The 72,089-nt window shown below is 38.8% G+C and overlaps 5 protein-coding genes, 1 non-coding gene and 3 pseudogenes across 6 annotated transcripts; all 9 read right to left on the reverse strand.

Annotated features, from left to right (window-relative positions):
• Nucleotides 1-1,571: 1,571 nt before the first annotated feature.
• On the reverse strand, nucleotides 1,572-2,179 carry LOC101534619 (COP9 signalosome complex subunit 8-like; annotated as a pseudogene).
• Nucleotides 2,180-3,209: 1,030 nt separating this feature from the next.
• On the reverse strand, nucleotides 3,210-4,157 carry LOC101534860 (olfactory receptor 8H1-like). The gene has a single exon (XM_004585541.2). It carries the CDS (start codon nucleotides 4,155-4,157, stop codon nucleotides 3,210-3,212), a length of 948 nt encoding a protein of 315 aa, XP_004585598.2.
• A 24,339-nt stretch (nucleotides 4,158-28,496) lies between these two features.
• LOC101521230 (olfactory receptor 8H1-like) lies at nucleotides 28,497-29,444 on the reverse strand. Its single transcript, XM_004585318.2, has one exon. It carries the CDS (start codon nucleotides 29,442-29,444, stop codon nucleotides 28,497-28,499), a length of 948 nt encoding a protein of 315 aa, XP_004585375.2.
• Nucleotides 29,445-32,226: 2,782 nt separating this feature from the next.
• LOC101535106 (olfactory receptor 8H2-like) lies at nucleotides 32,227-33,540 on the reverse strand (annotated as a pseudogene).
• Nucleotides 33,541-36,688: 3,148 nt separating this feature from the next.
• LOC101520991 (olfactory receptor 8I2) lies at nucleotides 36,689-37,624 on the reverse strand. The gene has a single exon (XM_004585317.2). The coding sequence runs from the start codon at nucleotides 37,619-37,621 to the stop codon at nucleotides 36,689-36,691; it is 933 nt and encodes a 310-aa protein (XP_004585374.2). The 5' UTR covers nucleotides 37,622-37,624.
• Nucleotides 37,625-50,337: 12,713 nt separating this feature from the next.
• On the reverse strand, nucleotides 50,338-51,276 carry LOC101535357 (olfactory receptor 1052-like). The gene has a single exon (XM_004585542.2). It carries the CDS (start codon nucleotides 51,274-51,276, stop codon nucleotides 50,338-50,340), a length of 939 nt encoding a protein of 312 aa, XP_004585599.2.
• A 4,054-nt stretch (nucleotides 51,277-55,330) lies between these two features.
• Nucleotides 55,331-55,437, reverse strand: LOC131480253 (U6 spliceosomal RNA). Its single transcript, XR_009245373.1, has one exon. It is a non-coding gene; the product is annotated as a U6 spliceosomal RNA (small nuclear RNA).
• A 2,737-nt stretch (nucleotides 55,438-58,174) lies between these two features.
• On the reverse strand, nucleotides 58,175-58,770 carry LOC118757718 (H/ACA ribonucleoprotein complex subunit 2-like; annotated as a pseudogene).
• Nucleotides 58,771-58,873: 103 nt separating this feature from the next.
• LOC101535607 (olfactory receptor 1052-like) lies at nucleotides 58,874-59,809 on the reverse strand. Its single transcript, XM_004585543.2, has one exon. It carries the CDS (start codon nucleotides 59,807-59,809, stop codon nucleotides 58,874-58,876), a length of 936 nt encoding a protein of 311 aa, XP_004585600.2.
• Nucleotides 59,810-72,089: the final 12,280 nt, after the last annotated feature.

Below are 72,089 nucleotides of genomic sequence, written 5' to 3' on the forward strand. Positions count from 1 at the left end.
CGGGCGCAGCAGGCCACAGAGCCTTGCCATGGCGAGGCTCCTTGGGGTGGCTTCGCCCCTCCCAGGGCATGCCACATTCCCCTTTCTTCTGGTGGCCTGACAGCTTGTACTTCTCATGAATGCCTCAAGTCAACATTCTCGTGGCAAGTCTCTCATGGCTAGCAAGAGACATGCTCAAACTATTAGAAAAGAAAAAAATGAAGTTACCAAGCAGCGTTACTAAGGCAATGGTTTATTCGCTTTATCAGGAGTTAGTGCTTTCTCCATGGAGCAGGAGTCATGGCCCTCAGCACCCCAGGGACTGGCTGAGATGACAGTCCTCACAACCCAGCCACTGCACCAAGCGTCAGCAGCTGTGCAGACGCAGTGCAATGTGCGCTGGGACAGGCAGCAAACCACTGTCAACATGATTTTACATGAAGCAAAAAACTCACTTGTGATCAATGTAAATGGCTTAAACTTACTGATCAACCGCCATAGATTAGTAGTTCGGATTTAAAAAAAACAAAATTCATCTCTTTGTTGCCTACAGGAGACATATCTCACCAATAAAGATCTCAGAGGGCCGATGCAATGGCCTAGTGGCTGAATCCTTGGCCTTGAACATGCCAAGATTTCATATGGGCGCCTGTTCTAATCCCAGCTGCCCCGCTTCCCATCCAGCTCCCTGCTTGTGGCCTGGGAAGGCAGTAGAGGACGGCCTAAAGCCTTGGGACCCTGCACCTGCAAGTGAGACCCAGAAGAGCTCCTGGCTCCTGGCTTCAGATTGGCGGAGCTCTGACCATTGCAGTCACTTGGGAGTAAGTCATCGGACAGAAGATAGTTCTCTCTGTCTCTCCTCCTCTCTATATATCAGACTTTGCAATAAAAATAAATAAATCTTAAGAAAAAAAGATCAGCAGAAACTAAGTGTCATGGAGTTTGACTTTTTTTGCTTACTTTCAGCTCTTCAAAACAGTTTCTTTCTCATTAAATTCCTCAGTGAGTCATAGATCATACAGTAACATAGTCTGCTTCAAGAAGGGGGGATCTATAGTAACTATGTAAAGGAGACTATCATATCCAGATGTGAGGATACAATGCAGTATGCATCTCTAATTCCAAATCAAAGATGGACTCACAATGAAACTGTTTACTATAACTTTACCATAGGATGCTGGACTTTCTGCCATTGTCCATGCCCGCAATGATGGACTTATGACTGTGAATGAAGAACTATACTATAGTAATAATATAGGGGAACTCAGTGGGGGGGTGGGATTGTGGAGGGGTTAAGGGAAATCCCAAGGCCTATGGAACTGTATCATGAAATGATAATAATCATAATCATAACCATAAAATGAAGTAAAATTTTAAAAAATAGGGGGGAAAAGCTCACTCTTGAGTCACTAGGAAATAAAAACTGCTATTACTGTCAGGCTCAACCCCATGGCTAACTATCGCAAAAGGAGAACTGTTGCAACGACTATAGCATGCCTGAACACGGTACATTATCCATGTATTTAATCCCACTCAGTAAGGAATGTTGAGCTGCTAAATCCAGCCAGTCAATTTATGAATGTTTACATTCCTCATTGTGTCAATTTACGGGATGTTGCAAGTGGATCTTGACCTTGGGGATATGTCAGTTCTCCAAGAAGTAAGGGAATATGTTTGTTAAAAGAAACATCTAGGGCCCCTGCAACTGACTTCCTGGGCAGCACCATCCTCGTGGTGGAGTCAGCTTGCCATCCTTGCTCCGGCAAACCCTTCACAGCCTCCGGCACACACACACACACAAAATCGAAGTCACGGCCAATTATAAAGGTGTATGCCTGGGAGACAGGCGAAGCCCTGCCTCGTCGTGGCTTCTCACAAGGCCTCCATCATCGGCTGCACAGCCTCTGACCACTGGTGTGCACCAATGGTGGTGTGGATCCTGGAAGTCCCTCTTTCAGATGCACTGTCCCACTGCCCAGATGCCTCCGAGCTCATTGTTTGCAGACTTAATAGCAGGTGGTATTCTATTCCAAAGGTATCTTGCATTATTCAGGTCATTATGCAGCATATACAAGTCCTGACACTGGGCATACACAGGGAGCATGGCAATCCCTCTGGGAGCATTAAGCTACTGGTGCTCACGCTGATCCAGCAACTTTCTGAAACTAAAAGCACCTTCTGTCAACAGAGCTAACAGCATCTTCCTGATTGGTTTCATTGGCGCACCTGCCAGGCCCTCCAGATTTTTTAAATATTAACTTCTGCATTTCAGTCTCCTTTTTATTCAATCAAAACCATTTATCAAATATAGTTCTGGTTTAAATAAATGACAAAATTTGAAACAGTAGCAAAATAAAACAAACTCCTAGCAAATGAACATAAATGAACAACTTATAGAAACTTAACCATGGCTGTCAATAATTTTAGTTCTCTACTTTTACATTTTCAATAGCTTTTAAGTTTTCTTCAACATTAGCATAGATTTATTTTCTATCACTGAATTGTAATAAGCTGTTCACTTTGTCCGAAATCCAAAATTATTAACTGCCCACATCTTTCTCCATTTATAGCTGCTTTTTAAATTAATCAAACATTGTGAAAAGTGACATTTTTTGGACAAGGGTAATTTTATTTAAAAAAACCATGCATACACACACACTGAAGGACCATGAGACCTCTAAGACAATTGCCAGGATTCATTTTCATCATATTAAATATTTTATATCTAGCTGCTGATTATTAGGAACAGTAACTGAAATTCATAACATGCATCTGGGGAAAATGAGGGTCAGTTTTTCTGTGACTTATGAAAGGTTATACAGCCAAGTTTGTAGAAGAAACGGAATCTGAATCCTGGGATGACAGATCATAAAACAAGGGCACGAAATGTGTGATTTCTGTCCTTGCCAGGTATGACTTGGGCGGCTTCTGAAACTGTTACCACTGTGCAAAAGATGTAGCTCTGTTAGATATTAAAACACTCTAAAATTTATCCTGTGGCTTTCTTAACACATCAATTACACTTAAATATGTCTACACACATACATTTTTGTATACATATGTATTTAGCACACGTTCCGAAACTTTCTAATGTAATGTGGACATCTGTAAACTTACGTCTGGAAAGGTTCCAGACTGTGCTTAGTCAAGTAAGGGCTTTTGTTGTCTTCAGAGGCAGGAAAATTCTCAAATCCGAGCCAAGCAAAGATGAGTTTGACTTCAATTCATTGCTATTTTAAAGACGTGGAGGTATCTTTCTTGTGCGTGACCCGAAGAAGAGCGTTCTTAACTTCTTTGTTCCTCAGACTATAAATAAGCGGATTGAGCATGGGGATCACGATCGTATAAAAAACAGAAGCCACTTGATCCTTTCCCAGGGAGTAGGATTTACTTGGTTTTAAATAAGTAAAAATCATAGTGCCATAAAATACGGTGACTCCCAGGAGATGGGAGGCACAGGTAGAGAAGGCTTTTTTCTTTCCTGAAGTGGAATTGATTTTCAGAATAGCAGAGAGGATGGATGCATAGGACACAGCTATTGTGATAAGGGACACCATCAAAGTGGAAACGGCGCAAGTGAATATGGCGATTTCGGTCTCATATGTGTCAGTGCAGGACAGGGCTAGAATTGGGAATGTGTCACAGAAAAAGTGATGGATGACATTGGAGTCACAGAAGTGCAGTTTGCTCATGAAAAGCACGGAGAAAGAGGAATCTATAAAACCAATCAGGTAGGACACAGTGACAAGGGCATAGCAGAGTCTGCTGGACATAATAAGCGGGTAGCGTAATGGGTTGCAGATCGCGACATAGCGATCAACAGCCATGGAGGAGAGGAGAAAACACTCTGTTGCAGCCAGGAGGATGAAAAAGTATGTTTGGGTGAAGCAACCTACGAAGGAAATGTAAGTGTTAGAAGTCTGTAAGTTCTGTAAAGTTTTAGGCGTGATGACATTTGAATAACTGAGATCTAGAAATGACAGGTGAGAGAGGAAAAAATACATGGGCGTGTGAAGTTGCGGGTCCAGACGGATTATCAGTGTCATCCCTACATTTCCCAGCATCGTCACCAAGTAGATAAGCAGAAATAACACGAAGAGGACCAGCTGGACCTCTCCTGAATCTGTCAATCCCATAAGGATGAAGTCAGGCACATTTGTATTATTTCTTCTACTCATAATATTCCACTGCTATAAGCTGTGAAGAAATAAAGTTCACATTTAGGAGGAACTACTTTTAAAAAGTGTTTTCTTTGTAACAATGATGCTGTTTTGCATATGCTTTCTATAAACTTCAAACAATAAAGAAGGACTTTTCTATTGTGTACAGAAAAAAAAGCTTAGTTTTGTCATGAAACACAGAAAATAGGTTGCAGCTGGTACTTGTAATCATACATGAAAAAGCTACACTGCATAATTAGAATGAACTATTACATTCTTTAAATTAATTCCCTTATTAAAAACCCAAAATATAATACTACATGAAGGTTGTTATTGCAGTCCAAATTTCTCTGTTTTGATATAAGAGCATAGAAAGCAGAAGCATCTCAGAGTAACGGGAATGACTATTGTACAACTGTTCTAACATAGCTGAATTTAGGAGAGTTTGTTAATAATTCTAGCTTCATGCAGATCATTAATTTAAATTGGGGGGAGTAGTGAAGTGTGATCACTTTCTTGGAACTGTGGCTAGAGTGCATAAAAGTTATGCTCTACATTAATAAAATACAATCAGGCAATGAAAATAATTTCAGCAAACCTGATAAAATAATGTAAATGTAATAGAGAATAAGTAAAAATCTTTAAATCCATCATGTATCTTCTTCATTTCTGCTCATATTTTACTTATTAAAATCAAATTCGTAGTTGATACTTAAGTCTTATGCATTCTGTTTTTAGTGTAGGTAAATATTAATTTCTAAAAGATATGTCTGCTAATCATCTCATTCAAAATGAAATATCTTCTCAAAATAAACATTTCTTGCAAAATCTGATTCTACCAACTGTAAGTTTTTGATTCTCAAATTTTGAGGCAATTTTCCCTAAGAACTAAACAATGTGTATATGCAGATTATTCTGTCTTCATTTTTTAAATATGTAAACCAAAATTAATAAATGTGAAATAATACTTACTGTGAGTCAATGATGGAGAGAAAAGTTTTCCAATCTTCTCTGCATAGAACTCTGACAATTTTTTAAAAAAGAAGTAGAATGTTAAAGTCATTTAGGACATTGACAATTCCATATATAATTGTGTGTGTGTATTTTATTTTTTGTGATAATAAAATCTTAACATTTTTTGTGTAAAACCCATTGTATTTTATTCTAGTTAAAATAAATCCACCTAAAAGTTTTGTATGCAAGCCCAAAACCTAAAAGCTTGTATGAACTAGTGGAAAATGTTACAATAAGTTATTTCCCCAGCAAAGTAGCAAGATCTCCTTGAATAGATGCAGAATACAGGATGCCCTGCCTCTCCTTTAAACAGTTCCAGTGAGCTCACCTGATCACGCAACGCTTGGTCATCCTCAGAGGTCAAAATGCAAAGAACAGTGCTTGGCGTTTTTCCAAGGACAAAATGTTCTCTGTATTAAAGGAACTCATGAGTTATTTATTGAATTGTTTATTTACTTAGTTATTCACTTTTACTTGTAGCAGGTGCCAAAGGAAAGAAACGGCATAGCTCAGTCTTCCTTTGCATCTTTTTCCATCTGCTTTACAAAAAATTCTTATTATCCATTTTATGATTCTGCAGACACAGGGCTTCTTCCCTCTCCCTGCACCACCGCCCCTTCTCTCCGCTTGCTTTGCAACACACACACACTAGTTAACTGGAATCGTGCTGGTGTGCTGTTACTGAAACATACATTGTGAAATGATCAAGTCAACAACTTGTCAGCTAGGATCAGGTTTTCTACTCTGTGATTGACATCAACAAGACGGGAATGATATCGTTTCATAATGCAATATTTTTAGATTGAAATGTGTGATACTCTCACAGGAATAAACTTCATAGAGAAGAAAATAAAAGAATTTAAGGTCCAGGGAATACAATGAAAGTAATTTCAGATTGCTGTTAGTATTTTGTTAACTAAATTTTAATTCTTCCTAATTATTTCATTTTGCATCTCCAATGATTATTTATGTAATAAGTCACAAACTATTACATTGTATATACAATGTCATCAGTTGTTCATATAATGACATATTTGTGTAAATGTTTTGTCAATTCAGTCGTAAGCTCTCATCTTCTGTATATAAATCACTGAAATATTTTTGTGAAAATTATTGATATTAGGAAATATTGCTGAAATATCTAATTGAATATTATTTATCTAAAATGGAAAATAAATTATTCTAGTAATTTGAATGATGTAATTTCAATCACATAATTATTATATTTCTGGTACTTTATATAGACAGTCTGAAACACTTTTAGTAGTTTTTTTTTTTTTTTACTTTTATTTATTACTAATTTAAGATTCTTTCAATTGGTCTGGCAGCTGAAATGTTGGTTCAGATCTCTGTCAGCTTTCAAAGTTGTAGTAATTCGGTTCAATCCCCGGGATGACCCCCAGTTACACCTCTCTCCTGTTGCAGATCCCAGGATACTGAAGACTGACTATTAGTGAGAGACTTGAGCCCCGAGCTGAGGTCTGAGCTCCTAAGCCCGGCCTGAACCAGCCTTGTTCACTGCAGGCATTCGGGAAGAGGCTCTGTAAACTAGAGCTGTGTGTTTCTGTCTGTCCTTCTGTGGGAATCTCTGTCTCTGCTTTCCAAATAAAATTGCTAGACTTTGGTGCTTTAGCTATTAATTTTAAATTGTATTGGGTTGTGCTTATGAGATATAATTCTTTTAGATTAAACTTTATATATTTATCAAAATTTGTGTATTCATCTGGGCTCAGTGACTCATATTCTGAGGAAGAAAAACGCAGATGTTGATCTTCAAGCATGGTCTTCCTCACTACACTATTCATACATTATAAATTTTCACTAGGGAGAAATACACGAATATTAAAATACTATATAAACATTAGTGATATATCACATTAGAGGATTAAATGTACTAATAAAAACAAAGCCGTTTGGGGCTGGTTTAGTGGCTCAATAAGCTAATCTCCTACATGCGGTACTAGCATTAAGCATGGGCATCCAATTGTGTCCTAGCTGCTCCAATGCCAATCCAGCTCCGTTTTTATAGCCTGGTAAAGCAGTGGAGGATGGCCAAAGCTGTTGACTCTCCACCTGCTTGGGAGCTCTGGAAGAAGTTCTTGGGTTCAAGTTTTAGATCAGCTTAGCTCTGGCCTTTATGACCCTTTGGGGAGTGAATCCATGAATTGGGGCCTCTCTGTAACTCTGACCTTCAAATAAATAAATTTTTTTAAATGAAGTAGCAACCACATATGTAGGAGTGTTGGCTAAGGAATGGGGACTTCAGGATAAAGATGAAATAGGGAGCACAAGATAGATATCAAAGCAAGACACCTTCTGGAAAAAAGTATTATTTCACAATATGTGTTTTCCACAAAAATGTAAGACTTTCCCAGTTGCATGTGATTTTAAAATGCTTTCATTTTTCATGGAATTTATTAGATATGAGTTTGAGTGAATCAGCATGATAACAGTGATGAATTTTAGTTAAATGTATATTCTTTTCATTGATTGATTTGTTAATTGATTCTTTTAAAAATTCAGGTGTCTGATTTAGTTGTAACAAATCACATTAAGATTCATCTTTTAAATTTTTTATAGAAAATATATAAAAAAGACTCCAAATGCAGTAGAAATCAAGACCAAAATAAACAATTGGGACCTCATCAAACTAAGAAGCTTCTGTACAGCTAGAGAAACAATCAACAAAGTAAAAAGGTAACCCACAGAATGGGAGAAGATCTTCGCACACGACATAGGTGATAGAGGGCTGATCTCCAGAATATACAAAGAGCTACAAAACAACCAAAATGTCAAAACAAACAAGCCACTCAAGAAATGGGCACGGGAAATGGGCAAACAGTTCACAAAGGAACAAACCCAAATGGCAAATAAACATATGAAAAAATGCTCAAGTTCCCTGGCAATAAGGGAAATCCAAATTAAAACATCAATGAGGTACCACCTAACGCCAGTAAGACTGGCCCACATGAATAAAAGCACCAACAACACTTGTTGGCGAGGTTGCGGGGAAAAGGGATCTCTACTCCACTGCTGGTGGGGCTGCAGGCTGGTACAGCCTCTATGGAAATCAGTATGGAGAATATTCAAACAACTCAAATTCAACATACCGTATGATCCAGCAATAGCACTCCTAGGAATATATCCAGAACACTTGTTTTATGAGAAACCAACATGCACTCCTATGCTCATAGCAGCACAATCAGTAATTGCAAAAACATGGAAGCAACCAAAATGCCCATTAACAGAGGATTGGATAAGAAAGCTATGGTTCATCTACTCCATGGAATACTACTCAGCTATTAAAAAAAACAAAATGCAGTTCTTTGTGGCCAAATGGGCCAAACTGGAAACCATAATGCTAAGGGAAATGAGCCAATCCCAAAAGGTTAAATACCACATGTTTGCCTTAATTTAAGATGATATGATGTCATGTATAACATGTTATGTTTTGAATGTTATATGTTGTGTATAAACTAAATTGAAGCATAGGTGAGGTGGTCACAGAAGGTGGCTAGGAACTCGCATTTACTTTTAACATATTGGTTACTCATTACTATGTCAATTAATTCCATAATGATGTAAATTTTTGCTGATGGTATGCTGGAGCTTTCAATTGACTGGGATGATACTCTGCTGGCTCTGTCTTCAGACCAGAGAGGGTATACCTAAGAAGCCGTTGAACTTGACTGGACAATAAGATGCTGGACTCTATGTTTGGTATACGGTTGCAATGGGGAAATCTCAACTGAACTTGAGCTGTGGTTATGCAACAAGGTGGAGGAATCCACCATGGTGGGAGGGTTTGGGGAGGGGTGGGGAGAACCCAAGTATCTATGTAACTGTGTCACACAATACAATGTAATTAATGAAGTTAAATAATAAATAATTAAAAAAAAGTGGGTAACACACTTTGGGAAAGTAAAATGGTTAATTAAAATACTATCAAGGTATCTCACAGTTCACAGCCCGATGCGTCATAGCTACTTTAGAGGGGATGCCTCTTCTCAGGAGGAAAGGGAGCATCGTCACACATGAAGTCCCTGCCTGAGAAGCTGCCCTAAGACAGTGAGGGAGAGCCAGGGTCCTGGGAGACAGGCAGGGCAGGTGGCGGGATGAACGGCAAGTCCCCTCTAAAAAGGTTAAAGTTGGTAAAGAGAGTGCAGACAGGAACTAGAAGAGAGAGGGGCAGAGGGAGTATCAGAGATTAATGAGGAATGCATGGGAAAAATCTTGTGTGAATACACAATTGGGCCTTTACATACACATCTACTACTTTTTGTTATTAATTGTTTTGCATTATGTGACAGTTTCATAGGCTCTGGGAATCCCCCCACCCCTCCCCACGCCCCTCCCCCCTGGTGGATTCCTCCACCTTGATGCAGTATTACAGTTCAAATTCAATCAAGATTCTTTCCTTGCAAACGTATACCAAGCATAGAGTCCAGCTACTTATTGTCCAGATGGGTTGAACAGTTTCTTGGGGAGACCATTTCTGGTCCGAAGTTAGAGCTGGTAGAATATCATCCCAGTCAATTAAGAGTCCCAATATAACATCAACAGCAATTTGCAATATTATGGAATTGACATGGTTTTGAGTAACCAGTATGTTAAAAAAAAAAAAAAAAAAAAAGAAAGTTCTTAACCACAACCTATGATTAGCTCATTGACATTTCGATTTTAGTTTGTATACAGGACCGGCTGCTATATACCTTAAAATGGCTATAAGGTACCATTCAGCTGTCTCGTGTCTATTTCATTTTAGTATTTAGCCATTTGATGTGTTGAAGTATAATTTTGCTGATCTTGGCAGATTTTAGGATAATCTAGACTGGCTTGTAACTCTAACAAGACATTTGTCTACAGTTAAGGTGCAGAACATTTTTTTGGGGGGGGGTGTGCAGGAAAATCCTCAATACCATGGTGAGGAGTAACTAATCTTTGTGTCCCACCCAGGGAGGCATGAGCCAATTCACTCCAGCTCTTTCCTGTCAGATTCCAAGCTCTACTTTTTGTTGTTTGTCTATTTATTTTAGGGTTTTTTAGTTTGTATGATTGTTTGCTATGAGGGGTTTTCGGAGCGATCCCGATGGTCATTGCGAGGGAGGGTAGGGGTTCAGAGGTGGAGCCAGGCTCGGACCAGAGAAAGCTCTTCTCCCTGGTCCCAAAGGACGTTTATTGTTCTGTTTCTGCGGACCGCTCAGGGCTTCTGGTTGTCTTTCCGATAACGTTGGTTTCTGCACAGTAGTGTTTAGACTTCTTCCATCCCCTGCGGAAGCTCCGGTTGGGAGTGGGTGACCTCAGAGTACTCTGCCTCCGAGGGCATCCAATTCCCTGTGGCCTCCTTGGCAGTTGGGATATAGTCCTTGTTGCTCGTATTAACAGTTTGTGGTGAAAGTCTGGGAGTCTTCATGGTTGGGATCCAAGCTTCCTCCTTACCACCTGCTCCACTCTGGAGTGCCCCCCTGCTCCACGCACATGACCTCCTCTTAAGAGGTCGTCAGGATCGCACCCGATTCCCCCCTCATGCATTGGTATAGTAGTTTTACTATTGCTTAGTGCCGCTTTGAGTCTGTTGTCTATGAATGACCAGATTTGATCTTGATAGGCTATATTGTACTTTTTCCTCACTCTTTTTATGGTTCTGAAAGACTTCCCTGCACTCCCTCCCCATTACGGATTAACATAGCCTTTACATACATCTACTACTTCTTAAAATGAATGAGAAAGCTTTAGTTTATTACGCTACCAGAAAACAGACTGAGAAAACAATGCTGATACATATTCCATATAAATATACATAAAATATATGTAATTAAAATCAAGATATATATAAGGTATGAAAGCCATATTGATAAAGGGAACATTAAAGTTGGATTGTACCAGTGAAAATGATCTCATAGAAAAGAACAGAGGGCCTGGAGGCATAGCCTAGCGGCTAAAGTCCTCGCCTTGAATACCCCGGGATCCCATATGGGCGCCGGTTCTAATCCCGGCAGCTCCACTTCCCATCCAGCTCCCTGCTTGTGGCCTGGGAAAGCAGTCGAGGACGGCCCAAAGCTTTGGGACCCTGCACCCACGTGGGAGACCTGGGTAGAGGTTCCTGGTTCCCAGCTTCGAATTGGCGCAGCACCAGCCATTGAGGCTTACTTGGGGGGTGAATCATCAGATAGAAGCTCTTCTTCTCTGTCTCTCCTTCTCTCTGTATATCTGGCTTTCCAATAATAATAAATAAATCTTTAAAAAAAAAGAAAAGAACAGAAAAAAATTAATCATTCTGAATATTTTCAGTTGAGATGATGAGGAGTCAGAACAATCAATCTTGTTAGCTACTGTGATTAAAAGGAAAATCAAAAATTCATGTAGCCTTCATAAAAACAAATGAGTGATGAGGCCGAGTTTAATCACTCTTGTGAATAGTAGCATGCTTTGTAGGTTCTCTCTTGGATAATTTCAAATGTAAGCTAATTGATTATAAAATTAAGCTTGCAAGCAGCAGACTATAAATGAAGGAAGAAAATAAAGCAGACGTATACATGTGTACATACATACATATGCACACATGTATATCATTGACACACTCCCAGAGACATTAGCTTGAAGTGCAAGAGGAGGGAAAATTGTAATCAACATTCAGTATCAGAATAATGTTGAAGTACACAGAACGTAACAATGGAACAATTTACCAAAGAATCTAGATACTTCATAGAAAGGTGTGGTTTTCAGATGTGTACCTGCTACATACAAAAGATCCTTCCTTACATACAAGCACTTAACTCAGTGTGTTCAACTCTTGGGTCCGAAAGTTTGCGAAAGGAATGCGTGTGCCCATGTGCTAAGAATGTAATCAAATTGCAGCTTAGTTTGTCAGGGATGATCAAACTTTGAATGTGTTAGTAGGTGCAGAAAGATGAAAAATAGTACTTACAGAATGACAGAAAATATTTTTTGCAATATATTTGCCTTCAAAATAATACTTCTAGAGGAACATGTACAAAAAGGTCAATAGTTTCCGCTTTCTATTTTCTTTAATTTTTAAGTATTTCTTCAGGTTTTTTTTTTTTGTTGTTGTTGCTGTTGTTGTTAACATTAGCACAGCCGTTTTTGCGGTTTTTCAATCCTGCATTCTAATTGTGACCAGTTATGATGCCTCAATTGCTAAATTCTCACCGTTTAAGTATCAACATCCCATCAAGTCGACGTTTGTGTACAGGCTGCTCCACTTCCAGTTCAGCTCCCTGCTTATGGACTGGGAAAGCAACACAGGACTCCACAAAGCCTTGGTACCCTGTACCTGTTGGGAGACTCAGAAGAAACTTCTGGCTCCTGGTTTTGGATCGGCTTAGCTCTGGCCTTGACAGCCATTTGGGGGAGTGAACCAGAGAGTGGAAGATCTATTTCTCTGTCTCTGCTTCTTTCCATAAATCTGAATTGCCTTCCCCTGCTGCTTAATAAGCAAATATTAGAAAAAAAAGTTCTATTTCACTATTTTGTATTAAACTCAAAACTGCAGATTTTTAGCTTTAAACTTATTTTTCAATAAAACTAATTCAAACTGATCTGCAAAGATATACTTCCCAAAAAAGTCATTTTTCAATAAAATGATATAGGAATGTAAAATTTTAAGACAATCATAGTTATTCATTACAACTACCTTGAAGTCAGGCATGTTTGTATAATTTCTTCTATTCATGTTGTCCAATGATATAAGCTGTTAAGAAATTGAAATATACACATAGGAGGAATTAAAACGGTTTTGCTTTCACAGTGTGACCTGTTGTACATAATTATCTTTAAAAAATCAATAATGAAGGGTAGTTTATAATACTGATTCAAAATATTAAATTTGATTGTCAACTATATACATACAAACTGATATCTGGATTTTATATAATAAAAGGTTTATTGCATAATTCAAGTGCTGTCATGGCTTAAATACGTTTTTATTAATAAATTAATATTTGTAAAAATATTGTCATAGTAATTGCAAAACTCTTTTATCCATATTTTACTATGGTAAAAGAGCACAGAAAGCGTAAATCATACAGAGTAAGAGCTTTTAATTGTCTAATGTGTGTTCTCTGATAGATTGTTTCAAGAATGTCTGTTCTTCACACTGGTTACTCACAACCATGTCAATTCCATAATGTTGCAAATTGCTGTTGATGTTATGTCGGGACTCTTGGTTGAATGGGATGATATTCTGCCAGCTCTAACAACGGACCAGAAATGGTCTCCCCAAGAGACTGTTCAACCCATCTGGACAATAAATAGCTGGACTTTACACTTGGTATATGTTTGCAAGGAAAGAATCTTGATTGAATTTGAACTGTAATACTGCATCAAGGTGGAGGAAGCCACCGGGGGGGGGGGGATTCCCAGAGCCTATGAAACTGTCACATAATGCAAAATAATTAATAAAAAAATAAATAACTAAATAAAAAGCAAAAAAAAGAATGTCTTCTGTTCACAACACTAAAATATAATGTGTTACAGAAAATGTGATGCAATTATAATGATCAATACCAGAAATGATTTGCTGTTTTATCATTATCGGTTACTATCTTTTAGCTTCTAATTATATTCACACTCCTAATTAAAATTTTATAATATAGAACAATACTGGGATTGATCAATGATATTAATAATGTATCAATATTGATTCTTGACATTTGATGATTTCCCAAGGCTGGCACATTTAAAAGCATGTTCTTCCAAAATGACTTGAAAATGTAAACATTGCTTGCAGATCCTCATTTGTTCAATCCCGCATTTCTGGTTCCACACACCCTGACAGTATCACAGAACATGGAAAATGACATGTGCATTCTTAAATGTTTTCTAGGCAAAGATCATTTTTCTTATCCTGAGTCGAATTCCATGAACTCCTGGATTGATACTTACTGTGAGCCAAAGGAGTTGAACTAGTTTCTTCTAATCTTATCAGCCTTTGGAATCAGTTAGTTTCACTGGCTTACAAATAAAATATGAAAAACATTTGGAAGAAATTGAAAATCTGTTCAGTACACTAATTTTCTCCTGATTTTTTTTTACATATGAACTCATTCATTGTGTTTCATTTTGAAACAAAATAAATTAAGCCTAGTATGTCTAAGTGTCCTGCACAAGTGGAAAATTTAATAGAAATATATGCAAGCAAGATCCAGGGAGCTATTGTGAATATATACATAGCAGAGGATGCCTCTGCTCTACCCTGGATAATTTCACAGACCCAGTGATTGATAATGATGCAATACATCCCAATTCCAAGGAAGATTACTTGGCCTTATTTCAAAGACCAATGTCGGGCCCGGCGGCGCGGCCTAGCGGCTAAAGTCCTCGCCTTGAAAGCCCCGGGATCCCATATAGGCGCCGGTTCTAATCCCGGCAGATCCACTTCCCATCCAGCTCCCTGCTTGTGGCCTGGGAAAGCAGTCGAGGACAGACCAAAGCTTTGGGACCCTGCACCCACGTGGGAGACCCGGAAGAGGTTCCTGGTTCCCGGCTTCGGATGGAAGCGCAACAGCCCGTTGTGGCTCACTTGGGGAGTGAATCATCGGACGGAAGATCTTCCTCTCTGTCTCTCCTCCTCTCTGTATATCTGGCTGTAATAAAATGAATAAATCTTTAAAAAAAAAAAAAAGGACCAATGTCAAGGATTAAACGAAGCCATGCTATATTTTGAGCAAATGTTTGCTGTTTCCTGTGGCAGCCAACAAATTAATAATAACAGATGACTTGGTTTTTTCTGATGTTTTTGACTTGCTTTTTACTGACACATGTAATTAGACCAATGTGTGGGGTACATGTGGAATTTGCACGTAAATGTACTGTGTTATTATCAAGTCAGAAAATTTTCAGTGAGGGTGGTTAAACTGTTCTTGGTGAGACCTTCTCCACTGCAGGATTGACAGAATCAAGACTCAAAAGAGAACTTCTCATAAACATATTTGAAATTATTAAATGTGCTACTAGCACAAGGATACCATTGGTTCAAAAAAAATACCAAATACAAATGAAACGACAATGCCAAATTAATATTAATATTTTGCTGAAAATTTTGTTTTTCTTAATTATCTCACTATGTGCATATGATAGTATTTTTTGTATACAGTTTAGTATAATATAGTGCTTATTTAGCATCTCATCTTCATTTTAAATAAGAAATTGTATAACATGCCAATTTATATAACATTTTTATTATTATTATTTTTATATAATCCTTTATAAGCCCCAGAACTTTGTCCATTATGTGATAGCTAGTGTCTCAATTAACTGAACTGGTAAGAAGCGAAAGATTTATACGATCTGAAGAGAAACCAGAGTATCATAATTAACTGAACTGAATGTTTACCAGCTAATACCTATTGTTAGGCTTTGAAAGAATATGCACTTTTTAAAATATACAATTTAACCCAGTTCATATATATATATACAATATTTGTGTGGTATGTTTTGCTATTTTAGTGATCTTATTTATTTTATATGCGGTAAATAATACTTTCACATAATTCTTCTGAATGTCACTATTTCTATGTACATTACATATACAGTCTGAAACCGTCTTATGTGTCTTTATTTGGGCAATTGTTAAGAATCTTTACATTTTAAAATTTTGAGTGAAATGAATCTTTTGTTTTGTGCAGATGTCTATCTTGCAGTTAGGATGCCAGCCTGGTTTTTCATAATTAATGTTGAAGTATTTGGGCTCAGTTCTCAGATTGAGCTTCTGATCCCAGGTTTCTCCATGTGTGGACACCATGAGGCAACGGCAAGGACCAAGCACTCGTGTCTGCTACCCCCATGGGGAACACACATGGAGTTCTGAGTTCCCAGCTTCAGGCTGACACAACTGTGTCCCTTGTGGGCATTTGGAAAGAAAGCAAGCCAATGGAAATAGTGTCTGTTTATCTTTCTGTTTCTCTATGAAACAATGATTTTTTTCAAATTATGCTTTAAGTAGTAATTTTAAATTACATTGGATTGAATTCAGAAAACATGACTCCATTACTTTAATTGAAGTGTGAAGTTCATGAATCATTTGTAATCAAATTAGATAAATGGTGACTCAGAGAAAAAGTCGAATGTTGAGGTACAAGTCTGTTCTTATCAAACCAGAATGCATGGTTTATAAATTCTCAACAAGAAGAAAGATAAAATACAAATGGTATGATGCGTTATGCTAGCAGATATGAAATTACTATTTTAAATAATGAAAGTGTAACAGAATATACTAGATCTGGACAGAGTGGCTCAGGATTGGGTCATAGGAATCTAATGAGCAGTAGTGACATCAATGTAGACTTCATTGAACACTTGACAATTTAAAAAGGCGTAGGAGGGGAAAATTAGCCATGCAAACACAGAGGAGGAAAGTGTTCAAGACTGGGACAACACTGGTGAGAAGACGTGCAGAAAATGGGTTGCACAGTACAAGGAAGAACGGGAACAATATTTATATAGAAAGATATCATGGTATACAGTTGGTAGAGAAGTTTCATGGATGACACACAATGAAGAGTTTTTACAGATGAAAAAAAAGTCTTTACACACTGAAAGGAATGCCTATGCTTCCTCCAACCAGACCCGGATAATGAGCATGTGAAAGCAGTACAAGACAGCCAATGTCCTTGAGCCTTGCTACTCATGTGAGGAACTAGTGAGATCTTTCTGATTCTTGGTTTCGTTTATTTGCACCCCAGCCATTGAGACTATCTGGGGAGAGAACCGGCAGATTTGGGTGAACTCACACTGTGTAATTCTGATTTTCAAATATGTGAAATTTTAAAGTGTATGGAAAATAACATTCAAGTTTTTGTATTCAAAATTTTGGGAATCCATAGGCATTTGTTCATACTATGGATTTATATGTGACATTTTTCAAGACCTTCTCATACATGTCTTTTCTTTTTAAAAATATATTTATTTATTTTTATTGGAAAGGCAGATGTACAGAGAGGAGGAGAGACAGAGAGGAAGATCTTCCGTCCGATGGCTCACTCCCCAAGTGACCACAATGGCCGGTGCTGCGCCCATCTGAAGCCAGAAGCCAGGAGCTCTTCCAGGTCTCACTTGCAGGTGCAGGGTGCCAAAGCTTTGGGCCATCCTCGACTGCTTTCCCTGTTCACAAGCAGGGAGCTGGATGGAAAGTGGAGCTACCTGGATGAGAACCGGCACCCATATGGGATCCCAACGTGTGGAGGGCAGGGCCTTAACCGCTACGCTATCGCGCCGGGCTGATACGTGTCTTTTCACAATGCTTCCATTCATTTGTGAAATTCTATTTTGAATGGAACCTGGACCTTTATATATCAGTGAAAGGGAAAAATATTTATTCAAAGTTAGTAATTACTTAATTTTCAAATTTATTTTCATTAGCTAATTTAGGCTTTATACATTCTTGAAATATTCATGAATTTTTGGAATAAAATACACTATGAATATAAATCATGAAAGGTCTTCTTTGGAAATTATTCTATAGAAAATGTATAAAAGAAGCGTAAGTGATTATAAATTTTAAAATCACAAATGCTTAGCCTTAAAGGTACTTGGAACTAAGTTTCTTTTCTCCTGAAATGTAAGGAATGTGGAAGATCTCACACATGATGTCACTGCTGACAGCACAGCACAGAGACCGCACAGAAAGACCCTCCCCACCAGAGGAGGGAGCAAGAAAGGATGGCTGAAGAAAAGGCAGGGCTCCCTTTGGAAAGACTACAGGGTTAAAAGAGGATGCAGAGAGGAATTAGAAGAGAGAATGAGGGAATATGCGGCATGAACAGGTGCAAGCAGTGCATTAGAAAAATAGATACAGACAGGTAGACATCATTTTAGGTGAACAACATAAGACTGCTTAAGATGAATGAGAAAATGCAGTTTATTTTGCTTCTAGAAAGAGGTTAACAATGAAACGGTGATAATATTAATTTCATTAATGATGTATGAAAATTATAAATATTTGAAATTAACTATTACATTTTCAATACAATCGATAGCATCAACATGAGCAGAAAAAAAAAAGTTAGAAATGGTTTGAGAAACCTGGTGTTGCAACATTCATTTAACGTATTCAGAATGTATTAATGCAAATCCTTTTTTAAGATTTTTACTTACTTGAAAGGTTATTTAAAGAAGGAGAGACAAGAACACAAGTTGTTCTGTCCTGGTTCATTCCCCCAATGACTGTGACGGCTGAGCTTGGTCCAGGCTTGCACCAGGGTCCAGGAACTCCACCCAGGTCTCCCATGTGGGTAACGACAGTGTAGGTACAGGAGGTTGTCTGCTGCTGCCTTCAGACACATAGCAGAAGTGAAGCAGAAGTGGAGCAGTGAAACGCAATCCCATGCTCCAGTACGGGACATGGTGTCAAAGGCTGCAGCTTAAGCTGATGTACCATATCATGGGACCAAAAATAATTACAGCAGAAAAGAAAAAAGAAAAAATTTTAATCAGACACTGATCTAAAAGGAAAAAGGAAAAAACCTCTTGTATGTTTAATAGAAAGAAGTATGCAACGAAGTTCTAAATTCCTACCCCAAACAGTGCAGAAGCAGATTTCATAGATTGCATCTTTTCACAGTTTAAAATGTGAAACAGGATGCTGTTAAAACAAATCAAGTCAGAGCTTGTAACACTGTCTAAAACTAAAACATGAATGTACACATTTATTCATACAAGGAGTCATTCATACTCTCACAAGCTTGGATACAATTCTCTTTATGAGAGTTTTCTCTGTATTTGGGATAGAGTAACCGGGAGACCGTAATTAAAATCATGTCCACAAAGTGTAACATTATATTATTTCAATGTCCTATTCACTTACAATAGATCTGTTAAGAAAGAATGTTCATGTAGATTACCATGAGATATATATCTCATAGTATTTTGAGAAAGAATTTGTTGCAGAGTTAGAGAGATGGATCCAAGTGTAGGGTATTAGGAAGAATTTCTATTGCCCAGGCTTGGTGACAGCAGCTCCCACTACACCCCAGGTGCCACTGCACCGAGCCGTGGGCATTAGGGGTTTTAAGCCCAATTGCGTGTGCATTACTAGCCATTTCTTGATTGTGATGAAAATACTAGTAGAAATTTTCATCATGATTCTTTCGCTAATGTTTCTGAGAAACACGAACATGAGTAAGAAAATTCCTCTTTCAGAGAGTTTATAGTCTGGAGTTTGCCCAGCAGGCCAAGATGCTACTTAGAAAGCCAGCATCCCTTATCGGAGCCACTGCTGTGCTTCTAATCTAGTTTCCTCCCAGGATCTGGCCAAGTGCTTAGGCCCTTGTCCCACACGTGGGAGATGTGGGTGGCATGCTTTGTTACCTTCAGGACCAGAGAGTGCGTTCTTCGGCTTCCATGGTTCATGACCATTGTGTTGTCATCTACAATCCACTTTTGCACTCAGTGAGTGTGTCACACAGTGTCTATATGCCTCTCTATGTTGATCAATCCATGGTCAGGATTTTAACCCATAGGGGAAAAAAGTCAAGTGAACTTATAGTCGCAACATATTAAAATTGAATTTACATTTATGATCTTTAAAAGACTATTTTCTGAGAGAAAACAAGAGTCCACTTCAAAAGTTGCTTGATACTCGTTGTTGTTTTTTTTTTTGTTTTTGTTTTTTTTTTATATAAGACGCTAGCTTTGTTACTAAATCCCAGGACGATTTTTAAAGATTTTTGATTTGTTTACTTGAAGGGCAATGTGACAGAGATAGTAACAAAGAGTGGGAGGGAGAGAGAGAATCTAATTTTCTGTTGATTCCCTCCCCAAATAGCTGCAATAGCCAGGAGTAAAGCTGAAGCCAGGAGACTAGAAGCTAATCCAGGTGTTCCACGTAGGTGGCAGGTGCCCGCCTACCTCTACTGCCCTTTGGCTTGCACATTCTCAGGGAACTGGATCACGAGAGGAGCAGCTGGAATGGGAACCAGCACTCTAGGGAGGAATGCAACCTCACGAGCTAAAGGTTCATCTGCTGTATCAGAATACTGGAAGCTCCATGATCATTTCATGTCTACAGTTTCAATTCAAGTTTTAAACTTGACAAGCAAGCCTTAGTCAAGACCATCCTGTGCTTTGTTTTGTTTCTCCCTCATATTAAGGAAAAATACAAATCATGTTTTGGGAAAGAAGAGTGAGCACGGGAGGAAGAATGATCCCATTTAAATCCGAAGCATCTGGTAATAATATATTGTACATATTGACACCTTCATTAAGAGTCAGTGTTGGAGCCAGCACTGTGATCTTGTGGACAACTTGGGCACCTGTTTGTGTCCCTGATGCTCCACTGCCAATTGAGGTCTCTGCTAATCCCCTAGGGGAAACACAGTAGGTGACCCAAGTGCCTGGGTCCCTATTCCCCATGTGGGAGACCTGGAGCCTGTCTTCAGCTTGATCCGTTGCTGATTAATGCTGTCATCTTGGGAGTGATCCGTGGATGAAAAATCTCTATAACTCTTTCCTTTTACAAATTACATATTATACATTATGAATATATAATATATAATATATATAATTTAAATAGAAAGCAAGCATCCCTTATCGGAGCCGCTGCTATGCTTCAATCTAGTTCCCTTCCAGGATCTGGCCAGGTGCTGAGGTCCTTGTCCCACATGTGGGAGATGTGGGTGGCATGATGCACCGTGTGTGTGTGTGTGTGTCTCTCTCTGTGTGTGTGCGTAAGTCAGTGTTAGGATAACTCCCTTGAACATTCCAGTAGGGGTGTCATGTGAAATTCTTGGAGATGCCCAGATGCCATGCCGGAGTTTCTGGTTCTAGTCTTCTACTTAAATCAAGTTTCCAATTGAGTTTCTTGACAATACACACCGGGAGGAGGGGGGCTCGCATAATATCTCTGACCCTTGGGTCTCTCACCCTGGTTACTCAGACTCACACTGTGTTACAGGTTCTGGGTTTTAGTGTCATCCAGCACTGCGTCTTGCAAGCATTCGGTGCACAGGCCAGAGCTTGGAAGATTTCTACAGCTCGTTCTGTCCCTCTCCGCCTTTCAAATAAAAGATAAATAAATACGGGAAGCAATTTAAAATTTCACTCGCTTTGTAAACCAGAATCATACGAACAAAATCCTTCAACTAAGAATTTTCTTGTTGTGTTGTTATGAACAATTCAAGACAATTGCAATTTTAATTCTTAAATAAATAATTCAATTTGTATTACTAGGTTCAGTTGCCTACAGTTAGAAACTATCTCATGATTCCTCCTGTCATTATGCATCCTCATATTTTTTACTACAAAGTTTATTGATTTATTTATTTAATATTTGACATGCAGAGATTGAGAGAGGCTAAGAAAGAGAGCCAGAAGGAAAGAGAAAAATTATTTTTGTATCTTGATTTATGCTGCAGATGGTTACAACTGCCAGGCCTGGAAGACTGGGTCAGACCAAAGCCAGACATCTGAACTTTCATCCTGGTCTCCTCTATGTGTGTCAGGGGTTCAAGAATTCAGGCCATCTTCTGATGCTTTTCCAAGCACATTAACAGGAAACTGGATTGGAAGTAAATTAGCTGGCACCTGAGCCTGTGCTCATTTGCAATATTGGCACAGCAGGTAGCACAGGAGCCTCACATGGCACAATCCACGCATAATCTCTCTAGTTGACTAGTATCTGGATGTACTGTTGCCCAGAGACTGTAGCTTTCACAGGCATAGAAACTTCATCTGTTTAACTCCAGAATTACGAATTAATAGATTTGGGCCCAGCACAGCAGCCTAGTGGCTAACGTGCTCTCCTTGCACACACTGGGATCCCATATTGGCACCGATTGGTGTCCTTGCTGTTTCACTTCCCTTCCCATGGCCTGGCAAAGCAGCTGAGGATGGCCCAAGGCCTTGGGACCCTGCACCCACATGGGAGACCCAGGAAAAGCTCCTGGCTCCTGGCTTTGGATCAGCTCAGCTCTGGCCATTGTGGCCTCTTGACAAGTGAATCAAAGGACAAAGATCTTCCTCTCTGTCTCTCCTCCTCTTTGTACATCTACCTTTTCAACAAAAATAAACAAACCTTTCTTTTTCTGTAAAGAAGTATAGATTTTACAGAAAAGTGTGTTTTACTGATAAAAACATTTGCAAAATGAAAGGTGAGTAATGACTCGGGGATTCAATTTTTATCACATGCTTAGATTTTCAAAATTTTTCAATATGTTCTTTTCTGTTAATTCTCATCCTAATTTTGTATCTCCCCGCACTTTGCAGGTGCTTTATTGGTCATCTGGTTTATTAGTTTTCCTTTCAGAGCCAACTATTCAGTTTTAGTTTTGAAATTTTGGACAGAATTTTACATAAGAAATGTTTGGAGATTCAGAGAATGGACGTGTTTTCATGGAACAGATCCTGAGTGTCCTATTCCAAATCAATCAACCAAGAAACCTCCGTCTGATCTTATGCTTCCTTCCTTCTCCTAGATAGTACAACCTGCTTTTTGTTTATTTAATGAGATGTTTTAGTCCCTACAATCCACGTGTGTGGATAAAAGATTATAGGTGTTTTTCCATGTGAAAAAAATCACTGATCTGTTTGACTGCTGGTCAGGGGTGTGGAGTCAGGGGTGTGGGGTCAGGGGTGTGGGGTCAGGGGTGTGGAGGCTAGGTTCTGGGTATATCTCCTTCAACCACACGTGGAGAATAATTGCTGTTAGAGAACAAAGCAGTGACAACAGAAGAAATTTGTCCCAAGGTTACCTTATGAAAATAAAAATAGCCATGCACAAACATTACTCTTCTAAAGAGGAATAGGGATAAAGCACATATAAATTCCGTGTTGTGTCTGAGACGCATTTGTCTGTATTGAGCCACTCTATATCTAAACTCCTTTGTTACACCAGGAAATCTGTATCCAGGCAGCAATATATATTCCCTCCAGTGTATCGGACATCATCTGATAAATTGTACTGTTATTCACTGAGTTCTAGTTTTTTTTTAATTCTGTGAAGATCTGCAAATTAGGGGAAATTTAGTAAGTACTACTCAAGCCACACACTGTTTTCCATTTTCTATCTAGATTCTCTAAATGTTAAACCTCTAGAGAATATTTGTCAGAAACTTATTTTTTTTTTAAGATTTGTTCATTTTTATTACAGCCAGATATACACAGAGGAGGAGAGACAGAGAGGAAGATCATCCGTCCAATGATTCACTCCCCAAGTGAGCCGCAAAGGTCCGATGCGCGCCGATCCGAAGCCAGGATCCTGGAACCTCTTCCGGGTCTCCCACGTGGGTGCAGTGTCCCAATGCATTGGGCCGTCCTCGACTGCTTTTCCAGGCCACAAGCAGGGAGCTGGATGGGAAGTGGAGCTGCCGGGATTAGAACCGGCGCCCATATGGGATCCCGGGGTATTCAAGGCGAGGACTTTAGCCGCTAGGCCACTCCGCCGGGCCCCAGAAACTTATTTTTTTTTTAAAAAAAAATATTTGTAAAGGGGGAGAGACTAACAGTGAAAGTGTGTGTGTGTGTGTGTGTGTGTGTGAGAGAGAGAGAGAGAGAGAGAGAGAGAGGATTTTCCATCAGCTCTACAGCAGCTATGTCACCAGAAGCTGGGGGGATGGCCATGCCGTGGACCAGGAATCCAATCTGCATCTTTCCTATATGTGGTTGGGAGCCAAGGCCAAGGCTCGTCACCTGCTCCATCGGGGATGTGCATTAGAAAGGAGTCAGAATGAAAGCACAGAGCAGCCAGCGCTTGCATCAGACACTCCACTATCGATGCAGCCTGGGTTGCAGCTTGCTCCCGCACCTCACACCTGCGTCAGGAACCTACATTTTCTAATGACCTCTGTTATGTTAATTAATACAGAGTATGTTAATAACTAATTAACATACTCTGTTATGTTAGTTAATACTGCTGTTTTTATTTTTTAAAGTATGTACTTTGGTGGCTATAGTAACACCTTCCATATATATAAATATAATATATATAATGTATATGTGTGTGTGTATATACGTGTGTTTGTGTGTGTGTATAACATATACTGGTTAGAAATAATGGGAATTCTTGTGTTACCCTATCTTTATTCAAATACCACTTTCTTTCAGTAATGGAGTGGTCATACGTGAGTTATTTAATTTCTTTGTGTTCCAGTTTCATAATTTATGAAACTAAAAATTTGAAAATGCTTAAAGTGACACTTGGTGAGATGCCAGGAAATTTATTGGCTCATAAAATTTTCCATCGTCACCTGACGCGGTAACCTAGGGGCTGAAGTAATTGCCTTACACAAGCCAGGATCCCATCTGGGCGCTGGTTCTAAATCCGGTGGTCCCGCTTCCCATCCAGCTCCCTGACTGTGGCCTGGGAAAGCAGTCAAGGACAGGCCAAAGCCTTGAGACTCTGCACCTGCATGGGAGACACAGAAGAGGCTCCTGGCTCGGCCCCTGGCTTCGGATCTGCTCAATTCTTTCTGTATATCTGACTTTCCAATCAAAAAAAAAAAAATATATATATATATATATACACACACACACATAGTTATGGGGATAAGCAGCATAAGAAACTTCATCCAAACCTTTTGGAATTGTACCATAGAATTCAAAATTTTAAAAAAAGAAAAAAAAGATAAAGAAAAGAAACTTTTGATCGGTAACATATGCAATGTGAGATGGGTTAACTGCCTTAACAAAACAAGTGGAAACTAAAAATTTTGTACATGGGTGAAATTTTAGAGTTAGTTGAAATAAATGGCAATTGATTAAAAAAAAACATGTAGTTGTCTGTGGGAAGGAGTTTTCAAAAAGATTCAAAGATTCAAGTATCAGAACTGTTCTCAGGAAAGAGGTAAGAATTGGTTTCTTGTAGTCTATTTCAAATGAGTGTGGCTTGGGGCCAATGTTATGACATAGTGAGTTAAGTCCATCCCAGCAACATCCGCATCACATCTGAGCACCTGTTCAAAGCATGGCTGTTTCATTTCTGATCCAGCTCCCTGCTAATGTGCCAGAGAGAGCAACTGAAAAGGACTCATGAACTTGGACCCCTGCGATGAACTTGGACCCCTGAGAGAAGTCTGTCTGAGGTTGCCATCTGCTAGAGTTGGCCTATCGTGGCCCTTCAGTGAGTCAACCAAAGGACATAAGATTTCTGTCTTTGTAACTCTGCCTCTCAAATCAAAATAATAGAAAAAGAACAACATTAGTGTGACAGGTGGAATAAGAAAAGAAGTTGACAGATGTCAGGATGAGAACAACCCAAGTTTATGGCAGTAAACATCAAGAACGATCTTGAGGGATCTTTCAAGAAACAGGCCACAGTCCAGGCTCCTATTCAATGAGGTCACACTGTCTCCTCCAGGGAACTCATACTTAAGGGGCACGAAGAGAACTTTGATGATATGGAAGAAACTGTAGCATTCATTGCAAAACTGATATGTAGGTAGTTCCTTCAGAAGTTTACTAACAAGTCAAGTGTTGAATTCCACAAATTTTCTATGTATAGAAACATTTTAGTCTGTAAACAGAATGGACACAAAATGAATTAGATTTTTAAAATCATAGTCTAATTGTGAAAGCTTTTCTCAAACATAAAAGGACGAATTTCCATTACATGAGATTAAAATTCCTTACTGTTAGCACATAGCAGAGTGTTAGTTTTTAGGATAAACTACATGAGTTAAAAATGCAAAGTCCTTTTAAAATTGACACATAATGATTGCCCAGGAAGATATATCATTTTTATTGATGTCAGCTTCTGAGTTATTTGGAAGGGAAAACATTTTTCCATATTCTAACATAATACATTAAATTTCATTTCTACCACATTTATACTATTTGACATTTTGTTGTGGTAGCATAGAACAGAAGATTACATCCAAGATTATTCAGAAAATGCCTGATATAATAATTGGCAGATGATAATGTGTGTAACAGAATTTGCAAACCATGTATAACAGCCCATATTTTACATTTTGCCTGCAGATTCTATTACATGTATTAATAACATTCTGTGAATGTTATCTATACTGTAAGTGGAGAGGAATCTTAATAAGACCCAAGCACTGCCTTAGTGCAAGTGTTGTCTGAAAAGTTACTGTTTACATTCATGTGCTTTGCCAACACAAACTTATAAGACATATTTTCTTTTTTTAAAAAAAATTTATTTATTTTTATTGGAAAGGCAGATATGTAGAGAGGAGGAGAGATAGAGAGGAAGATCTTCCGTTCGATGATTCACTCCCCAAGCAGCAGCAGCAGCTGGAGCTGCGCCCATCTGAAGCTAGGAGCCAGGAATTTCTTTCCGGGTCTCCCACATGGGTGCAGGGTCCCAAAGCTTTGGGCCATCCTCCACTGCTTTCCCAGGCCACAAGCAGGGAGCTGGATGGGAAGTGGAGCAGCCAGGATTAGAACCGGCACCCATATGGACACCCAGGCATGCAAGGCGAGGACCTTAAACATTACGCTATCGCGCTGGGCCCTAAGACATATTTTCTAATTAAGCACACAACTATAAACAAAAGCAGGTAAAACAGAACTTATGAAAATTACAACAAAATGGAAAACCATAAAGTTTTGACATCATATAATACATTTACAAGTTGAAAAATGAGCCAAAACAGTATATTACTTAACACCAAATGTTTATTAAAAATTATTTCTAATTTCAAATTCAGGCAAAAATCCCTGAAAATATAGAATCTATGAAATATGACCATTCAATGAAAATAAACAATACTTGCTGTAAAATAAGAAAGTAGAGGCAATTAATATATATTTAAAATGTTCAAACAAAGTAAATTTTGAGCTTGAACAAATTGAAGAATTTTGAATTAGTGTAAAGTTTTGGACTATTACTTTCCACATTAGATTTGAAGCTTATTTTACCAAACCAAATTCATTTAGGAGAAATAATCAAGCATGATTTTAAAAAAGTAACAAAGTTTTGCAAAAGATGAAAACATGATATCAATATGCTTGAATGAAAATAATCTATGCTAAAACTGCCAATACATTGAACAAATATAAAGAAAGTCTAATATGAAAATTAATTTTTAAAGTATGACTAAGATCTCTGCTATGCCACAAAATATTTATTAACATTGCTAGCTAATGTAAAATATTTACAGCTAAAAATTTTAAAAATACGTCAAGCATCTCATTTTCGGGTCCTTTCTAAGACCATTACAAAATGTATAGAAACAAATAGAAATCTGATTACTTCTAAAAATAGACATTTCTTCAATGATATAATGTATTGAAGTTGTATTCACATAAAAGATTTTGTTTTAGATATTTAGCTGCTACATAAAAAGAAAACATTGTCTGAAGACATAAAGTTTGCTAAATATATTTCTTGGTACCAACTCATTGCAAATGAGAATGTCTTGATATCCCACATACAAGGAGTACATTCATCTACAGTTTCAGTGAGAGAGTGACAAATTTTAAACATGTAAGTACAGAAACATGGAAAACATTGCATGGAAAATATCAAAACTCTGTTTATTCAATATACACATAATTACATAAGGATTGATCTAAACAACTTGTCAATATTTGTCACAAGAATATTAGTTTCCAATTTGCTTAGGATTTTCAATATATTCCAAAATTTCTCCACCATTAACATATGTCTTTTACTTCGAGTCAGTTCTATTCACTGTTTTGTTCCTACATAAACACAAAATTGTTGATTTGATTTTTTCTTTTTATCTGTTTGATAATTATTAATCAAAATAATTTAAATAATGCAGCTATCTTTAGAAAATTTCCATTTTGATTTGCATTAAAATATTGTAGGAATATAATCTTATTATTACATTAAATACTTAACATCTAACTTCTAAATATATGGACTTGTAATCAAAATTGCTTTGATGCAGTTGAGGAAATGATGATTTAAATTTTCAGGGGCATGTTAAGTGTTCTGCAGCTATCCACACAGAAAGGCTGAAGTCTAAATCATTCAATGTCCATTGATCAAAGAAGTACTCCTAATCTCTGATTCAGTTCTCATATACATATTTTGCTTGGATGATTTCTGAAGCTGTTATCATTGTTCTGCAAATGGAGCTTGATTTTATTGTGGCATAGTATAAAATTGAATTCTGCAATGCAACTGCAAATGTGTTAATCAGATGTCATAGATTTTGCATGCCAACCATGCTTAAATAATTTAAATGTATGTACAATTTGGACCAGGGGTTTAATACATGTTTCTTGGTATCTAGTTATACGGTGGATTTTTAAAAGCCTGCCATGAACATTTCAGAGATCACATTAGATCAAGTGAAGACCATGACAAAAGAAACAGAGTTTGACAGTTTTGAGACCAGAAAAATAACCAACAGTAACAAAAAAAGGTAAAGATTATTTACATGTTCAGCATCACTGTTATTTTATTTGCTTGGAGTTGTTTCTCCTACACATTACTCTAAAAAGAGCATTTTTCACTTTTTTGTTCCTCAGACTATAAATGAGTGGATTGAGCATGGGGATCACAATTGTATAAAAAACAGAAGCAACTTGATCCCTTCCAAAAGAGTAAGACTTACTGGGCCTTAAGTAAGTGAAAATCATAGTGCAATAAAATACAGTGACTCCCAGGAGATGGGAGGCACAGGTAGAGAAGGCTTTTTGTTTTCCAGAAGTGGAATTAATTGTCAGGATAGTAGACAGAATGAGCACATAGGACATAACTACTGTGACAAGGGACACCATTAGAGTAAAACCAGCAAACACAAATATCACAATTTCAGTGTCATATGTATCCGTGCAGGACAGGGCTAGAATAGGGGTTATGTCACAGAAAAAGTGGCGGATGACATTGGAGTCACAGAAGTGGAGTCTGCGCATGCACAGAGCATTGATGGAGGAATCCATAAAGCCAATCACATAGCACACAGTGACAAGGGCGCAGCAGAGTCTTGGGGACATGGTGAGTGAATAGTGCAGAGGGTTGCAGATCGCGACATAGCGGTCATAGGCCATGGAGGAGAGGAGGAAACACTCAGCAGATGCCAAAAGAACAAAAAAGAACAGCTGGGTGAAGCAGCCTGAGAACGAAATAGACTTAGTGGAAGTCACCAAGTTCTCCAGGGTTTTGGGTGTGATGACAGTTGAGTAAGAGAGGTCCAGAAAGGACAGGTGAGAGAGGAAGAAGTACATGGGGGTGTGCAGGTGGGGATCGAGGCGGATGATGAGCATCATTCCTACATACACCAGCACAGTGAGCAGGTAGATCAGCAGAAACAGCACAGAGAGGACCAGCCGGATCTCCTCAGACTCTGTCAACCCCACAAGGATGAAGTCAGGCACGTTTGTATTATTCCTTCTACTCATGGTGTCTGTCCACTTGTTCTAAACACTTAGCAAATCAGACTTCATAGGGAGAATGCCTTTGGAAAGGTATTTGCTTATAAAAATGACTTGGCTTTACATAGTCAAATCAATCATCTATAAATTGATATGGGTGTACCTAATTCTGGAGAAAAAATCTGACACATAATGTTATAAACTGATGTTTGCCACTATAAAATAATTACAACATATCACATACTTTGAGCTACTTTTGCTGTTTGAAATGCGTTCTATTAAAAAACATTTAATCCATTTGAAAATATTTTCTTACAGTAGTTTATATACCATCTACATGCACACACAAAAAATAGTGTATAGAAAGACTAAGTGATTTATTCCATCTTGGAGCTAACATCTGTGAACAGAGCACTTGTATGGAGTAAGTTTGATTCCGGTGAATATGTTAATAATACTATATACCCACATATAAATAATGTAATAAAAATGTGGTATAAATTTGATATACAAAAGTGAACTCTTTATATTCATCGGTTGAAATGTGCTTGCTCCAATTAATTCTTATACTTACAAAGATACAATAAATGATTATGAGGTTTCAGTGAGGCGCATCAAAGCTGCAGGCCATGCAGAGCTATTGATTTCTAGAAAAGAAGATTTCCAACACAAATATTAAACAAAAATTTTTTTCTGGAAATTGATACTAGACTCTATCCGCGCCACAGTTTGGCCCCACAAACCCTGCCATTATTTATAATAAGGATTTAGCAACATCATGTGTGAACATACATTAGCTGGCAAAGTCCACCTTTCATGTAAACTGACCCATAACCCACCACGTTTGACGATACTTACTGTCAGCCTCACGGGTGAAAAAAATTCCTCTCATCTTTTCCTACTTCATAGTTTTCATGCAAACAATATATGAAAACAGTAAGTTGGAAATCTCTGCTATATAATGACATTCTCCTGTAGTATAAACAGTTGTGACATTTTCATGAATTCATATCATTTTTTGTGATGGAAATAAATAAACCTAGAATTTTCATCAGGTATGTTAAATTGGAACATTTAGCAGAAATTGATGCCTCAATAAAATAGCAGGGAGCTACTCTGAATGCAAACTGAACAAAGCAAGCCTTATCTGTCACTTTAGTGATTTCAGGGACCTCCCATGCTGGGGTTTAGGATCACGCAACAGTTGGTCATCCTCAGGGACCAATTTCCAGGGAAGATGCTTGGTATGCTTCCAAGGACAAAAAGCTCAAGATTAAATGAAGTCAAGTTAGGCTCCCAGCAAATGTTTGGTCATTCTTTTTGAAGCTATCTTAGGAAAAGTGGCAGAGGCCTTGTTTTTGTTTTGTGATATTTTTGTAATATTTTTTCTTTGCTTATCAAAGATTTATTTGAAGGATAAATTACAGAAAGAAGAATAGATGGAGAGAGAGAAGTTGGGAGTTGGTTGTGGAGAGAAAATGGAGAAGAAGGATAGGTGGTGGGGAGAGAGAGAGAGAGAGAGAAGAGAGAGAAACAGAGAAACTGGCAGACTGTTGCCTGTTGGGAGACAGCCCGGGACAACTTCCACATGGCAGGGTAAACCATGAAGGTACAGAGCTCTGAGATTTTAGACATTTGAAGTGTGGGGGGTGGGGGAAGGCAGCGCTCCTCAGTTCGTGCATGCTTGTGACTGTGACGTGTCATCATGGCGCTGTGGATCTTCTGCACAGACTCAGCATTGGAACCATTTCTGGGTGAGAGTGTCGGTTTGACCTTGGCCAAGATGGCACTGAGGCTATTCCTGAAGCTCTTCTATTGTTGGTGGCCAGAGGGAGGCAGGAAGGAGAGCTAGCACTGGGACTCATCTGCTGCTTGGTGTTTCAAGGTTTTCTTGTCCTCTGGTACACTCAGCTCCTTCAGGAGTGGCTTCTTGTTCAGAACACTTTCACCCCAAATGGCCACAAGAGTTTGTATTGTGCTGTCCAAAATCACAGCCAGGGACTTCTACCACTTCCCACATGCGCAGTAGGGTCCCAGAGCAGACCGCCCTCCCTCATGCATTTCCTTTACAACTAAGGTCTGTTAAGGAAGAATAGAACGAAGTCCTTAATAGCGTATGATTTATTTTAACATTTTTGTATATTCTAAATTCTCTCAAACCTTTCCTAAAAATCACTACCATTACATGATTTTACCTTTTCCTAATAACACAATTGATGACTTGATTTTTCTTTTTACCTGTTGCTTTTTTAAAATTAACCAAAAATAGCATGTAGAACACATTAAGATATCGTAAGAATATTGACTTTTTAGACAATTGTCAGCACTATCAACAATTCATGACAAAATATGGATTTTTCTTATGTAACTGAGGACATTGAAGCTTCCATTCTCAATTGCTCATCAAGGGTACAAGCCAACAATGTGTATGTACCAGAATCTACATACTGGAACGTTTGATCGCAATAGGAGTTGTTAAGAATTTTATGTATTTCTTCACATATTACATACATGGAATCTGAAGGTTATCATTATGCCACAAGCATAGTTCTATTTCAGGTTGAAATTACTTAAACTGGGGATACATTTGAAATGTGTGTGATGAAACTTTAATTATATAATCATATATAATATGATTATATATTATATATTATAATATGGGCTTTTATGAATATTTTGTAAATGTCCACGCTCATGCTTAGACAAGTAAAGGGTCCTTACACAGAAATAAAAATTAAAAGTTCTAGTATCAGAGAGAAACAACAACAACAAAAAAAACACACACCTGAAAAGAAAGGAAATGCAAGCATCAATATTTAGCGTACCACTTCTTTATTGGCCTGGAGGTGTTTCCTTTCTGTGGGACTCCAAAAAAAAAAGCACTTTTTATTTCTTTATTCCTAAAATTACAAATGAGTGGATTCAACATCAGGGTCACAATCGTATAAAAAACAGAAGGGACTTGGACCTTTCCCAAGGAGTAGGACTTACTTGGTTTTAAATAAGTAAAAATCATAGTGCCATAAACCACGGTGACACCCAGAAGATGGGAGGAACAGGTAGAGTAGGCTTTTTGCTTTCCAGAAGCAGAATTAGTTTTCAGGAAGTAGAGATAACGAATGCATAAGACATAGCAATTGTGATAAGGGACAGCATTAAGGTAGCACCATCAACAATAAAAATTATGATCTCAGTGTCGTATGCACCTGTGCAGGACAGGACTAGAACTGGAACATATCACAGAAAATGCGATGGATTTCATTGGCATCCCAGGAGTGCAATATACTCATGCAAAGCAAATTAATAGAGAAGACCATAACACAAGCAAGTAGGTTCCTGTAATTAGGGCAAAGCGGTGTCTTCTGGATGTAATAAGCAGATAGTGCAGAGCACTGCAGATCTCCACACGGTGATCATAGGCCATGGAGGAGAGCAGGGAACAGCAGCCTCCAAAAGAACAAAAAAATACATCTGGGTGTGGGCCCAGCATGATGGTCTAACAGCTAAAGTCCTCACCTTGAACGTACCGGGGTGCCATATGAGTACCGGTTCTAACCCTGGCGGCCCCGCTTCCCCACAAGCTCCCTGCTTGTGGCCTGGAGAAGCCATTGAGGACAGCCCTGTACCTTGGGACCCTGCACCTGCATGGGATGCCTGGAAGAGCTCCTGGCTCCTGGTTTCGGATTGGTGCAGCACCTGCCATTGCGGTCACTTAGGGAGTGAATTATTGAACTGAAGCTCTTCCTCTCTGTCTCTTCTCCTATCTCTATATATCTGACTTTGTAATAAAAATAAGTAAATCTTAAAAAAAATGGTATCTGGGTGAAGCAAGCCACGAATGATATATACGTGTTGGAAGTCAGTAGGTTTTCCAAGCTTTTGGTCTGATGACAGTTGAGTAAGTGAGGCCAGAAGAAATGGCAGGTGAATGGGGAAGAAACACTTGGGAGTGTGCATTTGGGGATTGAGCTGGATTACCAGCATCATCCCTACATTGTATTCCCCAACACAGTGATCAGGTATATCAGTAGAAATAGCACGAAGAGGACCAGTTGGACTCTGGAGAGTCTGTCAACCCCATACTGATGAATTCAGACATGTTTGTGTTATTTCTTCTGCTCATGGTGTCCACTTGTTCTAAGCTGTTTTTTTTTTTAAGATTTATTTATTTTTATTGGAAAGCCAGATATATAGAAAGGGGGAGAGAAAGAGGAAGATCTTCCGTCCGATGGTTCTGTTAGGGTCTGGTTTTGTCAATTTCCCACGAACGACAAACAACCTCACTGATTATGCAAAAACAAGCAGAGTTTATTGTGCCAGCATGCTGGGGTCAGACTGATCTTGGGGCACGCAGGCCAGCTAAGGAGGGGCTGGACTTTGAACCAGCAGAAGGCTAGAGAGTATATAGGCCCCCTTTCGGCCATCACATACATCATTCAAACACAGCAATCAGCGTAAAGCCCAGTTGCATGCGGTCCACTCCATTCCCACACACATTATCTTTAAGGCCCCTGGGTCTAGACAGCTCATTCCGTTCCCACACACATTATCTTTACGGCTCATCCTGTTCCTGGGACCGGATGATTGTGCGACTGTCCTGCACCCGGGTGCGTTCTATAGATAAGGCTTGTGACACTGTTCACAAGGTCACAGAGGAACAACATTTATCACTAAAGTGGAGTTTTCCCATGGTTCAGACGCGTCCCGACCTAGCAAAGCAGCAGCTTCTTGGCACGAAAGGGCCTAACATTACCTAACGCTAACATTCTAACATTCTAACATACTAACATTATACTAGAACTCTAAGAGTTCACTCCCTAAGCAGCTGCAATGGCCAGTGCTGCGCCTATCCGAAGCCAGGAGCCAGGAGCTTCTTCCAGGTCTCCCACACGGATGCAGGGTCCCAAGGCTTTGGGCCGTCCTCGACTGCCTGCCCAGCGCACAAGCAGGGAGCTGGATGGGAAGCGGGGCTGCTGGGGTTAGAACCGGTGCCCATATGGGATCCCGGGGCGTTCGAAGTGAGGACTTTAAACACTACGCTGTCATGCCAGGCCTTTGTTCTAAACTGTTAAGAGAGCACATTCATAGAAGAAATTATTTGAAAAAAGATTTTATATATAATAATGAGTCTATTTACATAATTAGTTTAGCTTTTCCAGAAATTGTTAGTAAAAATCCTAACACATGTAGACACACACATACAGGGACACAGATACACACACACACACACAACCAAGATTATATCCAGTCTTTGAACTAGGTGGCAAACTACATTTATTTAGAATGTGAATTTGATGTTGGAGTAGACAGACCATTGCATTTAATAAACAGATCACATTACTCTGTGCAGATACAAACTAATAGGATTCTGTCCTAAAAACTCATCTTATGCTGGGGTCTTTGCAGTTGGTGTGGAGGACACAAAGGTGTGTGGAGAACTGTTCCATTGCAGGCAGGGCTGCAAGGAATTTCCCACTGCATGGCAGAGCCCCGTGGATGTCTCTACCAACCACTGAAGGCAGTTCCACCTTCCTTTGCATGGACCACCCCGCTGAAGAATTCTATAATCTCTTCAGGCATTGTTTGTTGCTGTGGTGTTTTTACTATCAATGTGAGCTTGGAGGTTAAGGTCCCTGATCACTACAAAAATGCCTTTTATTATTCCTGCTGTCTGTCTCTGCTGCCCTCATTTGACCATCCTTGATCTTTAGGTTCCCCTTTTGTTTGTGATGCATTTCCTGCCGTAACTGATTCTCGATAAAGTTGTAGAATGAGGATTGTAGTAGCAATGTGTTATTGATATGTGCCATCTATTGAGAACTTCTATTGAGAGCTTTAAGGTGAAACAAATCACAGAATTACCCACTTGACCATGACCTAAAAAGTCCCTGCCAGAGCTTGTGACTGCTTCCGTATAAATAAAGGGGACAGCTTTCTTGCATTGTCCATTATGATCCTGAAATTGTAGTGGTCCATTTCTTTCTTCTTTACGCCTACCCCAGGCACCCTTCTCGAGTTCTGAACTCTGGAAATATTCTGAGTCAAAACTGCATTTTAGACATGTAAACTTCCAACATCACATCTTAACTTGTCTATTACATATATGCTGCGAATATTTTCATTACAGTTAAGAAAAATTGTCAAAAAGAAATATCATCTTATCTTAGGTAACTTGTTGAGTGCTTGAACTATGAAAACATTGGCAATGCAGTACGTTGTGATTTGCTGCTGGTGTACTCTAGTGATCACACTGCTGACTAAAACATGGTACCCTACCATATTACCACTACCCCAGAAAAATATCAAGATGCAAAATTTGACACAGTTGCTTCCGAAAATAAGTTGCTTTTGTGCTATTTTTAGTAGAAAAATGGTATTTGTATCCATCACAAGTGTAGGATAGTCTGCAATCAAAATTATGTTTTATAAAATAATGATAAAAAATTAGCTATTTTGGAAGAATGATCCACATTACCAACAGATTTCTACATCTGCTACTTGATATCGGTTGTTCCCATTAATGTGTCCATGGAAGTGTCTTCACTCTTCATGCTTTTATATCCACCTCTTGTCAGTATTTCGTTCTGTTTTTTTAAGAATTTATTATCTTTTTAATTGGAAAGGCAGATACACAGGAGGAGAAACAGAGAGGAAGATCTTCTGTCCACTGATTCATTCCCCAAGCGGCTGGGGCTGAGCCATCTGAAGCCAGGAGCCAGGAATCTCCTCCAGGTCTCCCACGTGGGTGCAGGGTCCCAAGGTTTTGGTCCATCCTCGACTGCTTTTCCAGACCACAAACAGGGAGCTGAATGGGAAGCTGGACTTCTGGGATTAGAACCAGCACCCATATGGAATCGGGGGGTGTGCAATGCAAGTACTTCAGCCGCTAAGCTATTGCTCCGGGCCCTGTCAGTGATGTTTCTTTTATTTTGTGTTCTTTCCTTTTGCTCTTGGATGATAAATATCCTTTCTAGGTGTGGTACAGCTCCTGTGTTTTGATCTCTCAGTCTTTTGATTTTCTACTCTACATTTGTTGATATCTGAGGACATGGAATTCCAAGCTGTGTTTCCATAACAACTTAATTCCTGTAGGTGTCTGTGCTGTAATGCACAGCCCACTAAGCATCCAGTGCCAGGTCATCTCTTCCCAAATTTCAAGGCTTGTATTCCTATCATTCCTCTGAAGGTTAATACATATTTTTGTTGTTGTTGGAGCAATCAGCCTCTTAAGTTACTGAGTTTCTTTTTTTATTATACATTTCCTTGATTTCTCATGGGAAACGTTTTCTTTGTAAAACTCTCAGGAGTGCGTTTTTCACATCTTTGTTCCTCAGACTGTAGATCAGTGGGTTTAGCATTGGAATGACAATGGTATAGAATACAGATGCCACCTGTGCCTGGGTCAGGGATGATGTGTTATCTGGCTGCAGGTACGTGAAGATCAGAGACCCGTAGAATACAGTCACACCTATGAGGTGGGATGCACAGGTGGAAAAGGCTTTCTGCCTACCTGCTGCTGACTGCATCTTCAGGATGGCTGAGATGATGGCCACGTACGTGACTGTGATGATGAGGAGAGAGCTAAGAAGAGTGAACCCCGCTAAAACGAAGATCACCAATTCAGTGTTGAATGCGTCTGCACAGGACAGGGCCAAAAGAGCCGTGGTATCACAGAAAAAATGATTGATGTGAGAGTCACAGAATCCCAAACGGCTGATCACACAGATAGACACCAGAGAGTTGGTGAAGCCTATCAGATAGGGCATTACTCCCAGCCAGCTGCACACTTTTGGTGACATGACTATTGAATATAATAAGGGATTGCAAATTGCTACATATCGATCATAAGCCATTGATCCCAAAAGAAAACACTCACTACACACCAGACCAACAAAGAAGTACATTTGAACAAAGCAGCATATAAAGGAGATGGAATTCTGATTGGGCTGGAAATTGACCAGTGCCTTGGGTGTTACGGTAGAGGAATAACATATGTCAATGAAGGCCAAGTTGCTAAGGAAAAAGTACATAGGTGTGTGAAGCTGCGTGTCAATTCTGATTAACAGGATGAGGACCAGATTTCCCAATATTGTGAATAGATAAATGAAGAGAAACATCAGGAAAAGACAGACTTGTAATTCAGGGTGATTTGTAAATCCAGAGAGGATGAAGCGAGTCACCTCAGTGAGATTATTCACAGCCATGGACATCAACAGAGGCCTTCGAACTGCTGAACAAATAACCACAAACGTAAGGAAGGGATTCAAGTCCAAAGGGCTAATAACCAATCAACTAGACACAAAAATACGACAAGACCAGATGGAGAGTAGATTTATATTGACTTCAAGTTAGTTGGCCATTTATGCATGGTATTTCTGAAGACCTGAGATGTCCTAATAAGATACCAGGTTCGTGTTTGTAGAGTTAGTAGCACTGTAAAGAATATTTTTCAATGATTTGAAGAAATTGCTACTGAGATCATTAGCCATCTATTACAATCTATCACTGGACTCAAATTCATGAAACTATCCATTTATATTATAGAACAAATTACATCATCATTTGGAAAGAAAGGAATTTGTTTTAAAGAGCTATTTATCTAGTTTTTGACAGTCTTCTTTTTTCAGAGAGCAAAGACATATAGTCTTCCATTTGCTGGTTCACTTCACAAATGGACACAATGATCACAGCTGGCTCGGTCTGAAGCCAGAAGACAAGAACTTCCGCATCTCCCACGTGGGTACAGGGGACCGAGGCCACTTCTGCTTTTCCAGTCCATTAGCAGACAGCTGGATCAGAAATAGAGAACAAGGACATGAACAGGTGCCCATATATGATGCAGGCACTGTGGGTAACGGATTCACTTGCTAGGCTACTGCTCTATCCCTGACCCAGTCCCAGAAAAGAAACTTTAATGATACTTTTGTGTAGCAGTCCAGTTTTTGTAATATGTAATAGCTGGTTTCCAAGGTTGTTTTAGGATTCTAGTAAAATTCAGATGAACACAGTATTTGCTTGGACTTAATAAAACTTCGCTAGATTCTGATATGAAATTATAAAATTAAAAGCTTGTATTACATATTAATTATATAATTTCACATACACATTTTTCCTGTCACTAACTCTGTATTACTGGGCTAAGATCACTTGAGTAACTTAATCAACAAGCTATTTTTTTTCATGCTTATTATTAGAAAGTGGGATTGTCGCCACTGAAAAGTAAGCATGACGTTAGAAATTACAGGTTCATTTGTGACCTGATTTTGTTTAAATCAAAGAAATGAAGCTAAATAAACATTTAAAAATGAATAAAATTATAAAATGACCTCGGAGAAATGAAAATATTTGTTCTTTAATTTAATTGACATGAAGAAAAAAGGAGACTGATTTGCACAGTTAAATCAAGCTTGTTTCAGACATTTAATATGGTAGCTAAAGAGAATTTCATATTATATTGTGGATACTTATTAATTTAATTTGGTACGTGTTCACAAATATGTCTGTTAATGCATTTAACAAACATTTGTTTGATGAAATTATGATGTCTCACTTATCACCAAAGAATACTTTTCTGAAAGTCTAATAAAAATGCAACACATTAAAAGTTATTCAACGCAAGATGCATAGACATCCGCAAGAGTGGTAGACGAGGATGGAGAATTAGGCTTACCTTGGATTCAGAAATCCACATGCGTTTTCACTACAGATCATTAGCTTTTGTTACTAAAAACAACAAAAAAATTAGACTGATTATTATGGCCTCCTCTGTAATTCTGAGGCCCATGAATCATGGCAATGATGGCTTGCCTTTTTTACTATTATTGTCACTGCTGCCACTGCTACCTCTTTTTTTTTGTACATAGCATTAAAGCTAAATTTCTTATATAAGGTAGCCTTTCAAACCTTGTGATGTTGATGAAGAAAATCTGATTTTGTTGAGCGTGCTGATATATTATCTTACATTTACAGGATTGAAATAAGAGTCAAAATTGTTAAGAAATTTATTCCATGTGCCTTAGTGATAATCAAAAGTCTTTATATATTCTTAGTGAATTTCTAAGGCAGCCGTATTAGGAAAGGGTTTTCTTTTGAAAACGAGTACATGAAAAAGTCTGCTTATTAAAGCATCATATCCTGAAACCTTTGCGTTTGTCTCATTTAGGAATTGACCAATTAGCATATCTGATCTCCTGAGTTGTGATTAATTGTTCCCAAAAGTCTATTTCTGATTTTCCTGGGATTGATTTGTAACAAACAGTTGGAAATGTGTATTCTTCATTAATGTTTATTGTAATAGCATCAGATGGATTAAAAATTCAACTACCATAGTTTTTGAGACATTTCTGTATTATTAGTAGTCTTGTATTTGATACTCTGTCTGAAATTTGACAATATTATGAAACTATGGGATTCATGACTTACACGATATAAGATAACCTCTGTCTATGTGTTCAGATCTAGCACCCATTAAGAAGATTAGAACCTACCTACTCATTTGTTTCTTGTTGTCATTGTGTGCAAAATTATTTTACTAAATTTTGCATAGAAATCCATGATTTCTTTGATTGTGCTGAATGGTATGTACACAAAATCATTAGCCTTCTAATAAAAGAACAGCACACTTGAAGTGAACATTGAACTGCAGAGTTCAGCACCGTGGCTGCCTGGGCTAATCCTCCAACCTGTGGTGCCAGCATCCCATATGGGTTCTGGTTCATGTCCCAGCTGCTTCCCTTCCAATCCAGCTCCCTGTTAGTGGTCTGTGAAAGCAACAGAGGCTGGCCCACGTGCTTTAGATCCTGTATCCACATGGGAGACCTGGAAGGGTCTCCTGGTACCCAATTCCAAATCAGGTCAGCTCTCGCTGTTGTGGCCATTTGAGGAGCGAAGCACTGATTGGAAGGCATTCTATGTTCATCTCTGCTCTCTGTTAATATGCCTCTTAAACAAAAATATACAACTTTTAAAAAATCAAATTGCTTTATTAATTTGCATTGTAATTGTTTAAAATGTGTTTAATTATGTAAAACAGCTTCCTGGTATATACCGCTGTAAAGACTCTCATTTAATAGTTCTGAAATTGGTTCATGAAAATGAAATTTCCTAAATGTCCCAGACATATGGACTATCTTTTGACAAACACTTCCTTACAGATCTGCACAATTTTTAATTCTATTTTGTTGCATTCTTAAAAATTAAGTATGATAGTGATGGAGTGAGGCAGATATTTCAGAGGAAAACAAGAACTAAGAATCATTGTTACCTCTAATCTTAATTGTCACATTAAACATTTTTTAAAGATTTATTTATTTTACTGGAAAGGCAGATGTACAGAGAGGAGGAGAGACAGAGAGGAAGATCTTCCATTCGATGATTCACTCCCCAAGGGACCGCAAAGGCCATAGCTGAGCTGATCCGGAGTCAGAAGCCAGGAGTTAGGAACTTCTTTCCGGGACTCCCACGCGGGTGCAGGGTCCCAAGGCTTTGGGCCGTCCTCGACTACTTTCCCAGGCCACAAGCAGGGAGCTGGATGGGAAGTGGAGCTGCTGGGATTAGAACTGGTGCGTTCAAGGCGAGGACCTTAACCATCATGCTACCGTGCTGGGCCCCACATTAAACGTTTTTAAAAAGTCAATGCAATACCTGTTGCCATCTCACTTACTGATGATCAACTAATCAGATTTATGGATATTTTTTTTCTCTGCTAATGTGCATCATTAAAAAATGAAGTTTCAAAAGTTACCACAAGGGCTTAGAAAGGAGAATCCTCCATTTGCAGGCCCAACATCCACTATGGGCACCAATTCAAGTCCAAGCTGCTCCACTCCCAATCTAGCTCTCTGCTAATGCACCTGGGAAATCAGCGGAGTCTGGCCCAAGATCTGGGGCTCCTGCACCATGTAGGAAACCCTGAAAAAGCTGCTGGTACCTGGCTTTAGGCTGGTCAAGGTCCAACAGTTGAGGTAATTTAGGCAGACAGAAGTTAGATTTCTCTCTCTGTGTCTTGCTCCATTCTCTGTATGCATGTCTCTGTCTCCCTCATAAGATGAATGTATAATTTTAAAATGCAAAAATAAAGGAGAAAGAAACACCTCTCTTTATAGGGCTACCCTGATAGCACAGTAAGGACCAGCACAGTGGTGTAGCATGATAATGCTATAATGTGGCATCCCATAGAGCACAGTTCCAATCCCAACTGTTACACTTCCAGCTCCCTGCCTATGTTGTGGGAAAACAACAGAACATCAGGTCCTTGGGATCCTGTCCCACATGAGAGAAATGGAAGAATATCCAAGTTCCTGACTTTGGATCAGCTCAATTCTAGCCACTGCAGCCATTTGGGGAGTTAGCCAGGAGATGGAATCTCCCTCTCTCTCTGTCTCCCTCTCTCTCTCTCTGGCTGTGTTTCTGTGTGTCTCCCTGTCTGTCTTTCCTTCTCTGTGTAAATCAACCTCTCAAACAGAAATCACTAAATCTTAAAAGAATGAAATTTTAGAAAAATCGAATTATATGCTTGTTCCTGCATTCTTTCAGTCATCAGTGCATATTTGTTAAATAATAATTAGGCAATGGGCACTAAATTTCGTATGGGACCACAATGATAAAAATAAAACTATATTTTAATCTTTCAAAATGCTTAGAATTGACTATTTTTTTAATTTAGAATTCATTTCAGTTATTTTATATTCTGATATTTGATAAAATGTATACAATGATTATGAATATGTAAATATTATAAGCTTGACGACTCACCATAAACATTCAGTAACTGTTTTCACAATTAAATTTATAATTTCTTAAATGCCCATTTGATATCTGCTAATCAACTATTTTAAGTTTTCATTTAGATATTTTCAGAGTTTTTCAATGAAATTTATACAAAAACAAAAATATCAAGACGACACCATCAATAAGGGAACCAGATTTATTCATGTGCAAAGTAAAATCACACGCTTAGGACATAGCAGGGAGCCACTGAAGGGAGAAAGTCTTTCTGCAGGGTTTGGGTGCATTGATTATAAAAATGGGAGAGGCATGGCTGATTTCTGAGGTTTTTTCATTAACTATTCACAGAGGGCAGAACATGAGGAGGAGTTGTAAGCTACAGTCATGTCGTCACATTCATGATGGGAGATGTGTCTTTAAATATGTTTAAAAGAAGGTTCCATTCATGACTTTCAATGACATGTATTTTCACTGAGTCTGTGAAGATTGTATTTCACAATCAACTATCCCAAACTATTTAGGAATGATGTTTCCCTGATATTAAAGTGTAGTAATGGGAATATTAGAGAAGCTGTGGTTAGATGTACCCTCACTATTAATATGATGTAAAATCAGTTGTCTACTGACAACTCAAAGGCTACAAAACAGTGCTACGAGATAGTTTCAATTGTTCAAGTTACTGAACCTACAAGGGGCTTAGAAATAACTGTTTTTTTTTTATTGGAAAGGCAATGACTTATTAGTATTAGATTCATCTGTGAACTTCCTCTAACAGGGAACTTCAAAAAAAAAACTTAAAAAAAAAAAAAAAAACTTGAAAACTGGCTGGTCAGCCAGAGGCTTCTTTAACATAGCCTGCCAGTTTGTTCACATAGTTCACATTCTTGACTTTTTGAACAAATTAGTACATTTTCTGTTATGTCCATTCTTTTATTTTGGTGTTTTCATAGCCTTAGAGGGTTAATTAATATTTCTTAGGCCAAATTTGTTACTTTGACTCCAGACTTTTTTGCTTGCTTCTCTTATTTCATAGTTATTCCTTCAATTTTAGCTAATATAATAAAGAATAATTTTCATCTGGATTATCTCACATGTCATCTTTCTCTACAACTGTAAGATTAGTTATAATAAATTAATGTTTAAGTTTATGCCCTATGCCTACTACGGAAATCTAAAGAAATTGCTGCTTTTTCTTGAGACTTGATGGAATTTTGTATTTTACAATGATTAACCTTAGATTCCAAAAATTTTAAAAAAGATTTTCTTTTGCAATTAATCAAAATCATAGATGTGAAGTTTACATGGAAAATGTATAAATTATTTCAAACAGAGCAATGGCATTCGGCCCTGGTCTCATTCTATTTTAGCTCTGTCACTAATTGGAATGGACCTGAGGAAGACAGTTTTGCTTCATGTTCTGTTCCCATGAAATATTTAGAGTTTCTCTTTTGGGAGTCATGAGAGGCATTTATAATCTTTGGTCAGAACATAGAAGCATGGTACCTACCTGGTGATGAGAGAAAGCTTGAGTGTTTTTACTTAATGTCCTGACTGCTGGGTTTATATTTGGCCTCGGGTCTTTGGAGGATGGAATCCCCCGGCTTTCATTCAAACAACTGAAGATGGACCGGAAACAATTAAAGCTGCAGCCTTCTTGCCAATGCACAGCATTCCTTTGTTTGTCTTATTCTAGTTATGGAGAGACACTGTCATAGATGTTTTTGTTTCAATTACATAAGGGTCCAAAAGGAAGAATTAACTGATAAAAAATTAACTGCACTGATGTTTATGCCATTCATTATTCAATGGCACACATGTCTTACAGTTCTAAATTTACTTTGCTTGTGTAATTTTATTGTTATATGATATACTGGAAAATACATACATAAGTACAAGTGGCAGGCGTGATGCCATAGCAAGGCTAATCCTCTGCCTGAAGTACTGGCATCCCATATGACCAATGGTTCATGTCCTGGCAGCTCCACTTTTGATCCAGCTATCTGCGTATAGCTTGGAGACCAATGGAAGATGGCTCAACTCTTTTGGGATCCTGCATCCTCTTGGGAGACTAAAAGGAAGCTCCTGGCTCTCAGCTACAGATCAGCTCAGCTCTGGTCATTCTAGCTTGGAGAGCCAAGCAGAGATGAAAGACCTCTTTCTTTCTCTCTTTCTTGCTCTATAAAATCAGCCTCTCAAATAAAAATGGGTAAATATTTTTAAAAATGAGTTCAGAACGTTTTTGAAAAGTTAATATTTTATAAAAAAATCCATGGATTTTATAAAAATATGCATATATTTTTAAAAACTGCTACAACATAAACTCAGGCTTCTACATTTTTATTTTGGTGCCAGAACCAGAGAAAAAGATAAAAGGAAAAGAGAGAGAGAGAGAAAGAAAGAAAGCTGAGAGAAAGAAAAAAGAGAGAAGAGAGAGAAAGAGAGAGAGAACAGCCAGATAAAGCACTGAATAGGCCACTCCCCAAATGTCGCATCAGCCAAGGCTGTGCCAGGTGACAAGCAGACAGAAAAACTGTTCCTCAAGAGTCTAGACAAACAGCCTTATATCCTTGCACCGGGATAGATGCGGCATTCAATATTTTGTTGTTTTATTTGTCGGAGAAGTTAATTTTGGAAATATGAAGTGAGTTGAAAACTGGAATAAAGAACATATAGAGTAGTGCGCCTCTGGTGTAGTAGTTAAGCCGCTTGTAACAATGTCCACGTACAATGCAGAATCGTCAAGTCCCAGTCCTTGCTCTGCTCCCAGTACCAGCTTCCTGCAAACCCAGACTCAGGGGGAGACACATCCTGCCTTAGGTAACTGATTCCATTCCCCTAAGCTGAAGAAGTGAAATGAGCCCCAGTCTTGGCAAAGCCTGGCCAGCTTAGATGCTTGCAGCCTGAGTGGATTGGAGACACTTTCTCTCCTCCTACTCTGTCTCATAAGTAATAAGCAATTAATGCAGGATTAAATGGTGAGCCCAGTGTTGACAACATAGAGGTGGCAAGTGAGTATAAATATGCCAAAAACAGATCACATGTAACTAATCCACCAGAAAAAAATGCATAAGAACATGATGATTAAAGGCTGTTGTATTTTACACTTGATCCTAGCCCAAAGGCCGAGAAGCGATCAGGTTGTTGTGTTTTAAATTGGAAACAAAATTGAAAAGATAGTAACATAATTAATTAATTAATTCATAGAAATTACTTGTTTGGGTATATCAAGAAAGATCATAGGTTATATTATTTCAATTTATCGCCTTTTATGCTCCAGGGCTTGTCAACTATTATCATCAATAACGATATTTTTATGTTTTTTAAAGTTTTATTTGTCAGTGTATGGTTCCATAGGTTTTCCTCCCAGCATTTCCATCTAGCCACTCCCTGACTTTTTCCCCCTATATTATTACAGTAGCATAGTCCTTTAGTAGCAGTCACAAGCCCATCCTTTTCTCATTTTGGTGTAGCATGACATTGTAGACATAGACAATGTAGAAAACACAGGATCTTATTGTCAAGATAAAGTTGACAGTCCTATTGATAACCTATCTTTTTATGGTAGAGATGCATACTACGATGTATTTTGCTTTTCAATACGACAGTCTCCCTTATACAGTTACTTTAGATGGACAAATGTACATACATATTTACCTTTGTATCTGTTGATGTTGTAACAAGAAGTTTGCTGAAGGTTTTACTTCATTAAATGCTTCTATTCACAGGCTTTACAATAAAAGTAGTGAAAAACAGTTAAAGAAATTGTCCAAATTTGTATCTTAGAAAATTGTAAGCAGGAAGATATTCTAGGAAAAACAGAATGGATAAGATGTCTGAGAATAGGACCCGGCGCTGTGGCCTAGCAGCTAAAGTCCTCAGGCGTCAGGATCCCATACGGGCACTGGTTCTAATCCCAGCAACTCCACTTCCCATCCAGCTCCCTGCTTGTGGCCTGGGAAAGCAGTCAAGGACGGCCCAAAGCCTTGGGACTCTGCACCTGTGTGGGAGACCCAGAAGAACTCCTGGCTTCTGACTCCGGATCAGCTCAGCTATGGCCTTTGCGGTCACTTGGGGAGTGAATCATCAGATGGAAGATCTTCCTCTTTGTCTTTCTGTCTCTACTCTCTGTATATCTGACTTTTCAATAAAAATAAAAAAAAACTTTAAATAAAAGCATATCTGAGAATAAAGAATGAAAATACATGACTTTTCATATTTCATTATGCATTTTCTGAAACTTTGCAGAGATATATTTTCTTACGTTTAAAAACACAATTGCCATTATTTAATAGTCATAATAAATTTTAATGTTATACACTAAAATTAAAGTGTAATGGGTTGATTATAAAAATTTTAGATGCCCGATATTATGGGTATTGGCATTGATATGCAGGACACATTTCATCACGTAAAACTGACCATTCTTATCATGGCTAGACTCAAGGTAATGATTCTGTGCTATTGGAATAAGACCTAACTTCATATACTGGCATCCAAACCATATACTGACCAGGAAATAAGTGTACCTGTGGTTAGCCCAGACAATACTCCTGGCTTACTTTACAAATGCAGTTAGGCTGCTTTCCAATGGCAAATTCCAACACTGCAGACACAGAGAATGAAAAATCAGTACATATTTGAAAAATTGTCAGTGGGCTGGATGTGGTAGCCCAATGGCTAAAGTCGTCATCTTGAATGAAGTTGGATCCTATATGGGTACCAGGCCATGTCCTGGCTGCCCCACGTCCCACCCAGCTCCCTGTTTGTGGCCTGGGAAAGCAGATGAGGACGGCCCAAAGCCTTAGGACCCTGCACCCGTGTGGGAAACCCTGAAGAAGCTCTTGCATCCTAACTTCAGATCAGTGCAGCTCTGTTGCAGCCACTTGGGGAGTGAATTAGTGGATGGGAGATGTGCTACTCTGTCTCTCCTTCTCTCTGACTTTAAATAAACAAACAAATAAACCTTTACAAAAAGTAAAGACAGGACATACATAAAAATTCTGTGTCCCAAGGCCAATTTATGTAATATAAACATCTGCTGATAGTTTATGATTATTTATGCTCTTTTTTGAACAGGTAGCAGTTTCATAGGAGAAGGCCGTTGTGTCACAGTGCCAATGATTGCAATGTTGAACTACCACATGTGACAGCCAGTTGAAGTCCTGCTGCTCTGATTCCCATCTGACTCTTGCCTAATGCATCTGGGAAAGTAGTAGAAGACTGCCCATAACTTTGGCCCTGGTTAGTCATGTGTAAGACTAGGATGACATTCTAGAATCTTGGCTTCAGATTTGCAAAGGCCCTGCTATTGTGGCCATTGTGGGAGTAAACCAGTTTGAAGAAAATACACTCTTCCCAACCCTCTGTCCCCAGTTCTTCTGTCATACTCAAAAGATAGGGCCACATCTTTTGCTTCCTGATATTTTATGTATCAATGGAGCAGTAGCAGCTGTCTCATTGATGGAGTCATATTTTTTACAGACTCAATATATCAGCCATTTATGAAATTTGGAATATGTTTAGTTGAGTTTTATCTTGTTTCAGAACAAACTATAGGCTTTTACTTTCATTTTCATTAGCTTTGAGTATCTTACTGCTCTCTTGCATCGTGTACTGTAGGTTGTAATTCACTTAATTCTGTTAAATATTGTGATAGATTATAGAAACTTTCCATTTAATGTCATTATATTTGTCATTTCATTCTAAAAGGCAAAGCCTTCACTGCTTTTTCAGACAGATGTCATGTATATGTGGCATTAGGGACTCAATTTTAACAGAGCTGAATGGATGAAAAATCATGAATGGTTATAAAAGTATTTAGGAAGAAGCTTCAAGGGCTAGACGTGGTAGCCTAGTGACAAAAGTCCTTGCCTTGTATGCACCAGGACCCCATATCGACACCAGTTCTAATCCCAGTGGCACTGCTTCCCATCCAGCCCCCTGCTTGTGGCCTGGGAGAGCAGTTGAGGACGGCCCATAGTCTCTGGACTCTGCAGCCATGTCGGAGACCCAGGAGAAGCTCCTGGCTTCCAATCAGCTCAGCTCCAGCCATTGTGTCCACTTAGCAAATGAGAGTGAATCAACTTACGGAAAATCTTTCTGTCTGTTTCTCCTCCTCTCTGTGTATCTGGCTTTCCAATAGAAATAAATCTTAGGGTCAGGCACGATAACATAGTGGTTAAAGTCCTTTCCTTCACCACACCTGGATCCCATATGGACACCGATTCTAATCCTGGTGGCTCCACTTCCCATCCAGCTCCCTGCTTGTGGACAGGGAAAATAGTCGAGACAGCGCAGTTTTGGGACCCTGCACCTGCGTGGGGGGACTGGGAAGAAGCTCCTGGCTTCTTGCTTCGGATGGGCTCAGCTCCAGCTGTTGCAGCTGCTCGGTAAGTGAACCCTCAGATGGAGGCTCCTCCTCTCTGTATATCTGACTTTCCAATAAAAATAAATAAGTCTTTAAAAAATAAATAAATATATAAATAAATCTTTTAGAAAGAGCAGAAAAAGCTTCAAAAAGTTCCTGTTCAATTTCTTGTCTCTCAAATAAATAACAAATAGCATTTTGAAATGTTCATGGAAATGCATATTTTGAAAAAGACTGAACATATTCTCCAAATATATTTTAATCAAAATAGCCATTTTATTTTGTTTTGTGTACCTTTTAAGCATTCTAATATAATGCTGTTTGTTTTATTATTTCATTTTGAAAATTAAGCTTTTATACTGTTTATTTTTATTTACACAGTAACTAGTGGTACATTAACACTCAGACATTTATTTTCTTATCTGGGGATATAACAGGAAAAAGTGTGGAAGTAAATTTAGCTTGACATGATCAATTATAAGTCTAAAAGTGTTGTCATTGTATGTTACATTGTGCTATTTGACCTGATTGCCTTTAGTTACATAAATATTTAAAATAAACTCCAAAAATTTGATAGTATTTAATTTCAAGTGAAGATAATTTTCAGAATATAATTTCCCCCTCCTGAATAGGAGTAGTTGGCATGCATGGACATGATTTTATGACCATATGCAATAGGTATGACATTAATTCAGCCAAGAACATACCCTCGCACATTTTGCCTCCTAGAATGTCTCTCCGTATATCTATTAAAAAAACAAAAATGCCACAGGATCCTAAAGGAAAGTGGAGAAGAAATCCGATTAGCAAGGACTTCCTAGGAAACTTAGAGTCACTCTAAGCACACTGAAAAGTTCTTTCAAATAGGCTTTCACTGATCTTTGGGATCCATACCAAGTGGTCATAAAGCTATGGCATTTGTCCTGTTTGATCTTATGCACAGTAAGGTAAAGTAAAGCACTGTGTGAGTTATTTAGACTAGTCACCGGAAGTAGGGGAGTCTAGGAAAAAGGGAAGGGGGTTGGGGACAATGGGGAGAGAAGTCAGGAGAACGGCAGGGAGAGGACGAGTGAGAGGAAAGGGGACCCAGAGAGACCTTTTCTTCACTGTCACCTTCTCCAATGCCTGAAGAACCTACAACTCCATCTGGCCAGAAGCCAGGATCGCAGACATCATTCAGATCTGCCTGCTGGGGAGCAGGAACCCAAGTGGTGTGAGCCATCACTTCAGTGTTTCAGAGTGTACACTGGCAGGAAGCTGGAGTGTATAATCTCATTCTGCCCACCACCTTGGGACACAGAAATGACATCCTCTATAGTAAACACTGGCTACCATTTATTTTATTTTCTGAGCATTATTTTTGAGAATATATGTTTATATTAGAGAAAATAAGGCTGAAAATCTAATTTCTATGAGATGAATGTATTTACTTTGAAACTGCTACAAATGAACTTTGTTTTAGAGGTTACTTATTTCTGTGCTCCACGGAGAAAATAAGCTATTAGAAATATGACATTTGGTTACTTACAAATTGTATGTTTATCTGTGTTCATTTCTACCCATATATAACAGAATAAAACAATCCATTTTCTAGATGTAACTACTCCATTCCTTGGCCTGTTTACCATCTAAATAATACAAATAGTCAACCACATGTCTTATGGAATCTTAGTCTTCTGGGGTCTCTTTCTCTTGCTGAGAAACTCAAGAGTCTAATTAAACAAAGATTATGGGTCCAACGGGATCACAACTTCATCAAACATTCACAGGAGTTATTGCTCACAGCACTGTTTGGAATTCAGCTAACTGCGTACATGTGACGTGAAATCAGCAGGGGCAATGTTTCATTTCTACAACCCTTTTCATAGCATCCTTCACTTCCTTGTTTCGTAGGCTGTAAATCAACGGGTTTAGCATAGGAATCACCAGTGTGTAAAATACAGACACCACCTTCTCTTGTTCTAAGGAATATTGGGAGCTTGGCTGAATATAACTAAAGCTTATGGAGCCATAGAACAAGGTCACCGCAGTCAGATGTGAGGCACACGTGGAGAAGGCTTTGTGTCTCCCGGCTGCTGAGCGCATCTTCAGGATAGCAGCGACGATGAAGATGTAGGAGATCATTACAGTCAGAAAAGTGATCAGAGCAATTATCCCAGAGAAGATTAATAGCAACAGTTCATTCAGGGATGTGTCAGAACATGACAGCTTCAGCAACGGGGGCAGGTCACAGAAAAAGTGACTGATAATATTTGGCCCACAGAAGGACAGTTTCATTAAGCCGATTGTATGTGTCAGTGAGTTGATTATACCTCCCATGCATGATCCCAAAACAAGTGCAACACAGACCATCTTAGTCATAGCCACTGTATAAAGCAAGGGGTTCACAATAGCTACATAACGATCATAAGCCATGGCTGACAGCAAGAAACCCTCAGTGGTAAGCAGCGCCACAAATAGAAAATATTGTGCAATGCAAGCAGAAAATGAGATGGTTTCCCGTTGAACAAAGAAGTTCATGAGCATTTTGGGTGCAAAGACTGATGAATAGCAAGCGTCTAAAAATGACAGACAACTAAGAAACTGATACATGGGTGTGTGGAGTTTGGGAGTTACTTGTATCAGAAAAAGCATCCCAAGATTTCCCACCAAGGAAATGGCGTAAATCAGCAGGAACAGCACAAAGAGAAAGACCTTCAGTTCAGCACGATCCGTCAGTCCCAGAAGGACGAATTCAGTTACCAGTGTAAGGTTCACTTCTGCCATGTACTTCTCTTTCTTAGTTCCTGGCAATGAAAAGAAAATAGCGATAGATTGGAACATTACAGTATTGTTAATGCAATACCTCTTTGGAACTCTTGCATAGTTGTATGACTTGAGTTAGTGACCTCTCTAAATAGTGAGACAACTGTAACTGGGAAACCTCTACTGTTTTCAATAACTCTATTTTCCCACTCCATCAAAGTTCCCAAAGTGAAGAAAGAAAAATGTGAAATCTTAGCATCAGAATGCATTCACAATGCTGATCTTATTTTGAACTTAAGACTAAAATACATTTCTCTTAAAAGTGTAGAGAAAAGTCAAGTTTACAAAAGCATAAGAATCTATAGAAATTTGATCTCTGCTTTTGGTAAAACTTTTTGGACTGAGTACTGCTAACACTGAATGTAAGACTAAACTACAGTAAATATCTAAGTTGGAGATGTTTTATTTTCATCTTCACTTTTAGTAATTATGTCACATTATTTAAAGTAGAATGTGGCAAAATATCAAAATCTAAGGTCTGAAATACCAACAAACTAACTAGAGGCATCTATGAAGAACACCTACAGAGTGTGAAGAGAGCATTCTCAACTGGAATTGAAACAGGCTGACCAGAGCTTAAAAGTGTCCTTTGATGCCCAATAGCAGTACTTGAGGGACACTGGGGGAACTGAAATATTCCCTCGTAGCATGAAAAAAAAAAGCAAAAGAAAATTTACAAAATAAAATGAGCCTACAAAGCACAAGATTACTTCGCACCACTCCACCTTTCATTTTACAGCATTGTTTTTAGAATATCCATTTTTACCACATTACCAGTGCACATCAACCTGTTGCTCAATATAATACTAATGGTGCGGATGGTGTAAATGACACTAGGTGCATGGGGAATGGGTGAAAACAAATTTGAAGACTTTAGACAAATCAGCAGATTGGTCTCCTCATCTTTAGAAAACAGGATATCAGTAGTAGTGGCATCATACTTCACTGGATTGTCTTTATAGTGGTTAGAATTCACAAACCTCTTGGGAGCACCCTGAGGCTACAACACATAAGGGAATTACTGTGCTGTGTCTAGACTCTTGTAGGGTATCTATCCATGAAATACAGAGTTTTGCTCTAGATTATAATCCTACTTTTAGAGGGAGAAAAAAGTCATTCTCTTTCGTTTTAAAATTTTTACCAGATTTGTGGAGTGTATCTATACGAAATATACAAAGGAGTGAATTTAACATGCCGACGGAAGGCACCACGTTCAACATCTCAGCTCATTTGGTGACCTCAGAGCACCCATTTGCATAGTTTACTTCTCTATGTTCCACCAAAATGACCTCAGGCAAACCAAAACTCTCTGTGGACTGGTTGAATACATCTTACTTTTAAAATAATCCACAAATGGAGTGAAAGATACTACTAAAGAAGATGAAGGCTAAAATTAAAGCTTACTTAACACATGAGAATCAAAGGTACAATATCATTTAGCTGAAAGAAATTGAGGTGCTCAGAAATAACCACTCCTAAAGAAAAGCTTATATGAAAAATTCAGTCATGTGTTTACCTTAGTTCAGCAGGAATAGAGTCCCTGGAGTTAAACTTCTGATTAAAAGATTCAGTGCTACCATTATTTAAAATCCCTTCCTGCTTCCTGAGAGATTTAGGAAATTCTAAAGAACATAATGATTCCCCGGGGCATTTCATTTTCTGAATACTATGATGAATAGATACAAATGTGGACACAGAGCAGAGGAAAAGGAGTATGTGAACTCTTAAAAAACAAATGCAGTTACACTGATGGTGATGCCTGGATGGAAATTAGCAAGGATATTTTGAAAGAACACATTAATTGGGTCATTGTACAAAATAATAATAATAACAATAAAGCAAAACAAAAAAAATAAAAAAATAAGATGGTAGACAAAGACCTAATAAAAGCCAGTTTTACTTCTTGACTCACATGGGTCATGGGATTGTAATCACAGCAAATATAATCCACTATTTCTTTTAAAATGAACCCAAAGAGGTATCTTGTGAATGTTCACTGTCTAGCCAGCGTCTCCTGGTGACCAATTCTGTAGTTTTTGTCATCAGAGTAAACTGCATCACAAAAGTGTTTGACAGCAATGTTTCAAATCATACTTATGGTCTATATATAGGTAAATAAGAGTTAAATTTAATTTGTGTTCTAAAAATCAAATTCTTACATACAAGTTTGTAAACTCACAAGCTGATCGAATTAGAATAGAAGACAACCCATTATTTTAAAAGTTCTAGAAGAATATTGGTGCCTTATCCAGTATTGTAAAATATGATTTACTCCTTGGCAGTATGTGATGAGTAAATAAAGAAATGTGGTTACTCAGATCAATAGTCTTTGTTCTTTCAGAAAACTGTACATTAGGGACCAAAACTCCCAGGTGCAAAGTATAAAATCTTTATGCTTGCAAGTATTCCGCAGACAAGAACTAAAAGACTGAAATCAAAATTAATACATGCAGAGAGCACAAGCTGAGGTGGTCTTACTGGGCATGGCTAAGCGACCCCTCATGACTTCTGCATTTGATATAAAAGTGCCAGGGGTTAAGTCTTACTTCCACTTCTGATCCAGTTTCTTGCCAATGCACAGAAGCAGCAGATGGAGTCGCCGTACTGGTATTCCTGCCACCACATGGAAAGCCTGAACCAACTTTTTCGTTCACAGATTCACAGGTTCAGCCTGGTCCAGCTACAGCTACAGCTGCTGGGGCATTGAGAAAGTCAGTCTGTCTCTCTCTTTCTCACACACACACACACACACACACCACCTATGTACAATCCAGCATACATACTCCTTGATATTGTAGGTAACACTATCATGAAAAGTATGCACTTCTGAAAAAGCGATTTTTTACACCAGATCTTCAGATGAATCGCCTCAAAAATGCTTAATGGCTCCAATAACAAGGAAAACTGATATCAAAGTTAAGTATGGTATTTATTGAGCATGTTTTGGTTTATAACCATATTATACTTAAAGCATATTCAGATTATTTTCCTATTTTGTCATGAGAGAATTGTGCAGAAATGTTATTAATGAATATATCAATGATCACCATTTTAAAGTGTTACAATTTAAATAATCCTTTTTTTATTTTTATTTGGACTACAGCTTTTAAAGAGAGAGAAGAGCAAAAGAGGAAGAGAGCGAGTTCTCCCATTGTTGGTTCACTCCCCAGATGGCCACAGCAGCGGTGGCTGAGTCAATCCAAAGCTGGGAGCCAGGAGTCTCCTCAGGGTGTTCACTGTAGATGCGGGGGTCCAAGGTTCTGAGTCATCTGCTGCTTTCTCAGGCTACAAGCAGGGAGCTGGATCAACCTAAAGCAGGTAGGAATAGAATTGGAACTCATCAGGTATGCAGGATTTTCGGGGGATTCATTTTTGTTTGTTTTTCTAAGATTTATTTATGTTTATTTGAAGGGCAGAGAGCGAGAGCACATGCACGCACATGGGTGAGTAAGAGAGAGAGAGCGAGAGAGCGAGAGACAGAGAGAGAGAGAGAGAGAGAATCTTTTATCCATTCATTCAGTAACCAAATGATTACAATAGTTTGAGTTGGGTCAGTTCAAAGCTAGCAGCCTGGAGTTTTCTCTGGGTCCTCTTTGTGGGTGGGGTTCTCAAGGACCTGGGTCATTTTGGTCTACTTTCCCAGGCACATTAGCAGGGAGTTGCATTGGAAGTACAGCAGCTGGGACTCCAACTGGTTCCCAGATGTGATGTGAGCACCAAAGGTGGAGTTTTATATTACTATGCTATGGAAATGGTTCCAGATCTTAAATTTTTAAATGCATCCCATCCAAACAATATTTTGCGGGTTATCTATGTGGTCATGAATCACTGTTTGTGTTTTTTTTTAATGCTCAGTAATATTCTACTGAATGTATTCTGCAGTTAATATTCATCCAATAGTCTGTTTACATTTGGATTGTTTGTAAAAAATATTAGAGAGAAAGCTTTGTCTGAATGTAGCTGCTCATTGATTTTGGTTTTTAGTTGACATGTAGTATTTTTTTTTTATTGTTTAAAAAATATGGAACGCTTCACGAATTTGCGTGTCATCCTTGCGCAGGGGCCATGCTAATCTTCTCTGTATCGTTCCAATTTTAGTATATGTGCTGCCGAAGCGAGCACGACATGTAGTATTAATAGACCTTGCTCAGTTCTGCCCAATAGACACCTGGCCATCGAGTCTTCCAGGCTCTGGAGATGATGCTCTTCTAATTTCCACATGCAGTGACTTAAAGTTTGTGGATCTGAGTTATTTTTTCACTTCATTTATTGAACTGAACATGTTTTATTACTATATAGTAGTTTAAATATTATTCAGTGTGGTACCATAGGCTTTGCAGTTTCCCCTCCTCCCTTCCTAAAGTCACTCCCTTCATCAATTTCCCTCATATTATTACAGTAGTATAATCATTTAAAAAGTCACAGGTTCATCATTCAAAATCCAGCATCCTATTGCCAATACGTATGCAACAGTTTCTTTGGGAGTTCCTCTTTGATTTGGAAGTAGAGATACATATGGCATTGCATCTTCACAACTGATTATGATAGTTTCTTTTACAAAGTTACTAAACTTCCCCTTACATGAAAAGTCACCGCCAAAATCAACAGCAGGAACAGTAATAAAAACCAGAACACAAGCTGGCACCCATATGGGATCCTGGCACATGCAAGGCAAGGACTTAGCCACCAGATCATCATGCTGGGCTCAGAAACAGTCTCAATGTTACTTTGTGATGTAATGATTTATTGGTCATAAGAGGAAATGCACTTTGTTTTTGTATATATTGAATTTGCATTTTTTTACATTTATTTATTTACTTTTAATTGGAAAGTCATATATATATATATATATATAGAGAGAGAGAGAGAGAGAGAGAGAGGAGAAGAGACAAAGAGGAAGATCTCCTGTCCGATGGCTCACTCCCCAAGTGACCTCAACGGCTGAAGCTGAGTCAACCCGAAGCCAGGAGCCAGGAGCTTCTTCTGGGTCACTCATGCAGGTGCAGGGTCCCAAGGCCTTGGGCCATCCTCGACTGCTTTCCCAGGTCACAAACAGGGAGCTGGATGGGAAGCAGGGCCGCTGGGATTAGAACTGGCAACCATATGGGATCCGGCATGTGCAAGGTGAGAACTTTAGCCACTATGCTATCACACCGGGCCCTTTCTTGTTAGTTTTATGAAGTGCTGTTTCTTTAACCTTCTCTCTCTCTCTCTCTCTCTCTCTCTCTCTCTCTCTCTATATATATATATATATATATATATATATATATATATATATATGTTTATGAAATCACTCACAGTTTAGAAATTATAGGAAAGTATTTCCAGTGATGTAAAAAAAATAAGTGTTCCAATTTGCATCTGAAAAATTGTTATCCACATAAGGCTGTGATTGAATTCTTTATTTTTATTGCAAAATCAGATATACAGATGGGGGAGATATAGAGAGGAAGATCTTCCATCCATTGATTCACTCCCCAAGAGTTTGCAACAGCCAGAGCTTAGGCTATCCAAAGCCAGAAGCCTAGAGCTTCATCCGGGTCTCCCATGCAGGTGCAGGAACCCAAGACTTTGGGCTGTCTTCAACTGCTTCCCCAGGCTACAATCAGAGAGCTGGATAGGAAGCGCAGCTGCCAGGATTAGAACTGGAGCCCATATGGGATCCCAGTGCATACAAGGTGAGGACTTTAGCCACTAGTCTATTGCGCTAGCCCTGGGATTGAATTATTGGCTTCTAGTTTTATTGTTATCTGAAGGGCAGAGTTACAAAGAGAGAACTTGATGAGAACTTCCATCCACTGGTTCGCTCCCCCAATTCCTGCATGGCCAAAGTTGGGCTGAGCTGAAGTCAGGAGCCAGTAGCTTCTTCCAAGTGTCCCTTGCAGGTACAGGAGTCTATAGAGTTGGGCCATTCTTTGCTGCTTTCCCAGGGCCAGAAGCAGGGAGCTAAATAGGAGCTGAAGTAGACACGATGCAAATTGGCATCCATATAGGAGGCAGTGCAGACAGAGGATTAGCTTGTTAAGCTCTGGTTCCAGCCCCAAGTGTTATAATATTTTTAATACACAGTATATTTGCATGCTTCCCCTGACTTGAGATCTAGTATGAAATAATTTACCCTTGGTCTCCTCACAGTAGTTGGCAAGGTCTGTTCAGCATGATGTATTTCTTAATTGTATTTAAACTTTTAAAATTGTTTTGTGCTATTTTAATAGATGTTACTTGAATCTTGCTATAATTGTGCATCTGCTCATATTCCCCTACCTTGTCATCCTTAACCACCATTTAAAAACTGCAGGTGATAAAAATCTTCCTTCTTTTCAAATGAAAAAGTTGATTTTCAAGTTTGTTGTCTGTAACTATAAACTTTGTGCATATCATTTATTGAAGTATATTGAGGCCTTTCTCATTTTTCATTTGATCAACATTTGCAGCATCTATTTAGGTTCTGGTTTTCTATTCAAAAATTTGGAGAATGGACGGGCAAATGGGTTCTCTGATTTCAAGGTGACATTGGAAGCACCTGCGGGAGAAAAAAGAGGGCTGGTGACACTCCCATAAGAAGCTGCAGATGAGCTGGGGCCTACACTTTGCTTCCACGTACCCTGGAAGTCACTGTTGAAAGGTTCTGAGGTGGGCACAGCTTTCTGTCAGCTTGAGCACACGCTCTGGCTGCAGACGCTGCATACTTTGGAAGTGTTTTGGGTCTCTGGTGAGAAGTCTGCTTCCTTTTTTTCTTGCTCGCCTGCTCCTTAGCCTCACCAGTAGCTGCTGCTTAAAACAACGCCCCAGAGTTGCCACATTGTAGCCTTAGCATTCACTCCCCCAGCCCACCCTCACTGACTGTCTTCATTTAAGTTCAGCTGGAAACAGCACTGATGGAGAAGGCACCAGATCCACCTTCACCACACACAGCTGGTGGGGCTGCCTGGGAAGAGTCCATCCCTCGGGAAATCAGGGACAATGCTGGCCAAGTGGGCAGCAGGAAGGTTGCTTGGCCACCCCACCTGATACCCAGGTTGCTAAGTCCTTCAGTGTGTAAGGACAGGGCCTGCACCTCCTCCAGGCACTCATCATAAGCTTCTTGGTATTCCTCATGGAGGTTGATCACGTTCACAAAGGTGGGGTGTTTGGAAACTGCAGCTGTGTCCGGCCAGTCTTAGAGGGGATATACACATGTAAGGTAGCTCGCAGTCCTCACACATAACTAGGAGGTGACAGTTTACCTCATTGGGTGTCTGCTGTCAAAACCATGATCCTTTTCTTGCTTTTGTTTACAAACTTCTGCACCTTCTTCACCAGATGCTTCCTTTTCTGAGTCACAGCTTCATTGCACTTGTAAATCATCAACATGAGGCTGTAGGAAGCCAGGGGCTGTGCTATAGGGTTCAGGTTAGCCAGCAAGTGTGATCCCTGCAGCATGCCTCCTACTGGACCAGCCTTTATTTTGATCATAGCAGCAGCTGTTGCACGTGCATCCAAATGAAGCCTCACAGAATTTTAAATAGTGTCTGTTTCTAAGATAGTGTTAGATTTGGGAAGCATAGATAGGAATGAGTTACATGAGAGTTCTCCATGAAAAAGATTTTTTTGCCGCATCTTTCACATCCTTATTCCGCAGGCTATAAATCAATGGGTTTAGCATAGGAATCACCAATGTATAAAACACAGCAGAGATCTTTTCCTGTTCCAGGGAATATTGAGAGCTTGGCTGGATATAGCTAAATGTCACCGAGCCATAGAACAAAGTCACAGCAGTCAGGTGGGAGATACAAGTAGAGAAGGCTTTACGCTTCCCTTCAGCTGAGTGGATTCTCCGGATGGCAATGATGATGCGGATATAAGAGACAATGATGATGATCAAAGTGAACATTGCAATGACTCCAGAGAAAATCAAAAGCAGCATCTCATTGTTATGAGCATCAGAGCAAGAAAGCTTCAAAAGCGGGGGTATGTCACAGAAAAAATGGTTCACAATGTTAGGACCACAGAAGTCTAGCTTGAGCAAACCGATTGTGTGTGTCAGAGAGTTAATGAGCCCACCCATATAAGATGCCAGGACCATGCAACTACAAACACGCTGGGTCATAATGACTGTATATAACAAGGGATTAGCAATGGCTACGTAACGGTCATAAGCCATCATAGACAGAAGGATTCCTTCTGTGGTTATGTACACTGCAAAAAGGAAACTCTGTAGAACACAGCCAGAGAATGTACTGGCCTTACGATTTAAGAGGGAATTGGCCAGCATTTTAGGAGCAAAGATAGTAGAATAACATATATCACAAAAGGAGAGGTTGCTAAGGAAGAAGTACATTGGTGTGTGAAGTTGGGCATTCAACCGGATCAAGACAATCATTCCCCAATTACCTGCCAGAGTGATGCCATAGATTAGAGAGAAAACCAAAAATAAAGGTATTTGTAAATCAGGATTTTCAGTTAATCCCACCAGGAGAAATTCCTTCACATGTGTGTAATTCCAACCTGCCATGCATTCAAGATTCTATATCTGCTTGGCTGCAGAGCAAGATGGTATCATGAAAAAGAAGAATAATGATTTCCTCCTCATTCCATTATCCACAACCACATGAGCCTTGTAATATCACCCTATAATTAGATGAAAAAAGGACACTAACATTAGCAGTTAGGCTAAAAAAAGAACTATTATTATTATTTTTTTGGAATTAGAGATTTTATTACCTGGTTCACAGAGCTTATCTTATAGTTAAAGACATAATTTAGATCACATATGTAATAATTAGTACAATTTGTAATCAAATTCAGAAAAACCCAACATCAAATCTCTGACTTACTCTATGGCCTTGAACAAAGCAGGTGTAATATTGTTATGAAAATAATTTTCTTACATTTCCCCATGAATTTCTTGAAGCACCCTTGTATGAGCCCTATGCTTTTGAGGGGAGCTAACAAATCTTCCCTTGTCCTGCGACTATCATGGTCCTATTACTTATGCTCATGGGACTGTCCTCCATGATATATTGACTCCCTTTCAGATTCTATTCCTTTATGGACTTTGCCTCCTGTGCCAGTTCTTCAATCAGGATGTTGGTGTCTGTGTCTTTGAGTAGAAATGGAACTGGAGGAAGAAAGCACACCCACCTTCCACTTGGTATTTAGTTTGCCTCTGATTCCGGCTTCCAGCGATGTGCAACCTGGGAAACAGCAGGAGATGGCCCAAGAAGTTGCATTTTTGCCAGTCAAGCAGGTACCTCACCATGAGGTGTGGTTCCTGGCTCCTGGTTTCAACCTAATCCAGTCTCAGGTGTTGGAGGTATTTAGGTAGTAGAGCAGAACATGAGAAGTCTAGCACGGTCTCCATTTCTGAACCTGAGCCTTTAAAATATTTTTAATGACAATATAATTTTATGTATTTATTTATTTGATTGCAAAAGCTAAGATATAGAAGAGAGACACATGCAGAGAAAGAGGGGGTGAGAGAGAGAGACAGAGAATATGAGGGAGCGATCCTATCTGTTCACTCCCCGACTGCCCACAGAGCCAGAAATGGATGCTGCCTCTGCCACCTGATTGTCAGGAACTCTGCTACTGGAGCCATTGCCTGCTGCTTAACAGGAAGCTGGAATCAGGGTAAAGCTGGAATAGGGACCTAGGCAGTTCAGTGTGGAATGGAGGACTCCAAATTGATGTGTAAATCACTACATCAAATGTTATAATTAGCTGTGTCATTTAACTTGACAACTCTACCCTTTGCATTTTTGTACTTCTTGAATTTTGAGCCTTTGCTTTTCATAACCATCAAAGCAACAAACTTGAAGTCTCATTTCAGAAAGACAAAATGCACCAAAACTAGTGAATATGTTCTGGTTTCAAAAATATATGATATTTTATTATGCTATAATAAATTAATAACTTATTATTAAAATTCAACCAATTATTTTAACACATGAGCTGTAATGTACTCAACCTATTTGTATCATTCACTAATTTATCTTTCTTACTGCAAGAAACATATTTTCTAAAGATTCAACATACAGGGTCCAGCACGATGGCTTAGTGGCTTATTCCTCGCCTTGCGCATGCTGTATCCCATATGGACACTGGTTTGTGTCCCAGCTGCTTCGCTTCTCATACAGCCCCTTGCTTGTGGCCTGGGAAAGCAGTCGAGGGTGGCCCAAAGCCTGCACCCACACGGGAGACCTGGAGGAAGTTTCTGGCTTCTGGATTTGGATCGGCTCAGTTCTGGCCCTTGTGGCTGCTTGGAATTCAGCTGACAGAAAAAGGATCTTTCTCTCTGTATCTCTCTCTATAAATTTTCCTTCCCAATAAAAATGATAAATATCTACATAAAGAAAAATGATTAAGCATATATATGCTTGAATATACTATGTGTAATAACTACTATGAAGGAAAGTAATCAATGTGATTTTGAATAAAAAGCCGAAACAAATGCTCAGTTTTATATCCACTTCCTGATATTGCTATAACCAATTATGAAATATCCAGTGTAGTAAAATAACAAACCTAATGCTTGAAGTCAGCAAGCCTAATATCAATTTTGTTGTTTGAAGTCATGTTGTCAATAGGACCACACTCCCTTCAATAACTCCAGGAAGGATTCCATTTCGTGGTGTTTTTTGAGCTTCTGCAGCTACATGACTTGATTCATGGCTCCTTCCTCTGTCTTTAAAGAATGGAGCACAGAAGCACAGAAGTATCATAAGATAAAACACTGCCTTTATATCTGTGGGAAAACCCCCCTTGATCTTCCTCTTATAAGGATGTTTGTGATTATGTTGAGTGTCAACCTAAGTAACCCTCTATAATCTCTATAACTCAATATCCATGACAAGTAATTAGAAAGCACAACGGCACTGGTATTGTGGCACAGCTTGTTAAGCATGAGTTTACAACTAGTATCCAATATTAGAGTGCTCCTTTGAGTCTTGCCTGTCTGCTTCCAGTCCAGCTCCCTGCTGTTGTGCCTTGGAATACATCAGAAGGTGATACAAGCACTCGGAACCCTGCCACCCACGTGGGAGACTCAGATGAGTTTCCTGACTTCTGGCTTTGGCACTTTCTTGCCCAAGACATTGCCACCACCTGGAGTGTGAATCAGCAGACTGGAGACCTCTCTCACCTCTTCTCTCTCTGTCACTCTGCCTCTTAAGTATAGAAAGTCACTATATATATATATATATATATATATATATATATAGAGAGAGAGAGAGAGAGAGAGAGAGAGAGAGAGAGAGAGAGAGAGACTTACACAGGACAAATGCCATTTGCAACATAAGATGACACTCCATGTTATCAGGTACCTATATATAGAACTTGAATATCACTGCAATCTATCATTCCATCAACCACATATTTATTCTAGGACAAATTGTATGTAAGGTAATACCCAAACAGGAAACTGACAGATGTGATTTAATTGCCAGTGGAAAATGACTAGTCAAAGAATGTCCCAGGCAGAGATCTCAGCAAGTTCGATGTCCTCATGTGGAACTATGCTTGTTTAATACAATTTCCTAATGAATAAACAGATTGAAGGAAACAAGAAGAGTGATTAATGAGTCATAGAAGATCCTAGATTCATCAGAGCATACGTTATCTTGTAAGGTGTATGAACGTGTTTCCATAGGATGGGAACAGCTTTGCAAAGAGCTTTAACATATTTGAAATGTTTCTTGCAAATGTTCTCTAGCACTTACTTTGAAAATACAATTCAGTAAGTCAATGACAAAAGTATGGGGACTCTCAGTAATCTGTTAGTGAGACACCTGTGCCTTTACATAATGATGGCAGGAAAGGAAATAATCAAAATATACCTCATTCTGCAAAAATTGGAGGTGAAGAGAGACCCAAGTCTGAAATAAAGGATTACTCTAAGCAGTTTGTGCACACATAGGCATACACACGTCTTGTGTGTGTGTTTATGTGTGTGCCTGCTTCATGAATGAGGCTGTTATTTTCTGAGCATACAAAATATGATAAAATATATTCGGAAAAATGATAGGACTTATACACATTGGGTTGACATTTTTATTTCACAGTAGCATGTAAAATCTTAAGCATAAAGATATACAAATCCCAAAGTTACCTAATAAGACAATTTTAAATTATAAAATTAAATTTTATGAAACCATCTCCTCCCTTTCTCCAAATTTGTTATGCTTTTTTCCAGCGAATTCTCTCTATTTTACAGAAACTGTTAGAGGTACAACAGTCTACACTCCTCTAACCTGGGAATAGAGCACATTTACTTTTTACTTATCCTAGTTCTGTGAGTATTTATAAAGAGTATCTATGGATTTAGCGTGCCACAAAATCTCATACCACTTTATAATTTAATTTCTACAAAGGCTAGTTTGTAATAAGTAAATTTTTTTTTCTGCTTTGAGCGTCTTGCAAACCTGCAGGATTTTCAGTATGTATAAGTTGGTCATACATGGAAAATACGTGTGCTTCATATGAAGATGCTGTATTGGTCATGCAAAACAATGTATTTGGCATAAAAACATTACACAGGACAAGAGTCAAATGTTTGCAGAATCTGATATCTAGTAAGTCCAGGTGCGCCTCTCTGGATATGGTTAAATTAAAATATTCACCAAGTGTACTCTAATTTCAATATGATTGAGGCAAAAATAGACTGTGTAAAGTTTAGACCACTGCTATTGGAGAGAATGACAAATTAAAGTTAAGCTGTATTCCAGGAAAAATAAAGTACACTTTGAGGAGTCAGAAAGATTCCTGAGTCACATTATTACAAAACCCATTTTGTTCATGCGCACTGGAATTGTGGTGGAAAGAAGCAATTATTTCTGGGAACACTGATGTGAGTTCTGAGAATCAACCTGACTGTACATGCTCAGTTTTGATACAGACAGGATGGAGAGAAAAACTCAAAAAGAACAAAAATGTCTTTTAAAATATTATCTTTGAATTATAATATAAAATTCACTTTAAGCAATCTCCAATACTATTATGTTAAATTGGAGTGACATGCAGTTCAGTGCAATAAACGAAAACTTGACAAGTTTCAGATGTTCTGCTTTAAAGAAGTTTCCTTTAACTTGCAAGTAATTTGTAAGGTGTTATGTAAACCAAGCAGTACATGTGTACTCACTAATACACAAGACAATACTTGATGTAGACACTTTTTCCTCAATGAAGTCTCTGAATGCTATTTAAATTGCAGGTTAGAGCTCAGTTTTGGGAATTTTTAGGAACAATACTAATATCTGAGAATGGTTTCTTTAGCGTAAAGAGAGAACAGGAAATATCAGAAATTTGAAATAAAACTTTATCAGCTCACAAACATACTCACAATTGAGTTATGTCCAAAGTGAGTGGAGTATTTAGTGAAGACAAGGTCTTGAAATTATTATGTGACTTCTTGGGAACAGAGAGGGTTTTGTGCTGTCTTCTTCTGGGGACCCTAGCTACAGCTTGTTGCATAAATGAGCACCTGGATGTCCACAAGTTGGATCATTAACGCAGTCACTGGTCTCTTGAGGCTGGAGGTAATCATGGAGCTGCAGGTCCTCTCAATTACTGTTCAGTAGATACCTCTGCTTTCACATGGGTAAAATGTGGGCTTTGTAATTAACACAATTTTGAAATCTTTATGATGTTTAAACATGAAGTATCTGAGTAAAGAAATAATACAGTCAATAAATGCAATTTAGGAAATCAATATATTCTAATTACAAATTTTATTTTTTCCCATTTTTTTAAGATTCACTAATTTATTTGAAGGTAAAGTGTTGCAGAAGAAAAAAGACAAAGACGATGAGATCTTTTTTTTCTGCTAATTAACTCCCCAGATGGCCACAATGGCCTGTTGAAAGCTAAAGTAAAGCTGAGAATCAGAAGTTCTTTTGGGTCCCCTGGCAAGGTTCAGGGGCCCAAGGATTCGGTCCACCTTCTGCTACTTTCCCAGATGCATCAGCAGGAAGGCTGGGTTGGAAATAGAACAGCAATGCCTTGCTTGTGGTGCAGGCAGTGGTTTGACCACCCCAGCACAATTCTAGCCCCTCTAGTTAAACAACATTCCTAATGATAAACAGTCAAGTTTACTGTCCATAAAACAGGAGCATTCGGGCCCTGCGGCGTGGCCTAGCAGCTAAAGTCCTCGCCTTGAATGCCCTGGGATCCCATATGGGCGCCGGTTCTAATCCCGGCAGCTCCACTTCCCATCCAGCTCCCTGCTTGTGGCCTGGGAAAGCAGTTGAGGACGGCCCAAAGCTTTGGGACCCTGCACCCGCGTGTGAGACCCGGAAGAGGTTCCTGGTTCCCGGCATCGGATCGGCGCGCACTGGCCCGTTGCGGCTCACTTGGGGAGTGAAACATCGGATGGAAGATCCTCCGTTCTGTCTCTCCTCCTGTCTGTATATCCGGCTTTCCAATAATAATAATAATAAAAAAATCTAAAAAAAAAACAAAACAAAACAGAAGCATTCATGCACCTTCTATCTAAATGGTTCATTATGACACAGATATAAGCAATTAACTAATTTATTCATTTACTTAGGCATTTACTTATCTAGTTGAACATAAGAATAAGAAACAGAGGGAGAAACAAAGAGGATATATGGATATTTCTCTTGGTTCATTCACCCCCGAAAGATTGCCAATGTATACCTTGTTCTTCTCTCATGATTCAAAAGATATCATATTTTTGTGGGCTATCTTATTGATTCCTTGAAATATCAATGTTTCTGAAACTACAGTAGACACATAATAGAGTATATAGATTCTGTACATAATTTCAAGGTTCTATTGGCTTTTTACATAATTTAGATTTAGGTCTCTGCAATGGTTCAAATAATATATTAAACAATTTTTGTGTTGGGAACACAGTGGAAGATGATTTTGTCCATTCATAATCACAGGTCAGAAACATAACATTAAATTGTTACATGGAGAGAAACAAGAGATAATGTCTTACATCAAGTCACATGTTGTGCAAAATCTTAAAACATGACCAAATTAAATGTAGTTGTGAAAGTCCCAAAAGGACAACAGATTGACTTTGTGTATAAGATGCAAGCTACTCATATGTCAAAATGAACAAAAGAAATTCAGTGTCCAACAGTGAACGGACAATAGAGGTGTGTGCTGATTGAGAACAGGTTTGTAGATTTAAAGCAGAGAAAAATAATGTTATCACATGCAAGCAGCTCAATGCACACAGGAACTTGAAAATCTATAAAGTCAACAAGAAAGCATTGTCAATGACAGGATAAATACTTACTGCCAAATAATATGGGATGTTCAATTTCAACCTTCTTCAAAGGAATCTCTTTTCTTTTTAATGGTTTAACTGCTTGGTATGTATGTATTTTTTTAGTATAACATTCTTTTTAAAAATTTTTTTTATTAATTACATTGTATTATGTGACATAGTTTCATAGGTACTGGGATTCTCCCCTGCCCTCCCCAAACCCTCCCCCCTTGGTGGACTCCTCCACCTTGTTGCATAACCACAGTTCAAGTTCAGTTGAGATTCCCTCATTGCAAGCATATACCAAACATAGAGTCCAGCATCTTATTGTCCAATCAAGTTCAACGGCTTCTTAGGCAGACCCCCTCTGGTTTGAAGACTGTATGTATTTTTAAAATCTAAAATGGTTAATTGGACACAGAAAAAAAAGAAAATTAATTAATTATAAAATGAGATATATAGATGTGTAATAGTGATCATCTTTTTAAATCAATTTCAGTTATATAATTTAAAAATTTAAAAGAATAATTTACTGATTGATACTGGGAGCTGACTTCAGAATGTTTTAAACAGTGTTGATTAATTAAAATGATTTTCGATACTCAGTACTCATTTATGAGCTTTAATGTAGTAAAAGGGAGAAGCATTTATAGCCTTGTGCAGCTTTTATTTTTGGGTCAGATACCTAAATGCACTTAAGGAAAAACAACATTTTTTTCTAGATTCAATTGGAACTTGAAAATTTTCAATAATGTTTGCACTAGATGGAAAAGTTAAGACATCTTAAAAAAGCGACATGATTTATTATTTACATATTAAGAGGAATGTGTTCTATAATTCCGTAAAAATCAATGAGAACATGCTGATTGTTTCATTTGTTACTTTAAGAATTACATGTAAAATAAAATACAATGGAAATTGCATTCATGCTCATTTCTATGAAGAAAAGCAATTTTTGTGACTGACAAATAACTTGTTGAAAAGCCACTGGAAGGACTTACTACTCCATATTTCAGAATAGAATAAATTTCTGTATTAATTTTCAACTTTCATGGGCAATGTTTGACATTTCCAACATCATTTACTATTGGTTGTTACATTTAAATTTTCTCTTTTAATTAGATCCTTAAGAACTAATCACTAATTTCTAATAAAAATTGATTTGATGGCCTACATTTATGTCTATTTGAACCCAAAATTTAATACCAAAGAGTAATAGAAACAAACTAAATAAGAGAAGCAGAAGAAACAAAGGAAAGAAGGAAGGAAAACAGCCACATGCCCAATTCCTGGCATCATGAACTGTTTAATAATTATTGGTGGAAACACTGACTAGGATACTTCATGTCGTTCTATTTGCTGTATTTACACAATTAGGGTGCATCCCAAGTTTGTTTATAGTTGCTAAACAAAGTAACAAAATGAGTATTTCACAAAAGAAACAGGGATTCAGCTGATACATTTGTAGCACTAAGAATGTGAGATGAACACTAGGTTTGAATGAAGGGCTCATGCAGATAGTTTCATGGGGTCTAACCATGTTTAAGAGTGAATGTTCAGGGCCCGGAGCAGTAGCCTTGTGGCTAAAGTCCTCACCTTGCACACACCCAGATCCCATATGGCCACGTGTTCTAATCCCAGTAGCCCCAATTTCCCATCCAGCTCCCTGCCTGTGGCCTGGGAAAGCAGTCTAGGACAGCCCAAAGCCTTGGGACCCTGCACCTGTGTGGGAGATCTGGAAGAAGCTCCAGGCTCCTGGCTTCACAACAGCTCAACTCTCACTCTTGTGGCTGCTTGGGGAGTGAATCAAGGAATAGAAGGTCTTCCTCTCTGTATCTCCATCTGACTTTCCAATTAAAAAACAAGTCTTAAAAAAAAGAGTGAAAGTTTAGATCATGAGAAGTAAGGCAACAGGGCAGGCCCAGGCTGACTATTACAGCAACTCACTCTGACCAGAACTAGTCAACTCCTGCAAGACTCAACTCACTTCATAAGATCAGCAAGAATGTTCATGCCCTGCCAGGCTGTCCTTCTTCGATGTGGTGTCAGTTTACAATAGCATCATATTGGAGACCAAGCCTCTTGCATATAAACCTTTGGGGGTGCAAATCAATATAAGCTGTAGAAGCTAGGGGCAGGCAGAAATAATCATAGCTATATCTATGATAAAATATAAATGGATAAATTAATACATTTATAAATATATGAAAAACTGTGAGGGCTTAATAATCATAAAAAGTTGATTTTAATTCCAAAAGAATTAAGATGCATTTATGTCAAGCAGAATAATCACCAGTTTCCTATACCTGTACACATGAGTGGCAGGTCATGTCAAGGTAAGCAGTGTGGGCCAACATGTAGCAAACAGATTCACTGACAATATACTCACCAGGATGTTGTATTTACACCTGATATTTTGCTTTTCCTCAGATGATAGCCAGGTGATTTCTGTAAGACTAGTTAGTTACAGTCTACCATCTGGCACTGTCATACATAGTCCAGTTAAAAGTCCAATGTGAAAATAGCCAAAACTCAAAAATGTTAGGGGAATGAAACACAGGCCTGGTCCAGCTTACAACTGACAAACACTCAACCTCTTCGGTTGCACTGACCCCAATGAAGCTATGGAAGGATGTGTTGTCCCTTTCATGATGTGGGCTTGGTTGGCCAATTGGACTCATCTCCAGTGACATATTTGCAAGTTTAAAATTGAATCAGTAGGCCCTGTTTGACTCCCTTGAACAAAATCTGATAGATGCTGCAAGTTATAGAGCATCAAACTCACACAATTTTGTCCTGTAACTATTTGCCTGCCTGAAGTGCTCTTTGCAAACATATATAATGTGCTAGTGAAATTAGTCAGGTTAGGGTCATCTAATTGTGTGCTTGCCTCCTCCCATGAGTAAATGCAGAACCCCTCTGAATTCTTCCCTTCTGTCACAAGAAGAACTATGAAAGTGCAGTCAGCGTTGCAGTTATTCATTGGTCTGTATGAATCCTATTCATTGGTGTATGCCCAGTTCACAAGGGTATTTAAGCTCCTAAGCAATGGTTGATAATAAAAAGAAGTAAGTGGCACCAAAATGCCAAATCCTGAGCATCAGGTAGAATACAGGTAAGGTATAGAGCTTCAAAAAAAAATTATAGCTGCCACCAAGCTCAGTAATCAAAGCTTTTACTGGGTACTCATCTATGTGTAGGGCAAGTGGAGAGACTAGCATTCCCCATAAAGCTAAGGAAGTAACTGAGCAAGGTAGTGGTGCCTTACTTCCCCGGCTTAGGTACTGTGACCACATGGAGTCAAATGACTGTCACTCATAGTGTCATCTCCAGGTTACCTTGGATTTCTGCTTCTCACAGTCACGGGAAAAGAAATAAGGGCTTTTTGTAAAAATTAGCTTCAACAGGAAAATTGTGGCATGCACATTCAGTTGAATGGGTACTGTAGAAAAAATGTGGCAACAATTTCTGAGGGGTCAGTGCTCCATTCTTGGGTTGATCATTCAACAAGTGTAACACAGCCCACAGTCACTTGGTCCTCAGTGGGGTTCTTTTGTGAGGCCTTGCCACAGTGGGCCTTTATAAAACTCAATCATTCTGCTTCTTATGGCACATGTAATTTCTAATCTATACCAAGAGGTTTAGTCAAGCTTTGCACCCTTAATCCCATAAAATGAGTCCTACAGTTGTCTATCTGTGGGGCACAGAATTTTCAAGGTATGCAGGACCGACCATGGTTAGGTTACCTAACAGCAACCGTGAAACAATGTCTACACAAATTACTGCATCCTTGCTCTCATCAGATTGGGACTAAAGTCTTACAAAGTTTATTTTCCCCTGTCAAGGAGCATTCACTCCTGGACCACAAGTCTAGTGGCTACTGGCACTAGATGGGGATTCTCCTGGGGCCACAGAGTACAGGGTTACCTGGGTTGATCTTTAGCATAGAGACCAAGACCTGAAGGGCTGTCTTTGTTTTTCATGCCAAAGACCATAGCAAAGCCCCTCTGCAGGGAGGTGTAGATCAAGCTCACACAGACACAGTAGGTCAAACTTTGAGGGCCACATTGGCTAGTTTTATTTTCCCTGTGCTTCCAAATCTTAGTCTCTCCCTTTCAGAATGTTGCAGATCCTGCTTTCAGATCTCTATTGCAATCCAACCTTAGAACTATCCCATTGCAGTTCCTGTTCCTTTCCAAGGTTCCTTTCTGTTCTAATGTTTGTCTGATTACCTACATTGCCATCTCCGATCCAGCAGATGAGGCTCGGAGGCTAAAGCCTCCAAGTACCACATATATCTGCCTGGCCATCACTGCATCTCAGCCTCCAGTGGAACAGAAGACTTCATGTTTGAGATGATTCCTGTTAACCACACTAAAGGATTAATTATGTGAATAGACTGATTCCAAAAGTGACTGTAAACAGTCAAGGATAAAAACGAACTTAGCTTGAAGAATGATTCATTCTAGAACCATATCTAGATCTATGTGAAGAGCCTAGTTCAGAATCAGTGTATTAAACCCCAGCCGTGGGAAGGATGTGCTGCACTGACAGCTTTGATCATTGTACTTAGCATTGCACACTCGCACTTTGTTCTGAAGCTTAGAATTGCTGTTGTGAAATGCACTTGGAATACTCCACTTTATTTGTACAGTCCTCACACAGAGACTCTCCTGGAAGATAACGGATACATAGCTTAACTGTTGACAAAGTGAAGTCAGGCTTATTCCCCTAAAAGCTGATGTATTCTATAAATAAGCAGGCCCAGAGGTTGATGCACTTCTGCTGTGTAACTGTTTGATTGCCTGCCACGATTGTCCTTAAGCACATATCTCTCTATATCTATATATTCATATATATATTTGATTCACATATATTATATATATTCATAGCTATATATTCATATAGATATATTTAGGTATAAATATAGGTACATACATATAGATTTAGCTATAGATATAGATATTTTCAAATGTAGTCAAGTGTGACTATTTAGGTTACTTTTTTATTATTTTTTATTGGAAAGACAGTTTATAGAGAGAAGAAATGAAAAGAAAGATCTGTATGCTTGTTCACTCCCCAACTGGCCCTAATGACTGAAGCTAAGACAATCTGAAGCCAGGAATGAAGAGATTCTCCCACATAAGTGCTGGGTCCCATGGCTTTGGGCTCTCTTCTACTACTTTACCAGCCCACAAGCAGGGAACTGGATGGAAAATGGAGGAGCCCAGGTGTGAATAATTGCCCATATAGGATCCTGGCACCTGCAAAGTGAGGATTTAGGCACTGTGCCCTCATGCCAGGCCTGTTATTAAGGGTTCTACCTATGTACACTGGTCACCCTGGCAATAAAGAGTAAGGAAACTGCAGCTGTTTCGAAAGTTGTACTTTTTCCTTTGTTCTGTGCAAATCAGAACTTGACCTTCCCGAAGCTGAGATCCTGCGTTACATCCAGAATCTTGCTCAAGCCATGTGAATGGCTAGACCATCTCAAGATATAAATACTGAACTAGACATTGGAGATGCTGTTAACTTATCAACTACAATAAAAGATAGA

Source organism: Ochotona princeps, chromosome 4, assembly GCF_030435755.1.
Source record: "Ochotona princeps isolate mOchPri1 chromosome 4, mOchPri1.hap1, whole genome shotgun sequence".
Lineage (NCBI taxonomy): Eukaryota > Metazoa > Chordata > Mammalia > Lagomorpha > Ochotonidae > Ochotona > Ochotona princeps.

Excerpts from the sequence above, each read along its gene's own strand:
- LOC101521230 (XM_004585318.2), bottom strand. The coding sequence starts at position 29,444 with ATGAGTAGAAGGAATAATACAAACGTGCCTGACTTCATCCTTGTGGGG.
- LOC101535607 (XM_004585543.2), bottom strand. The coding sequence starts at position 59,809 with ATGGCAGGTTGGAATTACACACATGTGAAGGAATTTCTCCTGGTGGGA.
- LOC101520991 (XM_004585317.2), bottom strand. The coding sequence starts at position 37,621 with ATGGCTGTGAATAATCTCACTGAGGTGACTCGCTTCATCCTCTCTGGA.
- LOC101535357 (XM_004585542.2), bottom strand. The coding sequence starts at position 51,276 with ATGGCAGAAGTGAACCTTACACTGGTAACTGAATTCGTCCTTCTGGGA.
- LOC101534860 (XM_004585541.2), bottom strand. The coding sequence starts at position 4,157 with ATGAGTAGAAGAAATAATACAAATGTGCCTGACTTCATCCTTATGGGA.